Source organism: Sus scrofa, chromosome 15 (genome assembly GCF_054392235.1).
Source record: "Sus scrofa isolate SSC_HxYL_T2T_F1_AM1 chromosome 15, Sscrofa_HxYL_maternal_Yorkshire_Landrace_v2.0, whole genome shotgun sequence".
In the NCBI taxonomy this organism is placed as follows: Eukaryota; Metazoa; Chordata; class Mammalia; order Artiodactyla; family Suidae; genus Sus; species Sus scrofa.
Window position 1 is genome coordinate 19,606,603 of NC_139397.1, and position 72,089 is coordinate 19,678,691.

Genomic DNA, 72,089 nt, shown 5'->3' on the forward strand with positions numbered 1-72,089 from the left:
ACACAGAAAAGCTGTTTCAAATATATTAACTCAAGTTTAAGTAAAACATTGTGAATGATTATTTTATTTTGAATGAATTGGGTATATTTGGATATGAAAATTAATATTCACTTGTGAATTACTTGAAAAAAAGGAAACAAATATTCCTATGACTGACAAGACACCCACCTTCTGATTCACTCTTACAAAACATTTTTAAAGAGACTTGGGTGAGTTATTACAAAGGAGGGCTATTTTCACTTTCAGGATTCATAACATAGAAAATTATTTAGGAAACATATCAGGTTAAATATTTTTGATAGAAATATGGGATGACATAATTAGAAAGTCTTTTTTAAAAAACTAACACAGTATTAAAAAATTATGATTGATCCTGTCTAAATATGTAAGTAGTAGATAGAGCTAAGATACAGATATATTGATATAGTTGTGTGATATATATATCCCAGAGTTCCCATTATGGTTCAGCAGGTTAAGAATCCAACTAGTATTCATGAGGATGCAGGTTCAATCACTGGCCTTGCTCAGTAGTTAATGATTTGGCTTTGCAGTGAGCTGCAATGTAGGTCACAGATATAGCTCAGATCCTGTGTTGCTGTGGCTGCGGCATAGACCGGCAGCTGCAGCTCTGATTTGACCCCTAGCCTGGGAACTTCCATATGCCGCAGGTGTGAGTCTAAAAAGAAAACAAAGAAAAAAGATAAATAGATAGAGAAATAGATAGATAGATGATAGATAGTTGTAGCCCATCTATATCTTCCATCTGTATATTTTCCATCGTATTTTCATCTATATCTTACATTTCAATCTATAGCAGTGGTTAAGAAATTTCTAGATAAGATTGTTAGAACATTGTAAATCAACTACATTTCAATAAAACTTTAAAAATAAAAAAATGAACTTCTGTATAAGGATGTCTAATACCTCTGGGTCTTGGTTTTCTATATGTAAAATATGGAAGATGTGCTATATGGTTTTCAAAGTCCTTTTCCACTTTAAATGTCATTGAATTCTGATCTTCTCTAAGGCAGTTTCTGTTGCTACAGCCTTTCAATGAATATCTAGTTCTTCCAATGAATTTTATTTGATGAGATAAATGAAATTTATTGCTTAAAGTAGTTTTGGATATTGCCAATCAATGCTAATTTTATTGAGTTGTTTTGACCACTGCCCAGCACCTGTTTTTTGGCATAAACACATTATTGGAATCATACCAACACTAAATATCTAGCTTCTGTCAGATTTTTTTAACCTTAATAGAATTCATGTGCAGTGATTTCCACATTTGTACTGAAATATTTTCCTCAGTACTTCTTTTATTTAGATACTTTTTCTGTGTGTATGGTGTGACATGCCACCTAATGTTTCTTCCTTTCTCATAATAGTATTGATGCAACAGTAACCACCTTGGCTTTGAATAAATTTGAAATCACTTCCGCCTCTAGCTTTGCTTTGCCTACATAAGAGAATCTTTTTTTTTTTTTTTCTTTCTCTATTTCTATTGTAGGCTCTATGCTCCTCTTCAAAAAGACAGATGTCTTCATTTTTTTGGAGAGCCTCCTTCTGTTACTGGCGTCTGTGCTAATTTACTGCTATAAAAATTGAGAAAGATTATAGAAAGAATATGGTAGGGTAAACAAAGTTTATAAATTTGATTTAGAGAAAGAGTCTTAGTTAAATATCATCAGAATTATTATTCTACAAAGTCAGGTTTTAATGACCTGAGTTAGGAGTAACAAAAATTTACCTTACCAACTGAAAGACCAACATAATATATCAAATTATAGTAATATTGGATTTTGTTTAGTTTTCTGCCCTGACTCACATTAACAATTTTTCTTTTTTCTTTTTCTCCCTTCTTATATCTCTCCCTCACTCCCACCCTTACTTCTTTCTTTTCTTTCTTTTAATTTTCTGTGCAACTGACATGGATTCAAAGAATTAACATCTTAATGGACTGGAGAAAAATTCATTGTATTACCTTGAATGTAGAAATTTAATTACATTTTGCATTATGATTATATATGAGAAAATCTGTACTTGTCTGTGTTTTATTTTAAACTGAATAAGCTTATAGTTTTAGTCTTAGGAATAGCTTAAAAATATCAAATTCCTATGTCAGTTATCCCTCTTATAGCTGAAATTTGTTCTGATAGAAAAATGTGGCTTTCTAAACTGATAATTACAAAGCCATGCAGTTGGAGATTTGTTTGAATCTTATGACCAAAGTTACATCTTGGTTAGTTTTGATTTCAATCTCATATTTTGCTTTGGCTAAGTAAGCTAGAAAATGTGAATCACATTTTTTTGGAGTAGGAAATCTCTTAAGGACACCAAAAGGATGAATATGTGGCTTTGTTTCAAGGATAGCATCATAGGCTTAGATTTATATTATTACAGTATTACTCCTAGTGATCTGAAAGAAGATCCAAGTGTTGGGACCTAAAAATAATCTTAACTCTTATGGGTTACTGTTGTAGATATCCTTATAAGTTTGCTTTGCTTTTCATCTTAAAAGTCTCAAAACAGTTTACTGAGGTGTAACAGAGAATAAAAATGACCAAAATTATGAAAATAAAACAGTTAACAAAAAGTCTTTCAAAGGATCAGCTTGAGGTTGAAGGGTACCATAGGGCTCTGAAGTGGACTAAAAATAGAGGAAAGAGGCAGAAGATCGTGCTTATATAATCAGGTAAAGATACAAGTTAAAATACAGAGCACCATTGTCACATATTGACAGTGAACACTAATATTGTTTTATGCTAAAATCTTTCTGATTTTTCTGAAGACAAACATCAACATCAAAATATGTTGAGAATATATTAAGGTGCTATTATTTTTATTCTATATTCATTAGATATATACATATATATATGTTACATATAAACATTTTTTCTATAAAAATTTCATGAATAGTTAAAAGGAACTTCTGTGTGCCTAAAATAATTTTTTTATAAACCATACACATTATAAGTTATACAAATAAATATAATATGTAAATTTGTAAAATATTTAAAATAATTTGTTATTACACTGAGGAAAAGACATTGCATTTAAAAGTTTAATCAAAGCAGTATAAAACATAAAATATATTCTCATGTATAAAATCCTTAGAAACAAATTTTTCTTATGAACATTGATATTCTTATCTTTAATTTGGAAATCTTTAAATTACCTAAAACTTGGAAAGCTCCGCTTACAATAATTTTCAAAAGAACTTCCCCAAAGTATAGAATTCTTTGAAAATGTTTTTAATTTTCAGAAAATAGTTAATATTTCTTCTTTTTTAATACCATTAAAATGATGCATATGGTTACATTGAGTCCGTAACATAATAAATGCTGTACCTACAGCAAGAATTATCTTTTCAATAGTTCACAAAACTTTTGTCTTTGCCAAAGTCTGACTTTTCTACTATCTGCTTGCTTTTTTCTTAATTCATCTATCATACACACAAGTTATTGTGGATACTTAAATTTAGATATCTTATTAAAAGTTTTTAGCACTTATTTATGAATTTGTTAAATCTATTAGGATGATCAACATAATCTCTCTTCTTAAGACTCATTTCCATCTGATATTTAAAATTTATCAGTATTAAAATATCATTTATCTTATTTGCCTAAAAGAAATGTGGCAGGGAAAACATCCATGGCAAACATAAAACAGTCTGTGAGAGATGAATTATTTTATTAATTCTATGCTGTACCTTACATGCTTGGTCCATTTGATGTTTTTGAATAAGTTGATTTCACATTTCGAATACAGTTAGGTAAATAATTATTTCATTTTTTAAAATCAAATCAGACAAATTGGTTATTTTTAATAAAGAATTGATCAATTTGATTAAATTACCAAACCATTATACACACTGAATAATAATTTATTTTGCTATTAAGTACTTACTTGATCCATAAAAATAGTTGTGATATAGAAAAATTAGAACATTGTCCTCTCTAGCTCAATTGTCCTACTAATTTCACAGCTGTTTAGTGGGAAACATGTTGAGAAAAATATTAAAATATTTTAAAGCCACATGGGATTATTAAAAACTGGAGTGAATCCTCTAAATCTTTGAGACAACTGTTCATCAGATCCTTTTTCTTAAAAAAAAAAAAAAAAACACCTCCATACTTTACTAGAAACTTATAATTCACAGCTGTTAGTTCAAGCAGTGTTCCTAGAGAATGGTCAGAGGAATATACTGGAAGATTGAAAGAGGAAGAAATTAGCCAAATTCATCATTTGCTTTTAATTTTGCATTTTCATTCAATTAATTCCTCTTACTTGTCTAGCAAGACTGAACTCATCTTAAGAGTCTTAATTCCTTTTGGCTCACTGTAAATTATGATGCCTGAGAATCTTGGACAATGAATAATATGGCCTGTTTTGAGGCGCTACTGTCTAACTACTATTTATGGATGAGAGAAACAGAAGTATTTCACATACTTGAAGAAAAGGTAGTGAGTGTTTAAAAAAATCAGTGACTTGCCTTTTATTTCTTCTAAATGACAGGCTTAACAATTGTCACAGAGCTCACCAATTCATTCTGGAAATTTCATTCTGTCATCATAAAACCTTGACTATAGCAACATCTGTCTAGAGCTGGACAGAGCCCCATTGACCCTGTGCTAACATTAGGTCCCTGGTGGTCAGAAAGCAAGAAAGAAAGGTAAAAGTAAAGAAACAAGCAAACGGGTTAAATGACAGAAAAATACTCTCAGAAGAAAACTTTCTTTTTTGCTTGCAGCTGTCGGAGATAATTCTCTGGATATATCTCTTGTTTCACTAAACAAAAATCAAAACAGAAGTTATATGTGATTATACAAATAAAATTATTGATCACTTTTAACAGAAGTTATATGTGATTATACAAATAAAATTATTAATCAATTTAACAGTTTATACTTTTTTTCTTTTGCTTTATCTCCCCCATACCTTCACAATCACATTGTCTCAAAAATGTTTTTGTTTTATTGGTATTATATGTTAGATTTGACAATATTGTAACATAAGGCCAATATTAATAGATGATTAAGGATAACAACAAAGAAAGAATAGACCTTCATATTCTCTTCATTAAAGTCAATGCCAAGAGATTTTATTCCTTTCCCTCATTGTCAAGTGAGGTTGATGTAGATATGTCACTAAGTCCTGTCATTTTACAGAATGTGCCATTTCACCCAGCCCAGAAATATGAATTCTTACCACCAGATATTCTTCTCAGCAACAATTGAAAAAAGTGAAATGTACAGATGTACTAGATCTGTCTGATTTATTTTCCATGAAATGTTGCTACTCTATCAAATGAATTATATTTTATATGTATGTGTGTGTGTCTATATATATATATATATATATATATATATATATATATATGATATATTTTTCCCTTGGACATTGGAAGTCTAATATCACTGAAAAACTATTTAGGTGAAACAAGTTGTAATGAAATAAAATGTAGAGAAAGTCTTTAGAAATCATCCCTTCTCATTTATCTCTGAATGGCTGAAAATACCTTTGCCAGGGGGTGGATGATTGAATAATAAGACAAATTGTAAAGCCCAATACACTTCCCTTGACATGCAAGCAAATCAATCACTCCAGAGCACACTGAAAAAAATGACTGATCATTAAGATTTTTCAGGCTGGGTTTGAATGCCTTAGACTATAAAAACAATTTTTAAATGCATTTTTTGCCAATTTATGGGAAATGTACTTCACAAATAAAAATTAATTTATGTAATATATTTACAACCTCTGAGACATAGTATTTCTCAGCTTCACAAATATCGGAATGAGCAGAAATCTGTCTTAAGCATTCACTATTCCAAGATTTTTTTTTTTATTTTGCCCATTTACATTCAAGGAAGTTCAAGAAACTTACATATACATCACAAGTTTTCAGTTCCACTCCTTCTGCCTCAAGTGCACAAAGACAAAGCAGTAATCTATCTAGTTTATTTCTTCGAAAATGGTGTTCTTAAAGTACATCTTGCAGATAGATTATCTATCCCTCACAGCAAAGCTTCACAATGGGAGTCTAATAATTGCTCCTTTTCTAATTTCACTAAATGAGTTATAATTATTTTATGTCTGTTTTATGGTTACTGAATAGTATTAACCTAAACTCTAATTATAATATAGCTTTCAAAGAAATGTATGGACACCAAATTGATGAACAGCCAGCTTATGTAGGAACATCCCATAAAACAGATACACAGCTAATAGTTTTAGGAATAGCATGTTAAAATTCAGGAGAACAATTCATTTGAATGAAGCAGGATATAAATCCATTGAGTTTATATCTTCCAAGTCTGGATAGATAGAAACATGCAATTGTGATTAATGCAAATAAAAATTTACAGTTAAGCACACAATTTCTATTTCCCAACATGTTTGAACCAATGATAGATGCTTTAGTCCCATATAGTACTCATAATGTGAGTATATATTGCCGATTGAATCACTGAATTTATAACAATCTTTGCTAGATAAAGACTATGTGACTAAAGCAGATTGTACTATTGAAGGAAGCAGTTTGCCTAGGATGTTTTAACAATCACTTTCTACTTTAAAATTTGCTATGTTGCTATTTTAATGTTTTTTAAAAGGAAAATGGATTGATCTGTGGACTTTTCTAAAGGGAGAGTTGGAGAAAATGTGTTCTTAAAATTTAAAAAAAATCATTTAGATCTAAGTCTAAAAAATAACTTGTTTTAGAGGGATATACCTTAATGTCAGATAACCATGTTTTCAAATGTTTCCATAAGTTATAAATTAGAGAATATTCACACATATATTGAGTGCAATTAACATATATTATCTGAAACTTTTTGATTTTATTAAAATGTAATCCAAAGCAATCTTTCCTTAGTCAGTGAAATCATCACTGCTTGCCATAAATATAGTGACTCAACTGAGCATTTTTAATTCAACAAGTCTTTTATTTCTTGAAAGTATGAATGGGCAAGGTTTACAGCTTTACAGCCTATTTTAGATACAAGAATAGTATGTAGATATTTTTAAAATTCAAAATTTCCAAAATATCCAGTCAAGTCATTAAAGGAGCTGAATGTATACTGCTCATTTTTATGGTGGCAAAAGGAAGAGATTTATATCCATTTAGCCTAAAAGAAGAAAATAGAAATCTACCTGTGCAAGTAACACTTTTAATAAAATAGTTACAAGGCACATACTAGGTATATTCATGTTGATTATTCATATTAAAATGACTGCATTAGTCATCTAGAAAGTACACAGGATATTATTTATACATTCCTAATCTTAATTGCCGCTACCTGTGGAACACTGGCTATCATTCCTAACAACAATCATAACATTAACAATAGCAGTTATTATTTAATAGGTGTTCACAATGAGTCAAATAACGGCATTATAATGATTCTTTTATGAGGAATGTGGTAAAACTAAGTATTATCAGTATCACTATTACATGCATGAAAAATCTCAGGCTCAGAAGGTTAAACTGTTTCACTGTAATATTTTAATTGTTGGTGCTGAATCTGAATCCTCTAATATTGTCTCCATTGTCGGCAGCCAAAATATTTTCAATCAGACAACTGCACATTCAGATCAGCCCTTTAATGTCTTTCTAATTCTTCTAATACTTAACTCTGGGGTTAATTGTTTCCTAAAAGACTGTACTGAACTTTAATTCAACTCACCAAATATTTATCAAAGACCTGTAATATGCCAAATACTGGTACTTAGGAGTCCCAAGATAATAAGGCATAGTCCCTTATCCTCAAGGGGCCTACCTGCTATTTTTAAAGGGTGATATAAACTTTTAATTTTCATATAATATGAAAGCACTATGAAAGTTTCTATAATGGGGACATGCAGCACAATCTGTGGAGTCCAGAAAATACTTTCCGTAAGATGGCTAGCCTAAATTCTTAATGGTCAAAGGAAAGTTGATCAGAATAAGAAATGTAAGAGCATTGTTACAGTCAGAGGAAACCTTAGGATGAGGGCTCAGAATCTCTATCCAATCAAGAGTGAATAGACGTATACAATGGTTGTATCTTTTTGATGGCTTGTGTTTTTCTTCAGTTTTTGGGAAGCAGAAAATGGGAGTAGCAGATACAGTCTGAGAATGGTAGGCAACCATCTGATTTACTCTGTGCAATTTTGAAAATGGGTCCTCATTTCCTAGATTATGCTCATTTCTAAATTCTTATATCAATTAATTTGTTATTTCAGTGATTCTAATGCCTGGAATAATTGCTATATCATGAATACAGATATGGAGGCTGGCAACTTCATGAGTCTACCTAAGAGTCTACCTGGAAATGTCTGGTATTATTGCTTATGTACAAATTGAATTTTGACTAATTTTCTCATTTTACCTTGCTCCATTTCCTTAAAGCTGGATGAACTGATTTAAAGTCTGTGGCCCGTGGGCCTCTTTTTGTTAATTTTAATAAGAAAAAATGCTGTTAAATAGCACTATAAGTGTTTTAGATTGGTTTTAAGACATGATTTCTTTTTTGGTGTAACCTTTTGACCTTTTTCTAGTTCATAATAGTTCTCAAAGTGAGCTTATTTGAATGGCTACTAATTTGCTTAGCTAACAAATTCTTGTGTCTCCTTTTATATCTCCTGGCACTAAACAACTTATTTATATACTAGAAAAATAATTTGATAAAGAGTTCCATAACATCAGCTCTTCACACTGCTTGCTTTTTTTCCTGTTATAAAGTGAGCTAGGTTATTTTCCCTTCACTAGATGGGCTATAAAATAACATCTGGGTCTCTTGAGTTTATCATTTTTGCTTCCTTTACACCAGTTGGGCATCCTTATAAATTTAAAATCGGCTTCCATCTGCTAAAAGCTTTTTAGCATATTTATTTTTCATTCTTTACCCTGAATTTCAATCCATTATGGAGAGTTTTCTGTTGTTATTGTTATTTTAACAAACCTGGATATACAGTATGAGAAACCGTACTGTAGTTAAGCATTTGCTCAGCTGTAGTGCAAAAGAAGAGCACTTTTGTCAAATGTGCCATGACCTCTCTTAGAAAGAGAAGATCTGTTCATCTACTTGGGTCACCATTTCGGGTATAGTAATGCCCTGAGGCAAATTTATTCTTTGGTTGCATGTTCTAAAAGGTAACAGGGCAAAAATATTATATGACCATTTGTTGTTAAGCACATCAGTTGTATTGAGGGTCGTAAGATAGAGAGATCATATAAATCTGATATGCTGATATGGGAATGCCCTTATCTCATTCTAACACATTCTCCTATAACCTTTTCATCTCCATCCTCTAAGTATGATCTTTATGTTTTGGCATTATCATGGGGAGAATCAATACCTTATTACCATATAGCCTTCTAAAAATGGAAAGCATTAAACCAGAAACATTGTCTCAAATTCATATTTAACAGTAAAATTATATAGAGCAATTCTACCAGGAGCCAGCCATTTTCACAATGGTTATTATATTTCATTCCTGCCCTGGACTACTATACACTTTGTGAGAAAACTGACTGACTTCTCTTCCTGGAATAAACATCCTTCTTCAGCTAAGGGATTGAAATGTTCCCCCCTCCATATGTGATAAAGTTTGCTTTTCTACTCTGTAATCATTTATTAAAATGCAACTTTGCTTTAAATCTAGAAGTACTGAATCCCACAGAGCACTCACCCAGCTCCCCAAAGACATTGCAGTTATCTTGAGAATTGTAGGTAGAGATAGATGTCATTTTTATCTAGTGCTAAGGGAGCTGAAATCACCTCAAATTTATTTAGGGGCTTGGGTTTTCAGTTTATGCAAAAAATAAACCTTAAGTGGAAGTTAATTAGTAAACAGAGTTTCAAGAGTCTGGAATTTACTACCTCACTTAGTCCAATTAGTCAATCATTATTAACAATTATGAATATTTATCATTATGAGAAAATAAATAGATCTTCCCCTTTTTCTTCATATAATAAGCCACATAAGGCAGTTTAAAGGGTATAATTGTTAACATTGAATTCATGCAATTCACTCTTGAGGGAATCATAGGGCTATTTCTATAACCACACATAGTCTGTATTAAGATGAATAGCAACTATTTTGGCATTTTGCATCGATCCAACATGTTTTCTTAAGGGTTTAGTTTTTTATTTATTTGCTTTCAACCTTCAAATATTCTGTTTTCTTCCTACAATTGAGTATGGGATCATTTAGTCTCATAGATGTTAAGTGTAGTGTTTAGGATGGTGAAAATATTAAGCCAGCAGGACTCTGAATTCAACCCACCTCTGCCATTGAGTTTATGTATGACTGTGGAGAAATTAAATTATAGCTTTCCCACAAAAAAGATACATACTCTTCCATACCATATAAGACTGTTGTGAACATTAAACGGGGTATTATATGTACAGTCTGGATAACTGACCATACTTGACATATAGTGGTATTCAAAAATATAAACTAAGACTGGTATATAATATACAGCACAAATGAACCTTTCCACAGAAAAGAAAATCATGGACTTAGAGAATAGATTTGTGGGTTGCCCAGGTGAGGAAGAGGGATTGAGAGTCTGGGGTTAACAGATGCAAACTATTGCTTTTGGAATGGATTAACAATGAGATCCTACTGTGTAACACTGAGAACTAAGTCTAGATACTTACAATGAAGCATGACAATGGGAGAAAAAATTATGTATGCGTGTAAGTGTAACTGGGTCACCAAGTGTGTTGGAGGAAATAACAATAAAATATATAAATAAATTAATTTAAAAAAAAAGAATTGTCATCATCATTTTCTCAGGGAATTCTCAAGTATGATTTTATTAAAACAAACATACAAAACAAAAAATAAACAAAAAACCCTTAAACTATCGTGTAAAAGCCAAAACAGAATTCATGTTTTAATTTGTTTTCATGAGGTGTATCTGTCTGCTATGGCCCACTACTCTTTTATTTTATATTATTTCTTTTCTATTTCTTTTTTTTTTCTTTAATGATTTTTATTTTTTTTCCATTATACCAGGTTTACAGTGTTTTGTCAGTTTTCTACTGTACAGCATTGTGACCCAGTTACACATACATGTATGCATTATTTTTTCTCATATTATCATGCTCCATCATAAGTGACCAGACATAGTTCCCAGTGCTGCACAGCAGTATCTCATTGCTAATCCATTGCAAATGCAGTAGTCTGCATCTATCAACCCCAAACTCTCAATCCATCCCACTCCCCCCCGCCTCGGGCAACCATAGTCTATACTCCAAATCCATGATTTTCCGTTCTGTGAAAGGGTTAATTTTTGCCATATATTAGATTCCAGATATAAGTGAATCATATGGTATTTGTCTTTCTCTTTCTGACTTACTTCATTCAGTATGAGTCTCTAGTTCCATCCACGTTGCTGCAAACCTTAGAAAACTATACATAGAACTACCATATGACCCAGCAATCTCACTCTTGGGCATATACATAGACAAAACTTTCCTTGAAAAAGACACATGCACCTGCATGTTCATTGTAGCACTACTCACAATAGCCAAGACATGGAAACAACCCAAATGTCCATCGACAGATGATTGGATTAGGAAGATGTGGTATATATACACAATGCCATAAAAAAGCCATACTCAGCCATAAAAAAGAACAAAATAATACCATTTGCAGCAACATGAATGGAACTATATTATTTTTTTTAATTCTTATGTAATTGAGGAAGTGATGTCATTATTGTCAAACCAACAGTAACTAGAACGATACAATTTTACTTGAGTTCTGAATTATTCTTCCTGGTGGTTATTTTTTTTTTAATTTAATGCTCCCATTTCTAGATGACTTAATTCTTACAACTTTTACCAGATATGATTAATAGTCGTCTGTTTTTTCTGTCTATTCTTACTAATGTTAGAATGATAAGTTAGTATTCATAATTCTAGGACTATACTCTTTTATGAGATAAAAATTATCTCAGAATTTATTCTATTTTCCTGGACCTTAGGTTTAAACTCATTGTAGGAGGGATCTTCATTCATTTTGTTCACTGACTTCAAGTACCTAGTTTACTGTCAAGTCATAGTAGCCACTGAAAAAAATATGTACTAAATGAGAAATAAATGGAATTATATAAATTTTGAGATAGAGAGTATCTAAAGCCCTCTAATTTTAAAATTCTAAAGATTTTTGTGCCATTTGTACTTCCATTGATTCTATATTTCTAGCTTAATCAATAACTCATATGATGAACTCATTTTTGGCCTGTCCAGCATCATTACTCATTTCTACTGTTAGACTGATCTTTTGGCCATTGATTTACATTCCAAACTCAGGTTCCTTATAATCTATTTCTCTGTTAATGATGGTGTTCCTGGGGTTTTTTCCTTTGTGTTAATGTGTTTAACACTTTGCAATTTATCTTAACCTAGGGTCTATTGTTTAATTCAAGATATCCTTAATCAGTCTAGTTCTTTCACTTTCTGAGTTCCAGGGATATTCAGTCTTTGGTGAAGTGTAATTAGCTACATCTTCCAGTTTTCTTGTCTTCTTAGAAAAGCATCTTTTTAAAAAAAAAAAATTTCATTATAGTTGATTTACAATGTTCTATTCATTTCAAGTGTACAGCAAAGTGAATTAATTTATATAGTTTTATATATTTATATCTATATATCCATTCTTTCTCCCATATAGGTTGTTACAGAACCTTGAGTAGACCTCCCTATGCTATATAGTAGGTCCTTGTTAGTTGTTTATTTTATATACAGTAGTGTATATGTATTGATCTCATCCTCCCAATTTATCCCTCCCCACCATGGTTTCCTCTTTGATAACCACAAGTTTGATTTTTAAATCTATGAGTTTGTTTCTGTTTTACAAATGCATTCATTTGTATCATTTTTATTAAATTCCACTTGTAAGGGATATCATATGATGTTTGTTTTCTCTGGATTAATTTACTTAATATGATAATCTCTAGGTCCATCCATGTTGCTGCAAAGGACATTACTTTGTTCTTTTTTATGGCTGAGTAATATTCCATTGTATATAAGTACCACAACTTCTTTAGCCATTCTTCTGTTGATATACATTTAGGTTGTTTCCATGTCTTGACTATTGTAAATAGTGCTGCAATGAACATGGAGGTGCACGTGTATTTTTCAATTATTGCTTTCTCTGGATACATGCCAAAGTGTGGGAACATTGGATCACATGCTAGTGCTGTATTTAGTTTTTTTTTTAAGGAATCTTCATGCTGTTCTCCATAGTGGTTGCACCAATTTAGATGCCCACCAACAGTGGAGGAGGGTTCCCTTTTCTCCACATTCTTCCAACATTTATTATTTGTAGGCTTTTTGATAATGGCCATTCTGACTGGTATGAGGTGATACCTCATTATAGTTTTGATTGAAATGCATCACTTTTTAATTTACCCTTTCTTTTTCCTTTATATATTTTATAGATGTTTGAATTTAGCTCTTTCATCTTCAATTTTTCCCTAATCCCATAGTACTCAAAATACTTTGATCACATCATTCAATATAAACTGGGACACCAATTTAAATATGCAAATTGGTATATTCTTCTTGAAACCTATTGACTAAGAAGTTTTCAGGTGAAGTAAAATGTCTGGACTTTTCACACAAACCAAGTTGATATTTGAGGCAGGAAACATTGCTTCACACTGTTCACATTGTAACCATTGCCTCCAGAGCTGTAACTCCCCATGACAAATTCTTGCCTGACTTTCCACCTGCTTTTTTCTAAAAAAAAAAAAAATTATTGCACCAGACTAAGCATTGCTGTTAAGATGCAATATATACAAAAGATTTGTAACAAATAGGGAGATGACTTCCAGAATGGTAGCATGTAGAACACTGTGGATCCTCTCCCTAGTGAAGCAACCATACTTGTGAAAAATTATTTTAAATAAAAACAACGATTTAATGTCTGGACATTATCCTAAGGGCATAAAGCAAATGAAAATATTTAATCAAGAATTGACTAAATCTCAGAAATAATAAAAGAGTTCATGGTGGCCTTCAAGCCACAAGTAATTACTTCCCACTGTTCTCCCAGCACAGCATGATGGAAACTCCTTTTTGGGTAGGTGAATCTAAGAATTTAGGGCTCCCTTTCCTCTCATTTCTCATTCAAGAGCTACAGTATATCTGGGAGGGGCAGGACACAAGCATTTCTCACCCTCCCTGCTTTGGGTTCCAGAGCTTTTATTCTAGGTAAGAACAGCTGAGAGTTCTAGGAGTTTCTTTCTCTACTCAGCTCCAACTTGAAGGGTAGAAACTCTATACCAAGTGCAGCAAACTATAATACTGGGGCTCTGATTGCCTTTACCACAGCTTGCTTGCAGTACAGAGATTCAATTCTTGTGAAAGCATATCAGGATAAGAGGCTGCCCTAACTCCTCTAAACTCAGACTAATGCTTAGCTGATGGAGTAACAGCATTATTCAAGCCAAGTGGGATGCTCTCCATGAACACAGATCCAGAGCAGTGGTATAGAGATTTTGTGTTTGGAAGATACAGATTATAAGAACAGAGAGCTTGGAGTGTGAGAAAGTTCAGACCTAAATGTGTGGTGTTAAAATAATAGAGAATATGGAGGTAGGTAATTAATAAAAGGCTGTTAGCTTATATTAGAGCAACAAACTACCATAAATGAGTGAGAATTTTATCAGAAATACCTAGAGAAAAATATAGCCATTAAAGCCATCCACAAATATTATCTCTTCAAAAGGCCTCAAATTTAATTGGATCCAACTGTGGAGCAATTATATCTCAAGGCAGTGTAAAAAACAATAGAACAATTAGCCAGCAACTAGTGGAGGCTAATACCTGGATGTGATGCCAAAAGGAGAACCAGAACTTTAAAAAGAGGCAGGGAAAAGGTGAAAGATAGTACTGCTAAAACCACTGTCATCTTTAGACGATTATACAGATTCCTATAGTTTTATCCTCTGAGGAGAAATATTAGAGGCTATACCCTGAGGTGGGAAATAAAGGATCAGTATCTACAGTTGATATATGTTATATAAATTGTGCAAGTTAGAAACAAAACCCAAAACATGCAAAGAAACAAGAAAGTGTGACACAGAGAAAAAATACTGATAAACAGAAAATGCTCTTGAAAATGAAAATGCATAAATGTGAGGTTTAGCTGACAAAGATTTCAAAGAAACTATTATAAATATGTTGAAAAAATATATTAAATGAAGAACATGCTTAAATAATTAAAGAATAATATGAGCACAATAGCATATCAAATAGAGACTATTAAGAAAGGGACATTTTTTTTTAAATTCTGATATTTAAAAGTACCAAATGGAAATGAAAAATTTACCTGAGAGTCTCAACAGTAGATTGGATCTGACACAAGAAAGAATCAGTAAATTTTAAGATACATTTGTAGAGATGAACAGAAAAAAAAAGGAAAGAAAATGAAGGGCTACTATTAAGTATAGCAACATAACACACAATGGAAGTACCAGAAGGAAAGGAAATAATAAAAAGAGAAAACAGTATTTGAAGAAAATATGGCTGGCAATATCCCAAATTTGATGAAAAATATTAATCTACTTATCTGAAAACTTCAGAAAAAACTTCAAGGAAAATAAAAAATGATCCTTACCCAGGACCATAATCATAAAAAATGTTGAAAGATAAAGTCATAGAACATCTTGAAAGCAAAGAGAAAAATAACTTATCAGGTAGGTAAAGCCCATTAAAATTAAGAGGTAAATTCTAAGCAGAAACAATAGAACCAGAAGGAGGCTGAAGATTGACATATTTAAAATACATACACAAAAATTGTGTCAATCAAGAATCTTGTATCTAGTAAAACTTATCTTCCAAAAATGAAGATGAAATATAAACATTCCCAGATACACAAAAACTGAGAGAACTTGTTTCTAGTAGACACACTTTGATAGAAAGACTAAAGGAAATTCTTCAGGCTGAAAGCAAGTAACCCTGGACACTTATTTGAATGCAAGCATATATGCAAATATAGACATACACACAGAAGAGCCAGCAGAGACAATTATGTAACTTAAAAAAGAGAATATAATATATATCCTCCTTTATTGTTAACTGATTTAAAAGCAATTGTATAAAGCAATGTGTATATAATTATATGTTGACATTATAAATATAGAAATTTAATATATCTGATAATAAAATGCAGAGGTGTGAATGGCAGTAAGGTTGTATTGAAATAAGAACACTCTATTAGAGAGTGAACTGATTCAATGGGAATAAAAGAAAAGAAATATATGGTAAATAATATGGTGGAATCTATATATACATTCTATTCTCTCAGTTTCTTTAAAAGCCATAAAATTATACAAATAGCCCTTATATCAATATAATATTTGGATTTTTAATACATATAGATGTGTAAAAATAGCATCAAAATTGTGAAAAGAGACTAAAGCTTTGTAAGAATACCGTTTCCATATCTCACTATGATTGTAGTCATATAAATATTAAGTATATTTTGATGAGATAAACATGGTAAGCCCCAGAACAACCACTAAAAAATAATTTTTAATATATTTTGGAAAAGTTTATAAAAGAAAATAGTACATGAGAAAATGTCAACTTAGTTTCTCCCCCTGAAAAAGCAGTAATGAAGGAACAGAGAAGCAGTAACAACACCAATTAAAAAGATGCACATTGAAAACAAAAAGTTAATTTTTCAGACAAATTTAAATATCTATAATAACATTAAATGTGAATGTATTAACAAGTCAATCAAAAGGAAAACATCGTAAACTACAATTAACAAAAAAACAAAATCCAAATCTCAACTTCAAAGATACAAATAAATTGAAAGTAAACAAATGGAAAAAATAAATTTTGCAAATAGTAGCCATAATAAAGTTGGAGTAGCTATAATCCAATATCAGATAAATAGATTTTAAAAAGTATTCTAGAGGATGGATTTCCTGTCGTGGCTCAGTGGTTAATGAATCCAACTACGAACCCTGAGGTTATGGGTTCAATCCCTGGCCTTGCTCAGTGTGTTAAGGATCCAGCGTTGCCGTGAGCTGTGGTGTAGGTCACAGGCTCAGCTAGGATTCTGCGTTGCTGTGGCTCTGGTGTAGGCAGACAGCTACAGCTCTGATTCGATCCCTATCCTGGGAACCTCCATATGCTGCATGAGTGGCCCTCAAAAGGCAAAAAGTCAAAATAAATAAATAAATAAATAAATAAATAAATAAATTCTAGAGGAGTTTCCACTGTCGCTCAGTGGGTTAAGGACCTGACATATTCTCTGTGAGGATGCAGGATTGATCCCTGGCCTCAGTCATTGGGTTAAGAATCCAGTGTTGCCACAAACTGCGGCATAGGTCACAGATGTGACTCATATCTGGTGTTGCCATGGCTGTGGTCTAGCCTCATCTGCAGCTCTGATTTGACCCCTAGCCTGGGATCTTCCAGATGCCACAGGTGGCCATAAAAAGTGAAAAAAATATTCTAGAGATAATTAGGGACTTTCATAATGAAAATTGTCAATCCATCAGTGATATATAATATATACACCTGACCACAGAGCCTCAAAATACTTGAAACAAAAATTGACAGAATTGAAATGAGAAAAATAAAATTCAACAATAATAGTTGAATAATATACCTTAATAACAAAATTGGATAGAACAACTAGGCAAAAGATTAATAAGAAAATGCAAGACATGAACATGTTACAAACCAATAAGACTTAAGGACATCTGAAGAACCTTCTACCCAACAACATCAGAATACACCCTCTTCTCAAGGGTGCATCTTCTTCAGGAGAGATGGTATGCTAGCCTACAAAACAAGCCTCATTGTATTTAAAACTATTGAAGTTATATAGCATATATCCTCTGATAATAAAGAAAAAGAATTCAATAACAGAAAAAAATGGGAAATTCACATATATGAAAAACTTAAAAATGTGCTCCTAAAGAAGTCACAAAGAAAATTGGAAACCACCCTGAGATGAGCATAAAAGAAGACACAATGTCAAAAAACTTGGGATTCAGCTAAAGCATGGCTTAAAGAGAAATTTATAGCTGTAAATATCCATATTAAAAAATAATGAAAATATAATGAAAGAACTGAAATCATTAATGTTTCATCCTAATACAATGGATAAACAAAGTAAAATTAAATCTATATAAAGCAAAATAAGGAAAATAATGAATACTAGATCAGATAACTAGTAAAATATAAGATAATTTTTTAAAAATCCCAAAGGTGAGTCTTTAAGAAGATTTAAAAAACTGACAAATCTTAAGCTAAGCAGGCAAGAGAGAAAAGAGAGAGATTTAAATTACTAAAATCAGGTTTTCCCATCATGGCTCAACAAAATGAATTTGACTAGCATCCATGAGGTCGCAGGTTCTTAACTCAATGGGTTAAGGATCCAGCATTGTTGTGAGCTACAGTTCAGATTCAACCCCTAGCCTGGGAACCTCCATATGATGTGGTTGCAGCCCTAAAAAGACACAATAAAATAAAATAAATTACTTAAATCAGAAATGGAAGATGAGACATCACTACTCATAATTTAATGAAAAGGACAAATTTATACATATATAAAAGGCCCAAACTACTGAAATAGAATCAAGGATGGCATCTATGCTCACCACTATACCACCAACACACTACTTGGGGTTAATGGATGTAAACTATTGCTTTTGGAGTGGATTAGCAATGATATCCTGCTGTTAAGCACTAAGAACTATGTCTCGTCACTTATGACAGATCATGATAATGGGAGAAAAAAGAATGTATACGTGTATGTGTAACTGGGTCACTATGCTGTAGAAGAGGAAAAAAATTATATTGGAGACATAACAATAAAAATGTCAAAAAAAGAATAAAGGAGAAATAGAATAAATCTATTAGAAGTAAAGACTGAATTAGTAATTTTAGAAAACTTCAAGGAAAAGCTCAGTTTAATGGCTTTACTGGTGAATTCTACCAAGTATTAGAAGAACAATTAGTATAACTTTTTTTTTACAAACTCTTCCAAAAAATAGAAGACGAAACACATTTCAATTCATTCTATGAAGTTATCATTGCTCTAATATCAAAACCAAAGACATGACAAAAAGATCTATAGAATGTTATCTCTTATGACTCTAGACACAAAAAATTTCCCAACAAAGTACTAGCAAACCAGCTATACCAACAAAAAGGACCATAAATCATTATTAAATGAGATATATCCAAGAATGTAAGATTGAATCAACATGAAAATTAGTATAATTCAAATTGTCAAAAGGAAAGGGACAAAAATCTCATGATTATATGAATAGATACAGGGAAAGCGTTTGACCAAAACTAACACCCTTTGATGATTAATAAACTAAGAAAATGAAGAAACTTTCTCAAATTGTTAAAGGCATCTGCAAAAAATCTGTAGTTTAATAAAATTAATAATAAAAGAATGAATACTTTGTCCCCCAAATAATAAACAATGATGTCTACTCTCACCACTTCTATTCAAATGGTTCTAGCAAAGCCAATTAGTCAATAAAATGAAATAAAAGGTATTCAGATTGAAAAAGAAGTAAAGCTATCTTTTTGCATATTACATAATTTGTAGATAGAAAATTTTAAGGAATCCACTTTAAAAAACTAGAAGTAATAAACATGTTCGGATTAATCACAGAGATTAGGAGCAATATACAGAATTTAATTGTATACACCAGGAATATACAATCTGAAAATAAAATTAAGAGAACAATTTTATTTATAATAACATCAAAAAGAAAAAAATAGCAATAATTTTCACCTTATATCTTGCCACAAAATACAAAACTTATATTCTTAAAACTATAATTAAAGAAGGAAGTTAAGGAATACCTGAGTAAATTGAAACCTATTCCATGTTTAGGGATTGGAAGAGTCAATATTAAATTGGCATATATATACCCCAAATTCAACATAATCCCTATCAAAATCCTAGCTGACTTCTTTTTCCAAAATTAATAATCACAAAAATTCACATGGAAATTCAATGTACTCAGAATAATAATAACAGTCTTGAAAAATAAGAACAATGTTGGAGATACACTCTTCCCAATTTCAAAATTTGCTACAACCTACATTTATCCAAATAATCTGGTAGTAGCATAAGAATCAACATATAGATTAATGACACAGAATTGAAAGTCCATAAGTAAATGGTTACATTTACTGTCAGTTTTCCACAAAGATGCCAAGACAATTTATTATGTACATATGGGGAGGCACGTGGAGAGAGAATAATACTCTCAACAAATGATTCTGGGATGACTGGCTACAAACATGCAAAGAATAAAATTGGACTTCTTGCTTGTCATACAATAATTAATCCAAAAGTGGATCACAGATCCAAAAAGTAAGAGCTAAGAGAATACCATCCTAATAAGAATATACAGATGTAAATTTTCATGACCATGGATTGGACAATGGTTTCTTCAGATATGACACTAAAAGGCAAGCAAAAAAAAAAAAAAAAAAAAAAGAAAGAAAAAAATTAATAAATTCTTCAAAAAAAAAAAAAAAACAAACACCCTTTTTTCCATTATATGACACTATCAGAAAGTGAAAAGACAACCTACAGAATGAAAGAAAATATTGGCAAATCATCTATCTAATTAGTGTCTAATATAGAAAATATGTAAATTCACTGGTAAAAAGACAAGCTAATTTTAAAATGGGCGACATATTCAAATATAAATTTCTCTAAAGAAGATATACAAATGGCCAATAAGTACATAAAAAGATGTTCAATATCATTGCTTATTAGGGAAATGAAAATCAAAACTACAGTAAGGTACCACTTCACACCCACTGGCAAGGCTATTACTTATATCATCCTATTATGGATGAAAGCAAAGAAGCAAACATGTATTGACAAGAAGAAACTGGAAACCTTATATACTGTTCATAGGAATGTAAACTGGTATAAATGTTATGGACAACGACCTGATAATTTCTTAAAATGTTAAACATAGATTTGCCTTATGAACTAGCACTTCTACTCTTGGGTATCTATACACACGCAAAATGAAATCATATGTTCATACAAAATTTTACACTTGGTTTGTTCATAGCAGCAGTATTCTTAATAGCTGAAAGTGAATTCAGTTATGAATAGAAAATATATGATGTAGTAATCCAATCAAATATTACTTGGAGATTAAAAGGAATGGAGGGCTGATAAAAAGCTATCATATGTATTAATCATGAAAATATACTAAATGAAAGAAGTCAGTCACAAAACTACATACCGTCTGATTCTACATACAATGAAATGTCTAGAGTTGTCCAATCTATAGAGACAGAATGTATTTTAGTGTTTGCCTAGGAATATAGGAAGGGGAATTTGGGAGAAATGAGGATAACTGCCAATGGTTACAGGGTTTCTTCTTGAGATATGAAAATGTTGTAAAGTTAGATTGTCCTGGTAGTAGGACAACACTTTCTATGAATATGCTAAAAACTATTAAATTGTAAAATTTAAGTGAATGAATTATATAATAGGTGGATTTCTTCTCCATAAATTCATGAAAAATATTTAGATTAATGGAATGACTGTACAGCTCTGTAAATTTACAAAAAATCGTTGAATCATATACTTAGACTGGATGAATATTATGGTATGTCAATTACAGTATGTAAAAAACCCTCAAAATAGTTTCTTTGAAAGCCATATGAACTATTAATGCAACTTAGTTTAGTTTATAGGGTTTATTTATTGTAGTAAGAAATGGTAACTGAAGAATCTAAAAGGCAGAAATTTTGGCTGTAATCGAACATAAATTACCTATCTTGGAACTGGAAACAAAATCCCGGATAGTCTTGGGCCTAATCGTTATCATTATTACCAACATTTACAGATGCTTTTCAATATTTGGAATTTTTTTCATCCTGATCTAACGCTATTAGCTTCATTTTGTTGTGACCCTACCATTAATTATGAAGATTATCCTTAAAGATACTTTTTACTATATCTTATCGATACCAAATGCCTTTGTTGTAGAGGTATAAGGTTGACTTCATTTTACCTTCACTTTAGCTTGTGTCAAAAATTTGTGTTTGCTATAGGTATATTTTGTCCTAAGTAGTTGAGTAATAATAATGATAGTGATAATGGAAAAAATAGCTAATATTTATTGAATACTTCCTAAGTTGCAGGTATTCCTATGTACTATAGAGGTGTTACTCTTCTTATAACACACAACAAAAAGGTAATATTATCTTTATATGAATAAAATTAGGATACTCTTCACTTGCAGCATCTGACAAATTTGGAGGTTATAAATCCCAAAACTTAATTGTATATGCTATCCATTTCCATCCCATCCCAGCATGCATCCTCCCAAGTAAAGAAACTCCAAATTATTAGAGTAGTTTGGTTGCTATTTGAACTTTGATATTTCTTTGTCACCAGAATCATACACAAAATATCATTGATTTATGTGTGTGTGTGTGTACATACCTGTGTATTTAAAGGTGAGGTCAGTATGTTATATTACATTATTTTCTCTCCATAAATGAAGGGTAAGACCAAGTATGAAGGTTCACCTACTTTTATGCCTAAAACTATTTGAGTTCAAATCTTGCCTATCATTTTCTCTTTATTTTTCACCAACTTTTCTTATGCCAATATTTATGTTTTTAATTTGAATTTTTTTCTCAGTGAAAAACCTGAGGATTCCTATGTATCTGTTCGGAAGTCATCCTCTGCTCAGCAGTTCCACCTTTTGAATCCCCTGACTATATATTTTTTCCAATGTGACTGCTTGCAGTGTTTCACTAATAGCCTTGAACCCCACTCTGTCCGTATTCTGGCTGCAAGCCATCAAAAACATAGCTGGGGGTGGGGGGAGGGTGAGCTGCCATGTTAAATCGCCTCCTTCCCTCCCTCTGGGAAAGGACCTTAACCTCAAGCACTTTCAGTCAATCACAGTCCAAGGGAGAACCTTGAAAATGTTCTGCAACACTGATTGGTTCCATAAAATATGCTTGCTGGATGCAGAAGTTGAGTTTCTTTTAGCTTATTTCATAATAAAGGGCAATGCATGTGCTGTATTCATAGTAATTCAAATCTGACACAAATAATACAGCAAATAATTACAGTGACCTTTAACTCACCTCAAATTTAAACAAAGGTTAAGCTGCCCTTTACTAAAGTAAATATTTTCTGTAGTCAAATAAATGCAGACACCTTTAGAGAGGAGAATACATTGCCAAACTAAACGAATCTGAAAATTGTTACAACAGAATAATTTCAAAACATAAAGAATGCAGGACTCTTCAGCATAAACAACATCCAGACATGCCGGCATCTGCCTTTATTGATTTACCTTACAATATTTCCAGTGGGTTTCCCCATATGTTTGCTGGAACTGTTGCTTGAAATTTCTGTCCAGAAGGGCAGATATCAAAGAGAAATATTAAAAATAAGAGAATTTAGCTCTTCCCTCCATACCCTGATTTGTAAACAATTTATGTTTTATTCCATAAAGCTGAACAAAGCCTTAAATGTTCAAGTGGTTACCATGCAGACTGAAGTCTTAAAAATAAACCCAGAAGACAATGCTAGCTGAGCAAAGGAAGCAGCTGATAAGTTTGTGAGGTTCTTATACCAAGCTTTAGCTGTTGGTCAGATAAGGACCAGGTATGTTTTTGCACATTTTAATTTGTTTAGTCTATGTCTATTTCAAATAGCACTTAAAAAAAAAATAGAAAGAAAAACAGGGGGTGGACTACATTATGCATATCTAGTCTTTAATTTTAAAAGTTTATTTAAAAAATAATTACTCTCTTTCTGGGGTCCAAATGCTAATGATATGTTGACTGTGAAAAGCAAGTCATAAGCTTGTTACTGCAATTGGTATTGCCTCCAAATTCTCCCTTCATTAAAATAAGGCCACCTGATTTAATTAGAAGTAGTCAGCATGCTTATAATATTTTTGGTCACAATTTAAATTACATGTTTCAAATAGGTATTAAATTTACATTTAACAGGACAATAATTGTATGTTAAAAGGAAAACTAAGTTTATTTCTTTTTGTTTCTCTCACTACAGCTTTGCCAAAGCTGTTATTAAGTAAAGACCGAAGATGTTCTTAGAGACATAAATTAATGGGTTTATTTTTAACCAATTTTTAAAAAATAAATCCGAAGCCCAGGTCAATAAAATCCTCCTCCATGTCTCTCCTAGCTCTGACTCAGCATTTTTCTCTTCCTTACCCCCTTTTTAAAGTTACTGAAGCAACAGCATTGGTATATCTACTTGCTCACTAGCTGAGTACAAATCAAGACTCCAAGGCTGATCTGTTAATAGCCATGGAGAATAGTTTTTGTTATCTTAAAGACTGTGCTCCTCCTGGGTTCTGTCATTGACCTTGATGAGAATAAATGATTCTGTAAGGGGAATGAGAATGAAAGAACTATGGAAGGGTTCTGGACACACACTATTGCTTGAATTCTTTCACATTCTACACTGCTTTATTATTCAACACTTGAGAAGGAATCATCTTCCTCTCTACTTTTAAGGATTTTTTATTCTCTTGCAATTCCGAACTTCTTTTCTTCCTCTCTTGATCTCTTCTGTTGAGATAAGAGAAATCAACCACTGCCCACCTGATATTTTTGCCAACCTTCCTCCTCTTTGGCAGTATTCTTCTTTGAAAACTTTTTTTTTTTTAGGAGAAAGTTATATAGTGATTAACGGACAGTTAGAAATAATATATAAGGAGCACAAATCCAAATAAACAAATGTAAAAATTGATAATTTAAATATGCACTGTTTATTATTCACTAGAGCATAGTGCTTCTGTTTAAGTTTTGGGTTTGAGGAAAGATACTCCTGTAAAGTTTAGACCTCTGACCCTAAAAAAAATTGATATATACCAGCTCCTTGGAGGTCTGCCTATTTATATCCAAAAACATCTGTGAGATCTTGTGCCTCTTATTGAAAACAAAGCACAGAACTAAATTTTAGAGTGTTTTCCACCTCAATTCCTCAAAAATGAAGGTCATAAGACTGAATTTGTGCTCTTAGGATTATCTTTTAATTTTCTTTTCAACATTTAGTGCCCTCCTGAAACTACATTTTTTTTTGTCAAGTCTTGTCTTGTTTGCTGTTCTCTTCTGCCTTTTTTACTCCTCCATGGATTTGACTATGTATATACAGAGAATCTAATGTATATAGATAACCACAGAAATATCTCAAAACTCTTTTTCGAAATATAATTTCCCTGTCTCAGGATGTGGACTAACATGGAATTGAGTGCTATCCTTAAAATATCTTTTCTTCCTAAGAACACTTTCTGTCTCAAGCAGAGTCTGCAGAGGTAAGAGTGGGGAGACTAGGTATATTAAAGCAATAGATAGAATGCTTGGAATCATTGCTATTTGGAAAATCATAGTTGTTTCATTAAATTATAAGATTCTCAAAGAAACTGACACAGTGTTTCCCAAGAAGGAGTAAGATCCATCACACTGGGTAAGTGAAAAGATATGCAAAGAAATAATGGGATTTCCATGAAGTTAGGGGCATTTAAGTGAATTAAAGAGAGTTTATTTAGCCATAAAGAAAGTATTGCATAATCAGTAAGGGAAAAAATTGCTCCCAAACTAAAGATGTTAAGAAGAGAATAAAGGGAGTCAGGAAGTCTGATCAAAAGAGCCAGGAAACCTGACTCAAAAGTCAGTAATGAATTGATAGTTATAAGTGTCCTGAGTTTCCAGGGTATTGGATAATTCCAGAGAGTGTGGCTGCCACATATGCCACACAATGAAGCCATGTGGGATGGAATATAAAAACTAAAATAGAAAATACCAATTTTCTTAGTATTCTATGTATAATACAAGGATGATAGCTGGTTGGGATGAATAGAATTCCTAAATGTGTGGCATTAGGGGTGAGTCATGTGGACATAGAGTAATAAAAAGAAGGGATCAAAATGTATTGTTTTAATGTAGTGATATCTGAAAATGAGATACTACCAGTGATGTGAACACCACAGAAAGAAACTGGAGGAAAATGTTCTCTAGGCTAAACTATTTTTGCATTTCTCAAGAAGGCCACCTGCCCTTCCTAGAGATAGGTGCAATCTTCTAATCATCCTTTTTTTATTTTGCTTTTTAGGGCCACACCCTAGGTATATGGACGTTCCCAGGTTAGGGGTCTAATTGGAGATACAGCTGCTGGCCTATGCCACATCCATAGCAATGCAGGATCCAAGCTGTGTCTGCAACCTATGCCACACCTCAGAGCAACACCGGATCCTTAACCAGGGAGGCCAGGGATCAAATCCACAACCTCATGGTTCCTAGTCGGATTTGTTTTCACTGTGCCATGATGGGAACTCCCTAAACATAATTTAAAATGATATCGAAGGGACTTCTATATGTATTCTTGGAAGCCTTTTCTCATACCTTAAAGAGAGAAATAAGCATGTTACCTCTGTACTTTGTAGACATATTTTAACCTGACTTAACCCAGCATCCTACAATTATTTGAAAACCTCTTTGTTCCTTTACTTAGAAGGGAAGCTCATTAAAGGCAAGGTTTTTTTGGATTTTTTGCTTTCTTTTTTTTTCCTTTTTAAAATTCATCTTTGTAAATTACCAAATATATAGCACCATATTTGACATATTATGAGTGGTTAATATATATTAAATGGAATTTAATTTTGAGATCTGTCCTGGTATTAACTAAAATAAACATGAAGTTTACTGATATTAAGGATGGTTTAATGTATCAGTCGTGGTAGGAGGTTTCCTTTGTTTGGAGATAGATTGATCAATTGATCTATCTATAGACAGGAAGGAAGAAATTATATTTTTTGAAAAAGGTCCCTGAAACCTATGTGTGAATATTTTGCTTCTGGTGTAGTTTATGACTTCACTGCCAAGAGTTACTAGAGGTGAGACGACCAGACTCTGAGTAAGGAAAAATTTCTTCCATTTCTGAAAAATATAAAGGCCTTTGCAGAACTTTTTCTTGGACCTCTACCCTTTATAAAGCTCCTTTTCCCTCCATTGTCTATCATGATTTCCCTCACACATGGCAGAAATAAATTTTGTAAGAAAATTTTTTCTCTCTTTACTTGGGCTGCTGTGAAGCTCAATGAAGCACTGTTATATCATCTTAAATAATTTTATTTCACTTTATGTCCTTCATTTCTTTATATTACCTCTCCTTAGGATTCTCATGATTTTAGTCCTTTCTCCCTTCACCTCAATTACTTTATCATATTATTGTATGATTTTTTTAATAACTATCTCATATACATCTGGGAACAAGGCAGGATATAAAGTAATTAATAAGTAAAATAAATCCAGGCACGACAGCCCCACATACTACCTGCCTGCCAATACCACATAATACAAACCACATTGCACTGTTTAGAATGAATGAAAGCAAAGGTCTCGAGTTGGTGGCTAACAGACAAAATCCTGCCCGCTGACATGTTTTGTTTGGCCGACACGGTGTGTTTAAAATATGAACTACTCACCAACCTATAAGAATCAGGAAATTTTACACGAAATTCCAGCTTCTCTTAAAGGGGCCTCTAGTCCATGACACAGGGCAGAAGTGGTAGTCTCTCCTCCAGTCTATCATAGCCCCTGATCTGCTCTAGCTTATATTTCTGCTGTATTTCTCTTGGCCCTGTTGCATTCATTTATATGACCTGCTGGACACCATAAAGGTTTTCCTGGGGCCCCCTGCATTAATGAGATGAGCAATTTACTTAAATAAGTCATCATTATTCACTAGCTTTTTTTCCTATTAATAAAATAATGGCAGACATTTTCATTAATGTTTTTGCTTCTTTCTGACATGAAATAACTCACTGATGTTTTTTAGCTTAAATAGCAGAAAAATAACCTACTTATTTATGATGTTTACTATGTTTCTGTCCATATATAGTCATAGGGGACTCATAATTAGGACATCCCAACTCTTCAAGTTATAGCTCTGAATCAGGAAATAAGGCTTTGCCTTACAGCAGCTCTCAGAAAGCACTGTCTTTTAGTTATGCTTTGTGCTATTTTGACCTGATTAAGGGTCCTAGTGACTCTTACTTAACATGTTATTTTAACAGGCTTGGTTATCTTTTCTTCAGACCAGAGAAGAGTAGAAATATTGTTTAACATAAACACACTGATAAAAGGAAAAGTGACAAAACAAATTTGGCAGGAGGGAGTCTCCTTCAAGCATCAAAAAGACAAAAAACAAAAACCAAACAAATTTAAAAAGCTAAAATTTAGAATTTCTTTTAGAATTACTACTTGGTAAAGTTAAATTTGTAAATGCTCAATTATGTTTATATATTCTAGATAAGAAGATTGTGTAACTACCATATCACCCAGCTTCAGTAATGGGTAGAACTGGCTCATACTGGCTCATAACAGCAAACAATGTGTTTCTTTTCCCAAAGCTGTACTCACTAATATAATATTTTTCATTTGTTTCCAAAATTCTGGTTAACCATTTACCAGCACATCACTGCCTCATTTCCAACCAACACCTGCCTGGCTTTCTCTCCATGGTTTGGTACATTAGCATGCGGTATTGTCTATCCTTCCACACTGAACTTAGCTTGAGTCCTCCATTGGAAAACTTGTAATTAGCCATTTAAACACTTTTTTTGTGTGTGTGTAATCTCCCCTGTATGTTTTCCACCATTTTAGACAGAAATATGAATTTAAACATAAATAATCAATAATTTATATCAACACTTTTTCTATTGTGTTTTACTTTTTATATTTGTCTCTGTCTATATCACAGTTTATTTCATGAAAGCAGGGACAAATATGTTTCTTCTCCTGATGCTATATCCTTAAGTGAAAGTTTCCATCCAATGCCATAGGGGTTATCCACTACAGATGGAATGTGGGGGGCTCCCGTGCCTAAATCAAGTTGATCTCTTGACAAATGAGTAAAATAGACAATCAACCTATCATTCTTGGCATTGAACTATCAGTAATGGCAAGAAATTAAAGGGCAAATGTATAAGACAGTGACTTGGGAGACTAAGTTCTCTAACCCAGCAAAAGCAGAAGGCACTTATATTAAAGACTGAGAGTGCATTTTTCTATGACTCTACAGGGATAACCTGGCATGTCTGGCCATGTATACAAAAATATCTGATATTTGGTAGTTATTTTAGGGAAAATGAGATTGGATGAGTTGTTTCTTAGCAACACTGAATGCTTATTCATGTTCCCTTATCCTTGCATAGCAGTTTCTAAACTATAACAACCTAAACTTTCTGCGCACTCCACACAAATTGTGTGTGACAGGTCACCATTATTTAATAAAGACTAATAGTCCCCGTGTCCCATAATCCATATCATTTAAATACTCTTGGGTCAGTAACTGTAGACTAAATTTGTACCCAAATCATTTTCATCCTCAGAAGTTAAATGAGGTTCTGGCAAAAACAAAGCTCTTATATTATTTTGTGCTTTTATTATTAAATACTTATGCTCAAGGAATTTCATTTCTTGTTATAAGCGCAGGATGTGAGGAAAATTCCAAAGGAAAAACTGCATCAGTTTGTGGACATTTCTTTGTCATTGCCAAGTTGTTTTTTCTTTGAAAGTTCTTTGATTCTTCCCCCAAAGAAAGAAAGCCCATTCAGTAGCATCAAAGTGTGGATGTTGTCCATAGCAATCTGGATGGGAATCAGTAGCAGGGGGCTTGCCTCAGTGTCTATGGTTCAAGGGAGGATGTCACTCTTCAGAGACAGTGTGAGCAATAGGGAAGCAGGGGAAGTTTCTGAATGACCTCACAGCAAGAGATGAGCGGTCAGTACTGTAATAATGGTTTACATTGGCAGGACTCCACTTCTCGGGTGGTCCAAAGTGACATTGTCAAGAAGCTCTTTCATTAGTACTGTGAATACTACAGGGACACATTGGTTGAAAGGTGAAAAGTTGGAAACACTGCTGTTTTTCATGGCTAGGGATAAGGAAAGCCTATTGAGGAGTTATAAGAAGCTGTTTTTGAAAGAAAATACAAAACGCCAGCACAATTTTTCATGAACTCTCAAATTCAGTGTGGTACTGACTAACAAACTTGATTAACAAACTACTCTTTCTCTCTTGTTGGAAATGTGGCTTCCTTTTGGTAGTGTGGTTATTTTTGCTAGGAAGTCTCAATTTACTGAGGTTGAGAGGTTAATGGTTTAGGCTACAGGTAGCAGCAGTTATCCAAACTGAAGAGCAAATAGTATAAAATAACTGACATGCATTTTATCAAGTTTATTGATTAAGGTTTTGTGTTCTTTCTATTTGCAGAATTGAAGATTTGTTCCATTATAATGTAACAACCAGTGAAAACCTAGCATGTTACACACTATGCACACACATATCTTCCTTTGAATCCTTTAAATAATAATGTGAACAACATTAGTGATCTAACTCAATATCTGCTTTGTTGCAAAGGTGCTGTTTTATTGTTTTATATATATATCTAAGGGAAAATATAGAAATGATAAGTTGAACAGACATGATCGAGAGCAATTTAAATTAAGAAAATGCTTTATATTTAATGGGTAATTTACATTCAATGTGATGTCAGGTCTAGCAAGTCTTGAAAAAGAAACATCTAAAATTGTCTGAGTGCTTCATATATGCATAAACTCAGCTTTCCATATTAGATTGACATTTTGGTACTACAAAACTTAATGGTATGAAGTTTTTTAAAGTGATACATAACAGCATAAGAAAAAATCCTTCATTTATGTTACTTTTATATTTTAGATATTAGTTAATGTGTGCTTTATTACTTGAAGGTTTTTTTGTGCATATTACCTGGTTAGATTTTAATTCTTCAATCATTTGACATGTTTATTTGGATGTTTTCATCCTAATTAAAATTTATTTTTTAATTATAAAATAATATATAGTTATGTTAGATAATTTGACAAATGCAAAAAATAGACAAAGAAATTCATTATAACATTTTGTTTAAATTTCCAAGTTTATGTCTGTTTTAATTTTTCTGTTCAAAAATATGTATTTTATGGACACAAAGTAGAAATTTATTGCAAACATTTCAACTATTATAAAACATGTTGAAAAATACAAATATTTCTAAACATTTAAATTTCAGATCTATTAAATATTAATAGTTGTATAGTCTTACAGTTTTGCTCAAGAATTAGAAGTATATAATAATAATTCAAGACATTTTTAAGTATTTCTAAAGAAGTAGATCTATTTTATACATGTCCTTTTGAAACTCTTTTTTTCTCTTAAAAATAAAATATATAGATTTCTAGGGAGTATATTTTATGTGTATTTTTAAAATATTGAATCATGATTACTTATAAGCTTGTATGCATTCTTTTGCTTATAAGTATAGCTAGAATAATTTCTCATCATTATGCAACATTTTCATAATAGATTCTTTTAACCATAATAGACCACTGCACTACTTCGAAATAAACATCTTCATAATTTTGATATTAGGTTGAATATCTGTGCTTTTTCATTTTGTCATCATTGTCTCCTTCTTTTCAATTTTATCAATAGGAAATTTTGGACCAAAGAACATAGAAATTTTCAGACTCTTTTTTACATTAAGTAATTACTCAATACAAATTTTTTACTAACTTGTACACAAGTACTTGTTTCCCCGAAATTTTCTTACTTAGATGGTCTCATTGACAAGTTTACCTTTTATTTATTTATTATTTTTATTTATTTTTGCTTTTCAGGGCCACACCCTTAGCACATGAAACTTCCCAGGCTAAGGGTCGAATTGGACCTCTAGCCACTGACCTATGCCACAGCCAAGGCAACACCATATCTGAGCCACGTCTGTGACCTACACAACAGCTCACAGTGACTCTGGATCCTTAATCCACTGAGCGAGACCAGGAATTGAACCCACATCTTCATAGATTCTCGTTGGATTCATTTCCACTGAGCCACAATGGGAACTCCATTTTTACCTTTAATAATTTGCACTAAATTGTAGGGAAAAAAATGATCTTCTCTCTAAGAGTTCCACCCCAATTCTCACCAAAATCTACTGATATTTTCAACAAATTATTGAGTGATTTAATACGTAGCAAAAGCATGGCAGCTAGAAAACTAATGCTGAAAAATTATCCCCAGATTAGTCCTCCAGTTTTTGAGAACATAATGATGATTGATAATTAATTATAACAATTATATGGAGAAATTTAGAGTGTTTGCTTAAATAATTGCTATACAGTAAATAAGCATGAATGCCAGCATTAGAACAAACAATATGTTAAAATATAACTTTAAGTGGCCTGACTCTTGGGAGGTAAGGCTCTGAAAGGAAAACCTATGAAGGATGTTGTAAAGTGAATTACCATAATGGTCTAGAAATTGGCTTAGATATTTTCTCTGATTTACTCATGAGGTCCTCCATAGGCTTTTTTTTGTTTGTTTGTTTGTTTCCAGGTGGATATAGGATGAAGGAAAGGGCACTTTTATCCTTATTGTCATGTCAAATTATCTGAATTTTGTTACTGGCCAGGTGTTTTTGCCTTGATTTTAAAAATATAGGAATCTCAGCCTCTATCTTCAATGTGAATCTAGTGCTAAAATCATGAATAAGTTTATTGAGGACTTCTGAGAAAGGAAAGTGAGTCCTCATTTTTACTGAGTATTATTCCTCTGCACTTCTTTTGGGTGTATATTTATAGTAGACTTGCATATTTGTTCACATTTATAGATACTAGATAAGACTGTACTAGATTGCAAACTCCTGAAAGACAGAGTACATGGTTGATTAATCATTACATGCGGACACATACATAGTTAACACTCACAATATGCTTCTTTAAAACAATGAGTAGGTGAGTGAATGTGTGGGTGGACTAAGAGAGTGAATGAATGGTGTTAGCTAAGGCCATAACTAAGAATGTGGTGTTGTATTGAGGTTTATCTATTAATCTAGAACTTTCTGAAAATTCCTGACTAGATCATTTGATCAGTATGTTAAAAACTAAGAAAGTTGCTTGAAGCATAGTGTAATTATATCCCTTTCCTCTGCCATGACTGAATCCCAGAGACTGCTGTGAGGAAGTCCTTGGATCAATATTAGTCAATGTTATAAAGAAGAAATCAAGGTTTACTTTGGTGTGTCTTGGACTTTCTCTCTTGCTCTCCTTCTTGTATTGTGAATCTAGGTACTCAGTCTTCTCTTGCTGCCTTCCTCTCATTGAAATTTTCTCTGGGGAATGAATCTGGAAACTTGACTTTCATATGGGTAAAATGACTGACAAGGCTAAGCTTTTGTCCATCTCATAGCTATTTTTATCACTAACAGTTGATTTATTTTCTTTTCTTATTTGCAAGAGGATGGAGTTCTCATGTCAAAATCCAGGTGTCCATAACTTGGAGGTAGAGGTGTCTTGGGGTTCAAAGACTTAACTGATGTAAATTTTTGACCTTCTCTCTGCCCACTCATGGAGCTGGTCTCCGACGGAACAGGGAAATTATCTCTTCCCCATGCTATTTGGGTCAGGTATTCTACCTCCTTTGACTTCCCAAATATCTTCACTGTTATAGGGCTCTTTTCCCCTAGCAGAGCATAAAAGTCTTTGCTTTTGATTTAACTTTCATGAGATTTCATAGAGGGTTGGTGCTCCTCTTTTTATTATTAATATTCATCTAAATTAAATGTGAATCTTGGGCATGAGTTTAAGGCAGGCTTAAAGTAAAGTTATTTATAAGGATTCTACATTGGTCAATTGTGTGAAACTTGCTACTACACTGAAAGAAATTTTCTTGAGATATGGGAACCTTTTAGAATCATAGAACTTTAGAAGTGGGAGTGACTTTAGAAATCATGTTGTCAGGGTTTATTTTTTTTGTTTAATTTTGAAGTAGATCTACAATATGAATAAATGAGACATTAGGCACAATAGACTGTAACAAGTACTGAAAGTGAGCAAAAGAAATGGTAAATGACTCTTTTGGTCATGCTTTATTAAATGTGTTATGATGGGGAAGTTACAATGTCCATGAAAAACTAGTGAAAATCTCTGTCTCTTCTTTATAAATGTTCGATAAATTGATTGATGGCTTATAAATGTGGGATGAAATGATGAACATAAGAATAATAGTAAGAAACACATAGTAGATGATTATTATTATTAGTTGAGAATTTGTTTTACTTTGTGAAACCCAAGGTATGTTTTCTAGTTTTTGTGATCATGGGTGAAATATACCTGGGATCCCCCAATAGAATCACAGTGTTAGAGTCATGCATTTTGGGTTGGTATTATCAATGTGTTTCCATTGCTATGCTATAGTTTTTCTTTTTTGTTCCCTAAAGTTCTGTAAGTACATCGACAATAGAGTAATATTTGATCTGTTATGTTAATGAATTTATCCTATTAAAAATACATGAATTTATTTATTTATTTATTTTGTCTTTTTGCCTTTTCTAGGGCTGCTCCTGCAGCATATGGAGATTCCCAGGCTAGGGATCTAATGTGAGCTATAGCTGCTGACCTACACCAGAGCCACAGCAACGAGATCCGAGCCGATTTTGTGACCTACACCACAGCTTATGGCAACGCCGGATCCTTAACCCATTGAGCAAGGCCAGGGATCAAACCCTCAACCTCATGGTTCCTAGTTGGATTCATTAACCACTGAGCCATGACGGGAACTCCAAAAATACATGAATTTAAAAGGTAAGAGTTATACATCTTTCAGAAAAAGCTGTTGCCTAGACAAAGATAATCCAGCTGGCCCCTGCTGAATTTGGACTTCCTGTCTTACTCATTGTGTGTTAAAGGACAGTTTAAGGCATCAGCATTTTCTAGGTAAGTGGTGAGTTGTCCCTTACAGTGCTCTTTCCTCCATTAAGACACTATAACAAACAAATATTTCTCCTTCAGAAACTGAATATGCTATTACTACATATAAAATACAATATATAGTATGTTGTACATATATCTAACAAACTCTACAAAGGATTCCAGCATTTCAGAAGGAACAGCTTGATGTTCATTAAAGCAAATTGTCACACAATTAAGACTTTCTGAACACTAAAAGGCAACGTAAATTTACCAAAAATTACAGGAAAAAAAGAATCAGCATTTGATTGAGTTTTCTCTGCTTTGTATGATAACATTCCATGGATCTCTGGGCCCCAACCAAGGTAAACTGAAATAAGGATTAAGTGACTATTGCAAAGACTAATTTACAGAAATCACATGAGGAGTTCCTGAGCACAGCCCAGATAACAAAAATATTATCCACGTTGTTTACAGTGGAGTTAGTCAGTTTATTAGTTGGAGTGCTTCATTATGTATAAAAGATTCCAATGATAGTCTCCTAGTCAAAATAAACAGGCATAAAGTGTTCCACATATACAATTTGTGGTGAATGGTTACTTTGCTATTTATTTAATAATTGACCATAAATGGAGTCAAAGTGCAAAGGGAAAAACTAAAAAAGCAGTCCACTAAGGGCTTTTTGAAAGATTGATAAATAATGTGGAATCTCAATTAGGCTGTAGAAGGAATGCAGATATTAAAAATTTGGTCAAGAATCTAATTAGCTGGAGGTAATTAAACAGTCTCACACGGGGTCATTAATCTTTTCCACAGACCTTTGATGTTTTGCACACTGTCTCCTAGTCATTAATAAAATTCATAACACTCCACTTTGTGCTGTTTTATCATCATGTTTTTTCTCCGTAAGAGCATAGAGCAAGTGTCATTGTATCACAAGGGCCTTACTTTAGTTAATTTCTTTTCCTCCCCCCATGCTTGTTAGGATTAACCATTTAATGATCCAAACAAAAAGCAAAGGCACATTTAAAATTGTCCTTAACTTTGGTAAGTAATACAATTTCATAATTTTGTCATCATTACTTTAAAAAAGATGAGATCTCTATTGTTCCCATTCAAATGTTTCTTAGAAATAGTAAATTGCAGTGGAAGTACATTAGTTATCTGATGATTTAATAGTCACATATTAAAGTTGTAGCTTCTCAAAAAGCAGAATAATTGTTTAATTAAGGAAAACAGACTAAAAGGAAATTGTAGACTATAAACTATACATTGAGTGAGAAAAGAACAAATTGTCATTTCAACAGTGTTTGATTCTGATATGTTTCAAAGTAACACAATTTTCAGAATTGGCTGGGTTATAAAAGGCAAGACAATACAAAGATTGCATTTATAAGATATGATTCCTGTGATTGGAATAAAATATTCATTTTCATAAATGTGATGATTGTGTATTATTTTATTTCAGTCTTTTAACTAAAGACATTACTGGGGAAAAAAAAGAAACCTGTTGTTTTACAGAATTGATTGCATTTGTAGTAGAGCCTGTTACTCCAAAAGCCATTCTACCTGTCCCCTGGTACACTGTATGGAATTAGTAGCAAATGCTAAAAGAGATGAAGTGGTTCTGAATATTTGACTGCAGGGATAATGCTCTCACAGAGATGGCAGAGAGAATATATAGGAAATGAGTAATTCAGCTCAGAACACCTGAAGACTTCACAAGCATTCATTTAAGAAATCCGTAGAAAGGAAGTCTACAAAATATTAAACACAAGAAATGCTATATTATATTAATTGATTGTTTCTGAGGGGAAGATTTTCAAACTAAACAAAAAACAAAACTACAGTGATATGACTATTTAATAGAATAAATCTTCCTAGGAAAAAAATTGCTTGCTTTTTGAAGTTTAGGAATTGTTACATATTAACTCTTAACTTCTAATATTGTATTTTATGTGGGTGAAATCATGACATATTTTCTTTTTCAAAAAATTGTTTATCTTCAAAAAATTAGCATTGCTTTTTAAAATGAGTCATTTTTACTTGAAATAACACATAGTATTTGCATGAAATTAAATTCTATTTTTAAAAATATCATAACAAAGATTTTAATACTTATAATCATCTTTTTTTTTTTGCTTAGCAAGAGAAGATAAATATATTTAGGAAAGAAAAATTTGTCACTGGCCTTATAAAGACAAAGGTCATATGAAAAAAAGTCTACTCACTAACTGTAAGATTGAGATATTATCCATCAGCTATAATATGAAGAGAGAAAACATTCAGCTTCATGTACAAAAGGAGCTGCTCAGAAAATCCACGTGAAATCCCCAATCAAAAATAGAAACACCCACTCACAATGATTAAAATTTAATAGTGATTTGACTAATCAGGATGTTTATTCTGAGCAATTACATAGTAAGGCTAATTGTTAAATTTGTACAGCTTTGTTATACTCAATCCTCCAGTGACATACATTTAAAACAGGTTGAAGTTAATGACTAAGAGAATGTAAATAAAATAGTTAAGTGTTTTAAAATATTAAAGGGCTTAATACCAGGCTTAGAGTAACAAAAAATGTTTAGATCACATGGTGAACATCGGACTTGCTGTGATATAATCTGCACTTTTTTGTTTGTGGAGCAATTAATTGTCTTAAGTGAGATTCTGAATTGGATTATCTATTTTTAAAGATATAAAGTAACTTCAATACAAAAATTATAAATGGAATTTATTTGACATTGTATTTGTACACAATTTTAAATGTAGGAGTTTATATTTTAAATAGTTACCCTTGTGCCTATATGTTTGTATGTTTTAGGCATATCATTTTTTATTGGACATATTTCATCCAGGAGATACTACCCATCTTGGAGAAAAAATTAATGTAATTTATCACTATGTGGCATATAAAAGCACACATCTTAAAAAGCAGTTTTAAAACATAGTGATTTAGCTGTAAATCAAAAACAATGTATTTAATAAAAGCATCAGAGCTGCATTTTGTGAGAAAATAGTTAAATTCCATAAATATTAAAGCATTTATAAGTTTATTGTTTTAATATATAGGTGGTTTGTATGCTATATTTATATTAGCTATCTGGATATTAAGATCTACTTTGAATAGCCTGCTCAAAATCTAGTTAGATATAACATAACAAAGATATTCTTTGTTGAATTTATATTTATCTTTTTGTAGTCTTAAAATTTTAATCTATTTTTTTAAAGAGGACCAAAGTACAAAAAGGAGTTCAACTGTATGAGCGAGGTTCAGTACCACCTCCCAATTTCCTGGTTAACTGTAAGGTCATTCCCCAAACATCAGGGCATAGGGGAAATATACAATTCTGGAATCATTATATCATTTCCTGTCCTGTTTCCTGTCAACTGTTCCTGCCAGAAATGGCTAATAATGACCTATTTCACCAAGCAATAGAAGAAGCTGAGGTCAGAATTTTGCTATAAAGTTAGATTTCTTTCCTAAATGTAGTTATAAAATCTGGACTAAAGAGGGCAGGAGATACTCTATAAAAAATCTACAGAGTCCCAAGAAAAAAATCTCTATGAAAAAATCATGCATACATTTGAGTATATGATAAAGTGATCTATTTTCAATAAAATATGTATAAATGCTTTAGTTACTTTTTGATTCTTTGACTAACTGGAGTTTTCAGCAATATTGGTAGGTGTGGGCTTTCCTTACACTGAATGTTCAGCTTACTTCACTGCATTCATATTGGATATAGAAGTTTTTAAAACATGATTTTAGATTTTAGTTTCCTTCTGGGTATATCAGGAGCAAGAAAATTAATACTAGTCTATAACTAGGAAACATGTCTTTCATTTAGTGTAAAATATGAGTTCTATTTTAATCTTTATTCCATCCTCAAACTTATCTTTTAAAACCCATGACAACATATATCACAAATGAATCTTTCTCCAAATTAATGTGAATTTCCATGGATATATTCGTGAAATAGAATTCTAACCTATTCAGTGAAAATCTCCATGTACTCCTTTTCCCTATTTAAGTTTTATAAATTTATCTGGCAAAATTTAGAATCTGAAATTGGTGTACATTATGAGAAGTCAATAAATGGTAATGCTCACCTCTTGTAGGTAGGTATTCAAGAGAAATTGCTGGTGAGTTCCCTGGTGGCCTAGGGGCACTGCAGTGGCTCAGTTTACTGCTGTGCCTCTGGTTCGATCCCTGGCCCAGGAACTTCTCCATGCCATAGGCATGGCCAAAATAAAGGAGAGAAATTGCTGGATAAGAGACAAGGGATGATAACTTCTTTATTTTCAAGTGGCTCATATTTTTATTTTAGTATGTAGATATCTAATTAATCTCACATTTCCAAAAATATTTGTAGATATTTAAGCAATTAGACTGAAGACATATTTATCTGAATAAATCATACTCTATTTTTCATATGGCCAATGTGCAATTTATTATTCTTTCCAGAATATCAAATTTTCATTTAAAAAATATATCCTTAGAAAAACATTTAGCAATTATTGGAATACTTCAGTTATTCTAACAATAAACATTTTTCTAACCTAGTTCATTTAACATAATATTTAAATTCTAATTATTATGTTACATGAAATAATTATTATAATTCTTATACTGGATATGAATGTCATTTTATTGACCAGGAAAACATAAAACTTGAACAGGAAAAAAAACAAACAAAAAAACAAAGTGCTTAACCTTTTAACAGGATGAAATATAAGATAGTCACATATAAAGAATTTGCAGAGTTTAAATATCTGGAAAATTCAAATTGCTTTCGTCTGGGACAAGTTTTTTTTTTTTTTAATTCCCTACCTCTCAGTACCTCAGAAGTAAACATTTGTCCTTTACACTTGGATGCTTCCAAGCAGTGGACTTTTATCAGGAAGAGACTAAGGTAAATAGAGTTGCATTTCAGAGGAACACATGACCCTGTCTTCTCCCAAATCACAAGGACATGAGTTCTAGGTCACGCTTCTCTATACTGTTAATAACCCTTTTTTGTATATATTGGACACATGAATCTCACATTCCTCCCTAATATCTGTCATGTGTTCAATTTTTCTGTCTTACAAGGCAAGATTTCTGGTTATTTGGAGAATTGGAAAAAAGGAGACAATCTCTGTTACAGTGAAAATTAGCTTGGGGATAACCAAGATAGTAATAAACTCAGGGGCATAGGTAAACATCAGTCTGCATTCATAATAAATTTCAAATTTCTAACAGTGAAGAATATTTAATGGAAGTTTTTTCCTTGTATCTGTGGTCTGCATATTGCATTTCTGTAAAACACCCAAAATGAGATATTCTGAAGATTCTACATAAATAGTTAAAACATTCTCATAATATCTATTGATCATAAAGTCTTAGAAATCTGTGACTCAGATTTATGGGTAATTTTGTGCTTGCTGGTGTTCAGGTTTCTTCTGAGTGACTTGGTGTCCTGGAACTGAAACTCTCCTGGATTTGAATTTTAAAAGTTTAGTATCAGGAGTTCCCATTGTGGCTTAGTGGAAACAAATCTGACTAGCACCCATGAGAACGTAGGTTCAATCCCTGGCCTTGCTCAGTGGGTTAAGGATCCTGTGTTGCCATGAGCTGTGGTGTAGGTTGCAGATGCAGCTCAGATGTGACATTGCTGTGGCTATGTTGTAGGCCAGCAGCTAGAGCTCCAATTCAACCCCTAGCCTGGGAACCTCGGTGTGCCACAGGTGTGGCCCTAAAACAAATAAACAAACAAATAAATAAATAAAAGATTAGTATCACATTTCACTGTTTTCCCTCATACCTAGTTAGAGGTCTTTGCCATAGTTACACTTATTGCTTTAAAACCACATAAGTTACTTCATTATGTGCTTTGTCTTCTTGGAATTTAAAGAATTTTTTCCCTTGCCAAAAACACATTGTTCCATGTTTTTGATATTTAATTCACTTCAGGTCAGTCTTTATGGAAGGCTCACTCAGAAGATTTGAAGGGAGTAAACCAACCTATCAGAGTAAACCAACAGGGGACCTAATTTTCCTTAAAACGCATGAATATAATCCAAGAAACTACGGTTTATAAGACGAGGGCATAAGAGAGACAAAGATGGTATGGAAATTGCTTCTTTTAAAAAAATCAGAAATTCAGAAGCTGCTTCCAGGACAGCATCTTTGATGGTTCTGGGTATATATAGTGAGTAGGAACAGTATTTGAAATTTTCCATTGGATTTCCCCTCATGGCTCAGCAGAAATGAATCTGACTAGCAGCCATGAGTTTGCAGGTTTGATTCCTGGCCTCATTCACTGGGTTAAATATTTGGCATTGCTGTGGCTGTGGTGTAGGCTAGCCATTATAGCTTCAATTCTACCCCTGGCCTGGGAACCTCCATATGCCATAGGTATGGCCCTAAAAAGACAAAAAAAGAAGAAGAAGAAAAAGAAATTGTCCATGGAAGTTAGGCAAATAATTCTACTTAAATTATTCAACACAATGAATCTAATGTTGAATAAAAAATAGTGACCTGAATTCTTTAAAAAATGATATACTATGTAAGAGGGAAACAAAAATCAGGTTGTTTTATTTTACTTCATGAGAATTTAAGTTATATTTACCTTATAGATACAATAAAAATGCGTAATTCCTGCCAAATTGATTCTTAAACAGGTGCAACTATAAAGAAACAATAATGATTTTAAAGATATACAAATTTGACAAGGTTAGACACAGTTAACTTCAGTATAGTTTTTTAAGTATACTTAACACAATCATAGGTTACCAACAATGCTTATAACTTCATTAGTAAATTTCTTCAGCTCTCATTTATTATTTTTTCTTTTGTTCTTTCTGGGTCATGCAGTTGTTTTGTATCCAGTTACTCAGCATTATAAGGTAGAAAACTCACAGGTTTTAATCTCATGTAGTATCAGCCTCTTTATCTAAAAAAAGAAATGAAAATAATGCTCATTATCACAGTTCATTTAGACTAAAATTTCTGGCATTAACTTTTATCTCAATTCCTTAAAAACACAGTAGAATATTTGAACGATAACAAGATAATTGCGGAGTTCCTGTCATGGCACAGTGAAGACAAATCCGACTGGGAACCATGAGGCTGTGGCTTCAATCCCTGGCATCACTCAGTGGGTTAAGGATCTGGCGTTGCTGTGAGCTGTGGTGTAGTTCAGAGATTTGTCTCGGATCCTGTGTTGATGTGGCTGTGATGTAGGACAGTGGCTACAGCTCTGATTTGACTCCTAGCCTGGGGACCTCTGTATGCCACAGGGCAGCTCTAAAAAGCAAAAACAAAACAAAACAAGATAATTGGGAAAAATGTACAACACTTTTAAAGAAGGTAACAGATCTAGGTATATGAAATATGAATTATTCAAAATCAGCCCCAATGTGTACATCAGGAATGATTACAATATTATAAATCAACTATACTTCAATAAAACATTCAAAACTGAAAAAAAAATTCATTTCCCAATTAAAAAAAAAATCAGTGACAACAGTTTAGAGCCCTCCTCATATATAGCTGATTTTCTTTGACTGGATTTGTACATACATTGGGGCAAGTTAACTCTAACAGAAGGCTGAATTCAATACTCCTGGCATTGTCCTTTTCTCTTTCTTCAGGCAGTCAAAATCCACCATTAATATAAATCAAAGAGGAGGAGCCAATATCAACCCAGGAGAACAGTAACTGAAACTATTTCTGGTTAAAGAACAGGGAGTTGAGCTGATAGCTAATTTTAGAGTTTAAAATATGGCTTATTAATTTACATTTTCCAAAACTCATATATGTTTTTCTATGTAAAGAATACTTAGATGGAAATTATAGTGTTTTATTTTCATCCTATCCTTTTGGAAACCAAAGAAATGGTCATTGCATCCCCTTAATTGAATGAACTGATATAATTAATTTTAAAATGTTATTAAGGGGAGGTGACTGTTCATGCTAACATGAGAGGGCTTGTGAATAAAAATAATAGCCTTTGATATTCATCTAAGCAACTTCCATCTGTAGTGTTTGCCGTAGAGAACAATGGCAAGTGCCCTCATTTTCCTTTCTTTTTGAAGATTTTTAGTCTTGTTCCAAGTGTGTACAACATAATTCAGAACATCTTTTCACTTGAGACTTTTCCATTTTACCTTCTCTTCACTCTTCTTTTGACTGCCTTTCAATTTTCCTCTGAACTTTGTTCCTTCTGTGAACCTTTAACCCATTATTTGAACTCCAATTCCCTAAGAAGACTCATTAACTTTATAATTGGGGTTGAAATACAAGAAAATGTTGGTTCCCGGTAATTTTTCTAATTTCTTTTCTCCCTACCTCAAGCTCATTCTCTTCAAAGCATATGCTTGAAATATGTAAAACAACAAAACTAGCTCTTACTCACTTCAGTCTTTTAAATTTATTCTATAACTTTCTGGGAAGCGATGGAATATACATATTGGAGACATCTTACAGAATCAGAGGAAGCACAAATTCAGACTGATGAAACATTTATTGGTTTTGGTAGATTTTTTTTGTATGGTGATCTGGGTTTGCTTCATTTTTGACAATTTTTTTTTTTAACTTAATGAGGTATCTACAGAGAACAGTTAAATTTAGCAATCTACTGTAATGACTTAAACAGAATAGAAACGTTTAATTTTTAACCATAATTTCTAAAGAAAAATAAGCTTTATTAACATCATTCTGTATGCATGGATTTGTGTTCATCAAATTGGTTTCCTGCTTCTTTTTAATTGAGTGACAGATTTAATATGTGAAAACATTCTATAAATTTAAGGTTATTTCATGCAATAAAATATTTTCAGTTAAAGACGTATTTCAATTAATAAATATTTAGAGTTTCAATTATATTTTTTCCACTAAAGTATAGTTGATTTATAATATTATATTGGTTTCAGGTATACCACTGATAATCAGATTAGATACTAGTATATATGGGCTGAAAATTGTTCAGTCCTCAGAGGATTGGACAACCTGGGATCTTCCCTTATAGACTAGTGCTGATCATTTGGGAAGTAACTAATCCTTAATATAGAACTACCTAGTTGAGAATTAATTGTTTTTCTTATAACAAGCCATGTGATCACACAGTTTTTAAAACATAGAAAATGTCTGTCATTGCACAGAGTTTTGAAGTTCCTTATTCTCTTATGTGCAAGACAGTATTATACTTGTAGGTAGTGGAAGGGCCAATACAACATACATACACAAACATATATACACACATATGTAAAACAAAATAAAATGTGTAAGATCATGTCTGGCTTATGATGATCTAGAACAAATGCTTTGAGATAGAGTGCATATTTTAAGGGAACACAAATTCAGCACTAAAAGCAAAAATTTGACAGGAAATAGATCCAAATTTTTTGCAGAACCAAAGATCTTTAGGACATCTGAGGAATATTTAAAGGACCCTTTGTCAACCTCAGTCACATTTTGTCTCATGCTCCAGAGATGGGATAGATTACTGTGTATTCATCTGATTTTAAAGAGCTATTAGCCAGCTTGAAGTTTGTTAAAGGGTTTACTTTGAATCATTGGGATTAACCTGTTCTGTAGCAGGTGCAGATGAATCCTGTAACATTGTGAGACTTTAATATGAAAGGTGAACTCAGATAAAGGAGCTTGAAATTTCATCCTCTTTGATGAAGGGTCTCAAAGTATGAGAATCAAGGTAGTTTTTAATCCATTTCACATATATTTCTTTTTCTTCTTATGCACACATATATGGCATGGCTTGAGAGTGTTTCTTAAACCACAGTTACTTTGGGATATATTCTCTTATATTCAAGAAATATATGCAGAAAATCAGGCTTGAATTCCTGGCTCCAAGCCAATGACTGACTAATAGTTCTCTTCCGCTCCTTTCTGTGCTACTTCTCTAACTGGACAGATAAGGTGGCTTTTAATGGCTGCTTTGGGGCTTAACGAAAAATTATATACAATTATATATTACATTTGTGTGTGTGTGTGTGTATGGAAAAGAAAGCTATTAAGGACAGGAGATTGTTGAAAGCTTTACTGACTCTCAAGTTTTGAAAAGAGACCAAGAAACCTTACAATTTTGATATCTCAATGCCACACACCAAAAACAGAAAGCAGAAAAAATTACTCACATGTTGGGGCTCTGATTTGAAATTATTTTTATTTTTTCCATCTAAGGGTACCCAAATAGGGTCAAAAAGCCAGCACCTCAGTTATTTTGTTAAAAGGGTAACTAATGTCTCAACTTTCAGCACACATTCCTACCATAAGTAAAAACTAAGTAAGTTGAGCTTCAAGTCACTAATGCTTTCTTCCTGTTACAACCATAGCCTTATGGTGAACTTTAGAAATGGGTTCAAATTTTTCATAATAATTTCCCCCTGACATAAGTGGTAGATAATTAAACTAAATTCTTCTCCTCAAGAGTTAGTTTTGTTTTTTTTTTTTTTCTACAGTGGACTAAGTCAGATTGGTTTGAAATCTGATCCAAGTTTCAATCAAATGTTATCTATTCTTTAAAAAATGATATCCAAGTCAGTCATTACAAGTATTGTTTGCATTTAGGAGAAACTATGAGCTCATGTTATGACCAGTACTATCATCTTGTGAAATCACAAGTGTGTCCTGATTTTTTTTTAATCTTAAAAAAAGGAAGACAAATCTCTCAATATGCTTCATGAAACTCTTTCAGCACCACGAGTAAAAAGCTTGGATGGAATACATATATTAGTCAGAGTAGATACCTATGGACAACTGCTAAACATCAAAGTGAGGCAAACAAATTATGTAAGTTTTGTAAACATACTAATTTTGATCTGTTTATAATTTCAGTCTTTTAAGTAGGAAAAAGAAGAAATTATCTTGTGTGATAGGCTTTAAGTATTGTTGGGATTAAATATAACAGAATAAGATGGAAATTATCCCAAATTTTTATTAAATATTAATTTGTAAAAGTTTGGAGGATGTATATTTATAGTATTTCTAAAATATATCTATTACTGATTTCATACAGTAAAATTTTTTCTAATGCTCAAAAACACATAACTTTACATAAGTATATTAGAATAGACCATACTTCATTTCACATTTCCAGACACATGATTGTCTGATCTGTGGCTTTTATGTATTATATACCTGTCATATTGTCATTTAAGTAGTCACAAAAAGAAAAATATTGATATTAAAATTAAATCCAAGAAAATCAGCAAAACCCAAAATGTATGTTATTTTGCAATTTTTCTGGTTTGTGTGTTATTAATTTTTAAAGTTTTTGTTCATAGCTCTGTTTCCTTTGGACTGATAAACATGTTATAATGTGCTTACCTCACCACTGAAGAATGGAAAGTCTCTAATCTCACTCAATTTAGTGCTTTTCCATTCTGGTACTAATTTGAAAGAAAACAAACACCCAGTGATGATAGTAACTTAATTTTGTATAGCTCCATACCTTTTCTGAGCAAATTTTTTAAGTTATCACATTTTATCTTTATTTTTTTATTCTTTAGGTAAGTGGGGAATGTCATTATTGTTAGTTAGAAAAAGGAAACTGGTAGGTAAAAGGAATGTGGCCTTCCTAAAACCACATAACTAGTTATTCTTATTTTTAAGAACAGTTATTCTTATTTCTACTTTGTAAAGAATTAAATACAGTAAGTGCCTTGTTTATTTAATACCTTGTTCAACTTGTCAAGGTGAACATATTATCTTCATTTTACATTTAAGGAAAAAAAGTTTAGAGTTAACTTGCACAAGTTTACACAATTAGCAAGTGGCAGTATGAGATTCCAAGCTGGTTAAGGCTAATTTTAAAGACTATTCTTATTTAGTTGTATATAGCCTTAGTTTGGTTCTAATTTTTATATTTCTTTTTTTTTTTTTTTTTTTTTTTTTTTTTGTCTTTTGCCTTTTTTCTTTTTAGGGCCACACCAATGGCATATGGAGGTTCCCAGTCTAGGGATCTAATCGGGAACTGTAGCTGCCAGCCTACACCACAGCCACAGCAACATGGGACAGGGAATCCTTAACCCACTGAGCAAGGACAGGGATTAAAGCCAAGTCCTCATGGATACTTATTGGGTTCGTTAACCACTGAGCTATGATGGGAACTCCTAGTTTGTATATTTCAAATAGTGCTTTCAACTAGTCGCAACTTCCCTGTTTGTTTGTTTTTTATCTCTCTCTCTTTAGGGCCACACCTATAGCATATGGAAGTTCCCAGGCTAGGGATTGAATCAGAGCTGCATCTGCTGGCCTACACCACAGCCCCAGCAACTCAGGATCCGAGCGTGTCTGCAACCTACACCACAGCTCACAGAAACACCAGATCCTTAATCTACTGAGCAAGACCAGGGATTGAACCCACATCCTCATGGATATTAATCAGGTTCATTACCACTGAGCTACAACAGGAACTCCCTAATTTCCCTGTTTTTGTGTGGAGATAATGACCCAATTAACAGAATTTAATTTAATAAAATAGTATTTGTAGAAAAATAATTCCTCTTGCAGATGGTTAGAATTTTTTAATTTATGTTCAACTAATTGTCACATTACAAAAATTTGAGTGGTTTTCATAAAGAAGTATTGTGTCTTTACATAATGTATGGTATCATGGTAGAAAGGAAAAATAAAGCTAATCAGAATAAAAATTCAAGCTAAGTTCGGGACTCATTAAACATAAATTATGTGTGCATAATATTCATACAAAATAAACATAAAATACAATAATATAATAACATTATTTTGTACAACTAACCAGCTTAGAAAATAATGTGTTATACATATTACTGATATTTCTTTTTTTTCCATTTTTTGTGCTTTATAAGGCTGCCTCCAGCTATGGAATTTCCCAGGCTAGGAGTCCAAAGGAAGCTGCAGCTGCTGGCCTATACCAGAGCCACAGCAATGTGGGATCTGTGCTGCATCTGTGACCTCCAACACAGCTCATGGCAACATCAAATCCTTAACCCACTGAGTGAGAACAGGGATCAAACTTGCATCCTCAGGATACTAGTCAGGTTCGTAACCTGCTGAGCTACAACGGGAATGCCCCATATTATTGATATTTCTGTGTTCCTTGCTCAAATTTATTCTCCATCATCTTTTTGCAAAGTATACTATAATCCTGCATTTAGTATTAATATATCTCAGTTATGGCTATATAAGTCAAAATATATGTATTTGTCAACAAACAACATGTAATGTTATGTGTATATTTCAAAATATAAAACCACCCTTTGGTGGCATAAGAAAACATGGCCTGTCTAAGACTGAGGTTGAACCAGAATAGCAGATAAAAGCCCCTCAACATCAGCTGAATAATCTGTCCAGTACAGTAACAAGTAGAAGCACAGTGTATCACCAGAGGACGTTCAAGAGAGTTGGGAGATCATATCCCTGGCAGGCAGATAAGCATGAGGATGAAGCAAGGAAAATGCATAGATACTTCTGACTTTGGAGCCCCCGATCTAAGTTCAACCAGTAGAATCTCACTAATAAAGAAGTTTGAAAACTTTTGTATTCTGAAAGTTGTCATAACAAGCATAGCAAGATAAGAGTATAGGAAGATAGGTAGGTTGGTAGGTAGGTAGGTAAACAAACCAGCTAAAACATCATACTAACAGCCTGAAAGAAGAAGAGCTATGCCCATTGCAAGTATAAATACTATTGTCTTCATTCTCTATGTTTTGATATTAGTGCCAACAGTTAATAAAAACTACAAGACAAAAAAGGGAAGAAACACTAGAAATATTTTACCCACTGTGAAGAGAGGAATTTATAAACAAAATCAGACAGATGTTATCCAGATTATTTTTTTTTTGTCTTTTTGCCATTTTCTTGGGCCACTCGTGTGGCATATGGAGGTTCGCAGGCTAGGGGTCTAATCAGAGCCGTAGCCACCGGCCTACACCAGAGCCACAGCAACGTGGGTATCCAAGCCGCATCTGCAACCTACACCACAGCTCAGGGCAATGCTGGATCCTTAACCCACTGAGCAAGGCCAGGGATCAAACCCACAACCTCATGGTTCCTAGTCAGATTCGTTAACCACTGTGCCATGACAGGAACTCCTATCCAGATATTTTTGGATTGAACTTTAAATAGACTTGAATAGACATTTCTCCAAAGGAGGTATACAGATGGCCAAAACCCATGAAAAGATGCTCAACATCACTGATTATTAGAGAAATACAAATCAAAACTACCACAAGATACCACCTCACATGAGTTGGAATGGCCATCATTGATAAGTCCACAAATAACGAATGCTGTAGGGGGTGTGGAGAAAAAGGAACCCTCCTACACTGTTGGTGGAAATGTAAGCTGATACAAACATTATTCAGAACAGTATGGAGGTACCTTAGAAATCTATATATAGAACTACCACATGACCTACCAATCCCACTCTTGGGCCTATATCCAGACAAAGCTTTCCTTAAAAAAGACACATGCACCCACATGTTCATTGCAGCACTATTCACAATAGCTAAGACTTGTAAACAACCCAGATGTCCATCAACAAATGATTGGACTAGGAAGATGTGATATATCTATACAATGGAATACTACTCAGCTATAAAAAAGAAAAAAAATGCCATTTGCAGCAACATGGATGGAATTAGACTCTCATACTTAGTGAAGTAAGTTAGGAAGAGAAAGACAAATACCATATGATATCACTTATAAATGGAATCTAATATATAGCACAAATGAAACTTTCCAGAGAATAGAAAATCATGGACATGGAGAACAGGCTTGTGATTGCTAAGGGGGAGGGAGAGGGAATGGGATGGATGGGAATTTGGGCTTAATAGATGAAAACTATTGCCTTTGGAATTGATTAGCAATGAGATTCTGCTGTGTAGCACAGGGAACTATGTCTAGTCACTTATTTATCAAATTTAATAATAGTGAAAAAATAGGACATTCAAAAACTGTAATGAGGTGAAAAACAAAAAAGAGCTTATACAGCTATAATATAATATCAAATAGTCTAACACACATGCAATTAGAGCCCTAGGAGGAAAGGAGAGAAAGACCATGGAAGAAGAAAGATTTGAGAAATAATAGCTGAGAAATGTCCAGTAATAATGAAAGACATTCAAACACAGAACAAAGAAGCTCAGGGAAACCCAAGCAGGATAAATAAGAAAACACACATACAAACTCTTAGACACATAATATTTTAATTTTCAAATTGCTAAAAATAAGAAATATAAAGGGAACATCTTGCAAGCAGAAGAAAAATGAATGAAAAAATACAGCTGACTACTTCTTAGAAACAGTACAAATCCTATGACAATAAATTCACATTTCAAGTACCAACATGGAAAAAAATAATGTCAATTAAAAATTCTATACCTAGAAAAAATGTCTTAAAAATTTAAGGGAAAAATATAAACTATTATGTATTTGTTATTTTGCTTATATATCCTTATGTTATTTATGGGAACTTACATCTTTGAGATTTCTCTGTATATCTGTTTTGTCTATCATATAACATTTTTATATGAATTAACTGAGCTTTAAAATCCATCTTTTGCTAATGGACATTGAGGCTTTTTTCCATTTTTTCTCTATCTAAATATTACTGGATTATCATTCTTAATAAATGTCTTCTGGTAATTAATGCTTGAAATTTTCTTTATGATGTAAGACTAAGTGGAATTTCTAGTTAAAGTGTATGCATTATACATTTTTTGACTTTAATAGATAGGAGCGAATTACTTTACAAAGTGTTTAAACAGTTTCCATTCCCACTAACAGTGTGTGATAATGTCGGTTTTAGTTGTTGTAAATTTCTTTCACCAAGTATATCATCAGGATTTTTAACCTTTGGCTACTTATTGAAATAAAAATCTATTCTGTCATTTTTACCTACAGTTTTCTGGTTATTAGTGAGGTTGCAATTATTCTTTATGTTTATTTGAAATGTAATTTCTTCTACTATTGATTAATTATTTTTAATATTTTTTATTTCTTTCTAACATAACTTTGTTTTATTAATTGGACAGAAGTTGTCTTCCGTACTTTAACCCTCTGGATTATAAATACTCTTGTTCAGTTTATCATTTCACATTTTTGTGAAGTCTTTTGATGCACAGGATATCACAGTATCATATAACTCAGTGGATCAATTTTTCACTTTTGTTGTTTTCAGTTTTGGGGTCTTATTAAAAAATTGACCTTTATCTTGTAGTCCTAAAGATTTTTTTCTTGATGCTTCAAATTCTACTTTTCAATCTGAGATCTTATATCTCTTATTTACTTTTGTATTCTATGTAAGGTAGTGAGTAAATCTTCATTTTCCTTAATGACAAGCTTTCCCAGTATCATTAAATCATTTATTCCCCACTAAGTTTTCAGCTTGATTAAGGTGTTAATATATTTATTTATTTATTTATTTATTTATTTTGCTTTTTAGGGCCACACCTGCTGCATATGTAGGTTCCCAGGCTAGGGGTCAAATTAGAGCTGTAGCACCCGGCCAACACCACAGCCACAGCAACTCAGGATCCAAGCTGCATCTGCGACCTATACCATGCAGTGCCAGATCCTTAACCCACTGAGCAAAGCCAGGGATCAAACCCACAACCTCATGGTTCTTAGTAGCGTTCATTAACCACTGAGCTACGACGGGAACGCCTAAGGTGTTAATAAAATGTAACAAAAATCTCATGTTTAATTTATATAAACTGATAAATTTACACATACATACACGCATAAAATCATCGCTAGAATCAAGAAAAATAACTTGTTACTTCAAAATTCTTCACGCCACTTTGTAATCTCCCTTTCGAGACCATCCTTGTCCATTTTGTCCCTAGGTAACCACTTTATATACTTTTTTCTATGTCTCAATTTCTGTCTTATCCTCCAGGAGGCCAAATTACATGTATATTACTCTGCTTGAAGTTGTCACACAGCTCATTATAATCTGTTCACTTTTGCTTAGTCCCTTTTAACTGTGTTTCATTTTGGACCCTTTCTATTGCTTTACCTTCAGGGTCATTAATATTTTCTCTTACAAATCTAAACTACTGTTAATCTCATTCTATGTTGTTGTTTTTTTATCTCAGTATCTTTCATTTCTAGACATTTGATTTGGGTGTATTTTATATATCTTTTATGTCTAAATTTAACAAATAAAACTTTAACTTCTTGAATATTTAGAATATATAATACATATTTTTGTTTTAATATCCTTGCCTAATAATCAGTTTCTATTGAATAACTTTTCTCTTTATAAGAGGTCTTTTTTTATTTTTTTCATACCTGGACATTTTTTATTTGATAGCAAATATCGAGAATTTTACCTTTTGTGTGCTGGGTATTCTCATATTCCCACAAATATTTTTAAGCATTTGTTTTTGGTGTGCAGTCTAGTTACTTGAAAACACCTTGCTTCTTCCAAGTTCTTTCATTTAAGTTTACTGTTAGGATCAGGATCAGTGAAGCCTGTAGTATAGGGCTAAATTTGACTCAATATTAAGCTAGTATACTTAAATAGACTCCCTGGTTTTGTGTGTGGGGGGGTGTGAATTACCAGGTTTTCTATTCCAGTTGACGAAAAACACAAACTAGTCCTAGTCTCTAGTCAACTCCAGAGTGTTTTTTTTTTTTTTTTCCTTCCCCATGTAATCTTTTAAAATGGATATTTCTGAGGCCTCAGGAAATTTCTATTCAGAAATTCTAATCTATACTCAGCTGAAGATTTGAGAATGACCTACAGACCTATAGAAATTTATCTTTGTATATCTTTCTTCTTCTTGCTTCTCTCTACTATGAACTCAGGTTGATTTGGTCCCTTAGGACTCACAACCTTATTTTTTTAAGTCATGAAGACTTTTAGGATCTACTAGCATCTCATTTTTTTCTTTTTTGCTGCCTCAGTGACTTACATATTTTCTCCAGGTAATAACTTTGGGCAGTCAAAGGGCTCATTTTTCTTGTTTCCTCTCTCACAGGGATTACACTCCTGCACTGCCTAATGTTTAAAAGTAGTTTTCTCAGAGTTCCCATTGTGGTTCAGTGGGTTAGGAACCCAACTACTATCCATGAGGATGCAGGTTTGATTCATGGCCTTGCTCATGGATTTAAGGATTCAGAATTGCTGTGACTGTGGTATAGGCTGGAAGCTACATTTTCAATTAGACCTTTAGCCTGGGAACTTCCATAGGCCACAGACGCAGCTCTTAAAAATAAATAAATAAATAAACGCATTTAAAAAAGTCATTTTCTTGAATATTTTTCACTGTTATAGTTATTTTAGGCACAGAGGATAAATTTGGTCCCTGGTATTATTATTTCTTAACTAGAAGTGGAAGATCATTTTTTTATTACTAAATGAATTTATTACATTTATAGTTGTACAATGATCATCACGATACAATTTTATAGGATCTCCATCCCACAACCTCAGTGCATTCATTTTTTAAGTTTACGTATCTGAGATTTTCTCTTCTGACTCATCAATCCATTTATCTCTACACAAATTCTACACTCTCTTCATGCTACAGATTTATGAATATATTAGTAACTTATATAGCACATTTCTTCACTTCTATATTTCTTCAAGCTTTGTTTCATTGATTCAAAATCCTATTATTTTTACATAAAATTTAAAATTATTTTGTAAAAAATTCCCATTTTAATTTTAATGGGAATTACATTGAAATTAGAGATTAATTTGAGGAAATTAAAAATATGAAGCATTCTCTTTCATGAACATGCTTTTCTTCTCTACTTGTTTAAGTTTGCTTATCTTTAATATTTTTCTAAAATTTATGCTTATTTATATTTTAATTATTTTTAAAATTATGCATGCATTTAAAATATAATTTCTAATTGTTTTGTGTTTTAAATTTTACCATCAATAAAATAAAAAACAATCCAAAGTGGGAAAAATACTATTCGAATTATATACCAGATAAGTAAAAAGGTGGAGAAATCTAAATAGATTGTTTCCAAAGAAGATAGACAAATGCACAATAAATATAAGAAAAAAAATGCTCAAAATCAGTAGCCTTTGGGGAAGCACTAATCAAAGCACAGTGAGATACCACTTTATACCCACTAGGTTGGCTCTTCTGAAAAAGAAACAAAACAAATATTTATGAGAATGTAGGGAAATTGTTATTTTCATATATTGTTGATGGAAATGTAAATTGTGATAGATGCTGTGGAAAACAGTTTGTTAGTTCTTCAAAATATTAAATATGAAGTTAACATACAACTCAGCAATTCTATTACTTTATATATACCCAATAGAATAAAATAATGCCTCCATGCAAAAACTTGTATGTGAATGTTTAGAGCAACATTACTCATAATTGTGCAAAAAAGAGACAACCCAGATGATAATCTGATAAACATATTAATAAAATGTGGAATATTCATACAATGGAATATTACTCAGCAATGGAAATATCTGAAGTACCGATGATATGCTACAACCTAGATGAACCTTGAAAACATTATGTCACGTGAAAGAAACCATTCAAAAAACACTACATATTATATGATTGTTTAATATACAAAATGTCCAGAATAGACAAACCTATAATGAATGAAGATAAATTAGTGATTTTTAGAGGTTTTAGGAGGTGGGAGTGAGGAATGATACTTAAGAGGTACAGGTTTATTTTAAGCAGAATGAAAATATTCTAAAATATAGTTGTAGTGATGTTGGATAACTCTGAATATACTAAAAACTGCTTACTTGTACACTTTAAAAGTGTGAATTGTTATTCACTATTTTAGTAAAACTTTAGAATTCATAGACTTTCTCATGGTACTCCTTTTTCTTAAAAGCTCTTTTATATTTTTGATAGATTTTTCTCTCTTAGTTCCATTCTAACAAATATCCTTTGATTTCCTCTCAGTTCATTAATTTTATCTTTAACTATGTCCAATTTGCTATTTGTCACATTTATGAGTTTTATTTATTTATTTACTGCTTTTTTAGGGCTGCACTCACAGCATATGGAGTTTCCCAGGGTAGGGGTCGAATTGGAGCTACAGCTGTCAACCTATCCAACACTCACAGCAGCACAGGATCCAAGCCATGTCTGTGACCTACACCACAGCTCATGGCAATGCCAGATCTTTAACCCACCAAGCGAGGCCAGGGACTCGACCCACAACTTCATGCTTTCTAGTTGGATTCATTTTCATTGTGCCACCGTGAGAACCCCACATTTATGAGTTTTAAATTTAAAAATTTCTCTTTCAGTTATTTCTGGTTCTGTTTTAAATATATGTAATCTTTTATGAAAATGCTTTTTCGCATCATACCTTCATCTCCCTTTACAACTTCTAAGCATGGAGTTCACATTGTGGCTCATGGTAATGAACCCAACTATTATCCATGAGGATGCAGGTTTGATCCCTGGCCTTGCTCAGTGGGTTAAGGACCTGGTGTTGCTGTTAGATGTGGTGTAGGTCACAGATGCTGTTCAGATCCTGCATTGCTGTGACTGTGGTACAGGCTGGCAGCTGTGCTACAATTTGACCCTTAACTGGGAACTTCCATATGCTGCAGGTATACCATACAAAGCAAAATAAATAAATAAATAAATAAATATAAACATAGTTATCTATCCATTTTATTGTCTTGAAATCATGGGAGTTTTATTCCTATTTAGTTGTTTAGTATTTGCTTATATTTACTAAATATGAATTGTTTTCTACTGTAACTTTTAAAATAATTTTAATTATGAGTTCACCTTAAGAGGGCTTTATTTGTAAGAACACAATGTGGCCTAGTTTGAAAATGTGTTTCTTGGAAGAGATTTGCCTTTACTTCTATCAGGAGCCTGTTATGGATTGAACTGTGTGCTCTGAAAGAGACCAAATATATGTTGAAGTCCTAACCTGTAGTACCAACGGATGTGGCCTTAGTTGGAAATAGGGTTATCAGAGATTTAATTAGTCAGGATATACTGAAGTATGATGGGCCATATTCCAATATGACTGGTATCCTTATAAAAGAATGAGAGAGAATACCATATGATAACAATAATAGAGATTGGAGTTATTGCCAGCCACGAAATGCCAACAATTGCCAGCAAGCCACTAGAAGCTAGAAAGAGGCAAGGAAGGATTATAAATTTCAGAGGCAGTACTGCTCTGTCAACCCTTTATTTTCTTTGACTTTGACTTCTAAATTCTAGAATATTTAGACAATAAATTTCAGTTGTTTTAAGCATCTCAGTTTATGATATTTTCTCATGATAACTCTTTAAAATAAATATGGAGTCCAAGGGGTTAGATTCCAGGTTAGAACTTATTTTTCATCCTGGAACCTAAGGTAATATGAACATATATTCTTACCTTTTTATCCTCTCCTTATGCTAGTGAATGGATATTTTCTAGTCTAGCCTTTCGCTGATAATGTGGGGAATTTTAGGGTGTCAGGTTATCTCCTTAGCTGTGTAGAATTTTCCTCCTGGGTGGATTTAAAGGCACATCCTAATTATTCATGTCCTTAAAACCCAATTACATTGTTATTGAGAACAAAAAAATATTCTAATCCTACCTGCCCCAACCTATTCCTCTGCACACAAAACTCTTGAAGAGAAGAATCACATTATCCTTTTATGCTCAACTCTTTGAATTTTATTTCCTTTTTGCCTTAGACTTTTTTATTTTCTACTGAAATATTTTTTTCATTATTTCCACTTCTGTTTTCCAATGACTACTATTCATTTTTCTAGGCTATAATATTATCTTCAAATATATATATACTCACACACATACATACTCACAGACATATTTGCTTATATCATTTTGAAGGATATTTCTGATCTCTTTACCTGCTAATGTACATACATGTCTCATAAGTGCACAATTAGAAAAAAAAACCTTGGAGGTATTGCTATAGAGTGAAAGTTTTGTGTCCCTTTTAAATATATACATCAAATTTTCTTTTTTCTTTTTCTTTTTATTTTATTTTATTTTATTTTGTTTTGGTCTTTCTGTCTTTTCTAGGGCTGCACCCATGGCATAAGGAGTTTCCCAGGCTAGGGGCCTAATTGAATCTGTAATCACCAGCCTACACCAGAGCCACAGCAACACCAGATCCTTAACCCACTGAGCAAGGACAAGGGTCAAACCTTCAACTTCATGGTTCCTAGTCAGATTTGTTAACCACTGAGCCATGATGGGAACTCCTACATCAAATTTTAATGTGCAGTATGATTGGCTTTGTAGGTGGGGCCTTTAGGAGGTGATTACATCATGAGAATTGAGTTCTTGTGAATTGGCTTAGTACCCTTGCAAGGGAGAATCTAGTGATCTCCTTACTACTTCTATCATATGAGGACACAGTGAGAAGATGGTTGTCTGCAAGTGTCTGGATCTTAGAGTTCCTAAATTCCAGAACTGTGAGAATTGTTGTTTATAAGCCAGCCAGTCTATGATATTCTGTTATAGCAACCTTAACTTATGAAGCAGATATTATACAAGTTGTAAGGAATATAACGTTTATGAGATTCTCTGGCAAAAACTGCACATATTCTTGTATCAACTTTTTTTTGTACTCATTTGATACCATTACATTTATTTGAAAATAAAGAAGACGTAGAGTACATGCCATCTTTTTAAGGATATTAATGAAAAATGTATTAATCCAAAGAAATATTAGGCTTTTGATCGTCTTTTCAACCTGATAGCACATAAACAGATGCACACAAACACACATACTGTCACATATAACCCGTCCCCAAAGTTTGTGCGAGCATAACACACAGAGTCCCATTAGTCTCTTGCTTTTTCTTTTTTTTTTAATGATTTTTTTTCCATTATTGTTGGTTTACAGGGTTCTGTCAATTTTCTACTGTACAGCAAAGTGACCCAGTCACGCATACATATATACATTCTTTTTCTCACATTATCCTCCATCATGCTACATCTAAGTGACTAGATATAGTTCCCAGTGCTATGCAGCAGGATCTCATTGCTTATCCACTCCAAATGCAATAGTTTGCATCTATTAACCCCAGACACTCAGTCCCTCCCCCTCCCACAAGTCTGTTCTCCATGTCCATGAGTTTCTTTTCTGTGGAAAGGTTTATTTGTTCTGTATATAAGTGATATCATATGGTATTTGCCTTCTCTGACTTACTTTACTTATCATGAGCGTCTCTAGTTCCATCCATGTTGCTGCAAATGGCATTTTTGTTATTTTTTATGGCTGAGTAGTATTCTACTGTGTATATATACCACATCTTCTGAATCCATTTATCTGTTGATGGACATTTAGGTTGTTTCCATGTCTTGGCTTTTGTGAATAATGCTGCAATGAACATACAGGTGCATGTGTCTTTTTCTTTTTTTCCTAATTAATTTTTGAAAATTACTTAATGAATTTTATTACATATATAGGTGCACAACAATCATCACAACCAAATTTTACAGCATTTCCATCCCAAACCCTCAATGCATCCTCCCACCCCAATCTATCTCATTTGGAAACCAAAAGTTTTTCAAAGTCTGTGAGTCAGTATTTGTTCTGCAAAGAAGTTCACTATGTCCTTTTTTAGATTCCACATGTCAGTGAAAGCATTTGATGTTGGTGTCTCATTGTATGGCTGATTTCACTTAGCATGGTAACTTCTAGGTCCACCCATGTTGCTAAAAATGCTGGTATTACATTCCTTTTAATGGCTGAGTAATATTCCATTGTGCATATGTACCATATCTTCTTGATCCATTCCTATGTTGATGGACATTTAGGTAGTTTCCATGTCTTGGCTATTGCAAATAGGGCTGCAGTGAACATTGGAGTACATGTGTCTTTGCGAGTCATGGTTTTCTCTGGATAGATGATCCGGGATTGCTGGAACAAATGGTAGTTCTATGTTTAGTTTTCTGAGGAATCTCCATACTGCTTTCTGCAGAGGTTGCACCAATTTACAATCCCACCAACAGTGTACTAGGGTTCCTTTTCCTCCACCCCCTCTCCAGCACTTACTGTTTGTAGATTTTTGGATGATGGACAGTCCGGCTGGTGTAAGGTGTTACCTCGTCGTGGTTTTGATTTTCATTTCTATAATAATGAGTGATGTTGAACATCTTTTCATGTGTTTTTTGGCCATCTGTATGTCTTCTTTGGAGAACTGTCTGTTTAGATCTTCTGCCCATTTTTTGATGGGGAGTCTCTTGCTTTTTCTGTCATGCATACTTAGTTGGAAGTTTCATAAAACTCTTCCCCTATAATACATTGAAATAATTAGAAGTATAAGAGCACATTACCAGGGGTATACGTACTTTTGCTAAAAATGGCACTTACGCAATGAAGGCAGGTCATGAATTTCCTAATGTAGGACTGGAAGTTGAACTTTTACATCCAATTTCCTAAAAACTAGATTTACTTTGTTTCACATTATTCCTTTTTCCTTGTTTTAACATCTACACATGTCTAGCCTATATCAACTGAACTGTGTATCTAGAGGTAGGATAAAATATTAAAGCAAGAGCATTATGTCCAACTTTAAAGAAGTGTGATAATAACTGTAATTAGGAAAAGACTTCCCAGAGACATCTTGTTAACTAAAAATAGGAATTGATGCTCTAACTACCTCTCTTTGTATAACAATTTTCCCTACATGAATAGCAATGAGGAATCTGAGAAGGCTATGGCTATAACCTTAGAAAAGTCTTTCCTTTGGTATGAAAAAACTAAGACACAGAGGTAATAACTTTATAAGGTCCTCTAAATAATTAACAGCCAAGCTGTGATTCCAACCTAGGTAAATTCGAACTCCCTAAAACATGACACCACTTCCTCAATTATTTTTATATTTTAGTCATCACTTACCAATTGGTTCCAGTTCTATTCTATGTAACTAGGCCAAGTAAGTCTTATCCATAGATAATTTAATATTTCTTCAAGTATTTTTTTCCATTTTTAAAAGTTTTATTGAAGTATAGTTGATTTACAGTGTTGTAACAATTTATGCTATACAACAAAGTGGCTCGGTTATACACATACACATATACATTCTTTTTCAGATTATTTTCCCATATAGGTTTTCACAGAATATTGGATAAAGTCCCCTGTGCTATAAAGAAGTTCCCCATTGCTCATTCATTTCATATACAATAGCATTCCACTATTTTAAAATGACTATCATGTTAAGTTATTTATGTCTTTATTTACACAAGCTAAATGTTTTAAGATCCTTCAGCCATTTCATGTATATCTTTTTTTAGGCCTTTTACTTTAAATGCACTCTACTGAGCATTATTTCTCAGTATCTCAAAAAGGCTGAGTAGATTCCCATGTGTCTTGATAAAATAGAAAATATGCTTCAGTATTTAGGATAATGACATGCCCTGAGATTTACTCAATACAGTTTTAGTTTATGTTTTGTGTCCTAGCGTAACCCACTTTCACTCTTAAAAGGGGCTAGTTTGGAAAATATATGATATGGTTATTCTATCCATAATCTCACTTGCTTAGTTTTATGTGGGTCATTAAGTCCTTTCTATTCCTATAAACAGGGATATCTTCTAACTCATATATACCTTTTTCAGCCCCCTCCTATCTCATTTTTCCTAAATTTCTGTTTTCATTCTCTTCCTTCTCACTTTTCAAATCCTCAGTCACATAGACCATTTCCTGGTATATAATTCTACATAAAACTCTATTTTGTAGTCTCCCCAGAGAATTTTTTTGCTACTCTCAAGTCAACAAGTTGATAAAGCATTATTTGAGAGCATTTAGATATGTTCTAAGCTAAGATGTTTGAATACTTTCATCATCCAGAACTAATGTTTTCAGTTTTTCAGTTCTTGAGCCCTTTCAAAGGCTCAGATTTTAGATTCTAAATAAGTACTATTATTTTTAAGAAGCTGGCGTTTGAACAATTGTCTGTTAATGCAAAATGATTTGACTTTGTTTCGGATTGTCATCCCATATCCTAGTTTTGTTATACATTCTTTACCAGTGAGTCATCCCGTCTCTAAATGTCCATGCTAGATTAAATGGTTAGAAGCTGCCCTTTAATACTGTACATCTCATGTAAGGCTACAATTCTAACACATCTTCATTTGAGAAACAAAAGAGTATAGGTACTTGGACTAGGCAAGATTGCTCAGGAACTAATGAATAAATAATGATATTTCATGAATAATTTAAGGTAACATTGGTTGCCTCAAACAATCTTTATGTGCAAAACAATAAAATATTTTAATGTGACCATGTAACATGCAGTACAAAGAGGAACAGGGTTAATTGTATCCTTGGAAGCATGTACCACACTCTCACATTCTATCTCTGCATGAAGATTCAATGCACAGGTGAGGCATTAGAATAACAGGAATTTTACACCTTGCTTAGAAGAAATTATAAAATTTAATTCCTACCATAGAGTAAGGACTCTGAGGTTAAGTTTATCATCATCAAAGCAAACATTTCCATACGTAGAAGAATCAATAGCAAGATAGTACAAGTAAATGTAAGGTGACAAGTTGTCACAGCTCTGCCACTTACTGAGATTTGGGCCAATCACCTGACCTGCTTGCTCAGTGACAAGTTACACAACTAAAAATTCCTAATCACATTGACCTTGACCATTAACCACTCCTTAGGATTTCTGCCACCTAGAAGTTTATTATAGATTGCTCCAGTGCTGGAATTCTGTATTGTGATCTCTTCAAAATATCAATTTCAAGAAAAGATTGTATAGTGTTCAGGAATTTTAAACAAGAGGACTAACTAGCCAAATACAACAAAAATAACAATAAGAATCAATTTGGAAAAATTCTAGGATTCCACCAGGAATTAAGCATTTTTCCTGTCTTCATTCACATCTCTCATCCGGTCATCTACATACTTGAATCATTTTGAATTATTTTAGCTATAACATGTATGAACTCTTTGACTTGCCTCTCTAAGTGTCCTTATTTTAAAAATGAGTTTTAGGAGTTCCTGTCGTGGCTCAGTGGTTAACAAATCCGACTAGGAACCATGAGTTTGTGGGTTCGATCCCTGGCCTGACTCAGTGGGTTAAGGATCTGCAGTTCCTGAGAGCTGTGGCATAGGTTGCAGACCCGGCTTGGATCCCGCATTGCTGTGGCCCTGGTGTAGGCCGGTGGCTACAGCTCCGATTTGACTCCTAGCCTGGGAACCTCCATATGCCACAGGAGCGGCCCAAGAAATGGCAAAAAAAAAAAAAAAAGAAAAAAAGAGAATTTTAAAAAATGTAATCATTAGATACTTACTTAAAAATTAAATGAGGTAATACATGCCAAACTCTTACCATTAATGTTAACTATTATTGTTTTCTGATAAACACACATCCCTCACTCATGAATTATCATAGACAAAGTATAACCCATAAAATTATAATTATTCTCCAATTCTGTAATAATCCTAGAATGTAGTTAAAGTAACAAAGTACACTTTTTCAATTACTTTAGAAAAGTTTATTATTTTAGTACTTGTGAAGTTGCTATGAAATTGGAATTTCTAAACTTTGCTGATGAATCTTGTGTAACATTTTTTGAAATAATTCTGTGATCTATATAATTAATCACATAAAATATTACACATTTAAACATAATAATTTTACTTCTCTAAATATATCCAATGAAAAAACCAGTACAAATAAGTGAAGGATAATAAAGTGGCATTCACATTTGTACATATGTATTATATCTATAAATGCAGACATAAAATAATAACACAATACATGCAATAACTGTTGCAGTTGAATAAATGTTTGCAATAGTTAATTCAAAGATTTACTTATCATTATATTTAAGATGACCCCATTGTACTTTAAAGAATTGAATTTAAAACCACTCTAAAATGGCTGGATATGTTTTCTTACATCAACAAAAATAATTTCTCCATATCTTGTAATCATAGAAAGTGTTGCATTCCTTTTTTTCTTTATCTTCTGCTTTTTTTATTTCTTCTAGATAACTAAAAAGACTTCTTCCCTGATCACTTGATAAAAATCTCTCTGATTCAGCAGAGAGAAAAGCAGAAGAGATGCATCACAGACTGCAAAGCTGGAAGTAAAGAGATTCTCAGTTTTCTGTATGGCATTTTTCTATGTTGCTATCATGAGTATCTATAAGCAAGGACACCAAGATACAGAGAGGTGCAGTCTTTCACTCCATTTCAGACCACTGAAAAGTATATTTGAATTTATGTTCTTAATTGTAGTTATAACTTATTTCACAGTACTTTACTACTTCTGGAATGAAACTTGAAGATCTTTGCTCAGATGAAATTCAGACATCAGTTTTTCTAGCAGCTAGAATCAGGGTATGACGGTAAAGGAGTGGTTCTGTGAACTTTGCTTATTTGGTCCTGTGGCATACCTCAATCTGGGGATAAATAAGACACATTTTGGAAGTTCAGTCTAGCTTGGCCTCTTCTTTTTACAGATTAAAAAAAAAAAAAACACCTGAGATTTAGAAACTTTAATAATTTTCCTAAATTCACGAAAAATTCAATTTCCATTTGAGAACCTTAAAAAGCATTTCTTGAAATGTAGTATTATTAAAGTATGGCCAATTGTAAAGTCAAAAGGACCTTGAACAAGCATCTATCATGCCATTTTCCAGCAAAGCATGGTTAAAGTACCTTACACCAAGTTCCTCTCCCTTTTTTTTGTCTTTTTTTTTTGTTTTTAGGGCCCCACCCACAGCATGTGGAGGTTCTCAGGCTAGGGGTCTAATCAGAGCTGTAGATGCTGGCCCTAAGCAACAGCAACATGGGATCCGAGCTGCATCTGCAACCTGCAACATAGCTCACAGGAACAACAGATCCTTAACCCACTGAGCAAGGCCAGGGATCGAACCGACAACCTCATGGTTCCTAGTCAGACTTGTTTCTGTTGCACCACCATGGGAACTCTGATACTCCCCCATTTTTGAAGAGTTCAGAAGAATCATCTCTTTTCGCTAAAGTCAACATTTAACAAATATCACTATTATTTTGATCTCTTCCTATAGCTGACAAAGCCTTCATGGTATTGTTTTATCATGTCTTATTATATTAATTTTTTCATTAAAATATGTGCCTATAATGATATTACAAAACAGCTGGTCACCATTTTTTCATGAGAGCCCTTGTTCTACTTGAAAACCATACCTGTTAAATCACTCCTGAAAGGTTTTCTTTTAGAACTTAAAATCCATGTAAGATATATTTGTTGACTAATCACAACATTTATAGCTTTCTGATGAATTTCTGACTTTAAAACTAACTTGTTGGTTGGAGAACATCAAACTTCATGCTTCTAAGAGCTGACTGGTGCTCAGTACAATATATGGTATCACTGTGAGTTTTGTGAGTCAGAACTAACACAATGGAACATACAATATAAACAAAAGATTTGTTTTGTTTTTATTACTCAATGAATTTATTACATTTATACTTGTACAATGATCTTCCACTTGGATATTTTCTATTAATTATGTCTCAAGTATTTGTATGAGTTTCTATTAATAAGGTCTCATATATCTGGCCAATCTTTTTTTTTTTAAAGCAAAAATTCCACAAATAATTCCACAAATGACAAGGCTCACCAGTAAAAGTATATATACAGTAAAGATACGAAATCATCCATTCACAATTATACCACCAAAATCAGAAATCATGAGAAGAGGTGGGTACAAATGCAGGACTCTGGAGAGGAACTTGCAATTAAGAGAACAACAACTTAAAACAATCTCATATACATATAGACTCATATCAAAACTTATATCAAAATACGTTTCAGCATATTTTCCATTCCACTTCTGCAGAGGGAGTCACTTAATCTGTTTCTTAAGATCCATGATATAATAATCTGTATGAATGTAATTGTGTTTAAATATATGTATTTTATTCTGTAAAAAAAAATAAAAATAAATAAATAAATAAAGCAGAGGTAACCTAATCTACAGTCTTTTTATTATTATTATTATTTTAATAGTTATTTCCCCAATACAATTTTTTTCCTACCGTACAGCATGGTGACCCAGTTACACATACATGTACACATTCTATTTTCACACATTATCATACTCCATCATAAGTGACTAGACATAGTTCCCAGGGCTACACAGCAGAATCTCATTGCTAATCCATTCCAAAAGCAATAGTTTGCATCTATTAACCCCAAGCTCCCCAAACACCCCACTCTCTCCCTCTCCCCCTTGGCAACCACAAGTCTATTCTGCAAGTCCATGAGTTTCATTTCTTGGAAAGGTTCATTTGTGCCCCATATTAGATTCCAGATATAAGTGATATCATATGTTATTTGACTTCCTCTTTTTGACTTACTTCACTCAGGATGAGAGTCTCTAGTTCCATCCATGTTGCTGCAAATGGCATTATTTCATTCTTTTTTATGGCTGAGTAGTATTCCTCTGTGTATATATACCACTTCTTCCTAATCCAATCAGCTCTCAGTGGATATTTGGGTTGTTTCCATGTTGGCTATTGTGCAGAGTGTCATTTACTGAAATTATCTGCATGTTACAAAATAATAATGTAGGATACCTAGAAGAATATTGAATCTCAAATAGGGACAAAATTTGTGATATTATTATGGATCTTTCCTGTTGGTAAAGGATTGGTGTCTTTTCCTAATTATTTAATTATGCATATTACATAAAATTTTTGTTGGTACTACTATTTCTCTTTTGAAGTTTAAGCAGAAGCATGTGCATGGGTTTTGAGCATCCAAGAGATAGGATGTGGCTATTACTGGGATATTCTATTCTCCACTCCTTCTAGGATGGCTTTCTGTACCACAGAGGCTTAGAAGTTTGAAAACTACATTTCCTGAACACTTTTGTAGCTAGAGTTTTGCTTTTTATTTTTAACAAAACCAAAATTTATCTGTTCTTATGGAAACTTTTTTCCTGAGTTCATTTAGACTTATTCTAAATCTCTTTACACATGGAGACTCCAAGGTATGAAGCATAATATGAAAATGAAGTCTCAGAAGAACAAGGATGTAGATCTAACCTAATCTTCAAGAAAGTGGACCCTAATTTCAATATTATCACTAACTCCATATGGGGTCATACAACTTTTATAAGATTCAGAATTCTTACCCTTAAATTAATGGTTTCCCCAAGATATCTTGTGTATTTTTTCACAAACTTCCACTTTTTATAAGTATCACTGAATAATTTGTTCTCCTAAGTTGCATCAAACACAGATTAGGATACTGATAGGATGCCTCTTCTATTCTTCTCCCCACATAAGTTTATATACTAATTTCATGTTTTCTTCAATTATTTGGAAGAGTATATGTGGACTTTTTCCAAAAATGTATGCACACAGATAGATTACATACATCTTTTGGTAGAGCTTAGAGAGAGTACGTAAGTAAATTATAAGTATAGTTGCACAGGTATTTCATAGATTCACATATAAATATACATACACAGAATGTACAATGTTGGCTGCATGCACATACAGTCTTCTCCCATTAACTCTTCTAAAACTCATATTCTCCTGAGCGAGAATCAGAATATGGCAGCCATTTGTGTACACAGAAATCAACAATGAGGGAAAATAAAAAATCAGAATCTCTAAGCAAACTCTGTTCCAATGTTAGCACATAAAACAAAGCTGGCAGGTGAATTGGAATTTTTGTCAATCTTACTATAAGATGAATACAAAAAATGGCTTCTTATTGCTTGAATAGTTTTGCTCATTTCACATTAAGATGTAAAAATTTTACAGTGAAAATGTATTTGTACAGTGATTGTAGAGCTATGTGTTAGTTAAGCTATACTAGAATTATTTTAGTTTTCATACATACATTTTAAGATGGAATTGTGTAGGGACATATAAAGCGAAAAGGGAGAATTTATCTGGGGAAATACTTCTACTGGCTTTTTTTTTTTTTAACAGAGGGTAGAAGAAACTAAGATTGAGAAACCAAAAATTGGAATCTTATGAAAGTTATAGCAAGGAAAAGAGCTCAAATTTCCTTTTTTTCATTTTCAAACAATCTTACAGATTTATCCAGAATCCTTTAGAAGTAGAGCTAATATGATTTTGGGAAGTGAAAAACATAATTTCTTGGAGATCCAGAAGCAAGCCTTACATAAATTGAATGTTTGTGATATTTTAGTACTGTCTGTGATAGTTGCTGAAATTGGAGGTCCTATTAATTTATCTTTTGGTTTGTGCCTTTATAGTTGATATTTTAAATGGTAATTTAAAAATTAAAGTAGTCATATGTCATAATAACACATAACACATAACAGTGATAATGTTTAATCACAGTGATAGTTAAAATTTTATGTCAATTTAGCTATGCCATATTATCCAGATATTTGATTAGCCACCAATCAGGATATCACTGTAAAGATATTTTCTAGAAAAGGTTAACAATCTGTATGCATTAGTAAAGTACATCACCCTCTCTAATGTGGATGGACCTCATCCAGTCAGTTGAAGGCCTTAGAGTGATGTCCCCTGAGTAAGAAAGTGTTCTGCTTCCAGACCTCCTTTAACTCAAACAGCAACATCAGCTATTCTATTGGTCTCCAACCTGATCACTTGTCCTGCATATTTGGGACTTGCTAGCCTCCACAAGGGCATGAACCAATTCTTTAAAAATATGCCCCCCACATTCCTAAGGATGGAATTTTTGAATTGCCAGTAGTATAGTTAATCATAATTTTCCAAAGAGCCTATATAAATTACAATTTCAAAAGGTATCAGGACACAGTTATTTAGAAACTTATGAAACATAGTTTTATACCTTGAATTGCATCTATTGTAAAATGGGTAATTATGAAGGAATGTGGACCTTCAGCATTACTTAAACCATTGAGCAATTAGTCATTCAATTTCCCACCTCTGATTTTTTGGTAGTCTTCACTGCAAGGTCCCAAAGAGAATGGCTTACAATAGATTGAAATAGAGTCAAAATGTTTCAAGGAACCAGGAAATAAAGAGTCTGTTATCTTTATACTAGAGTATATAAAAATAGATTATAGACAAGTACCCAAAGATGAAAAACGATATTAATTGAGAGTAGTAGTCTCTGCCATAGATTGTTTTATTTTTGTGTGTCCAGAAGTTTAAAATGTTAAAACTTTAAGCATTTACTGTTTTTAGTTCTTGTGTCGGTTACAAAAAATAATTCTAAATATTATTCTTTTACCTCTGAATTCTAGTTGATCTGTGTTGTATATTAACTGCATGGAAGATTCATGGAATGTGTTACTTCCCACTTTCACTGCTCCCTTACTTCATGTTTGGTTATTTATGTTGCTATTTTTAATTTTCTAATGAATATATCTATATTTTAAGTTATAATTCAAATCTCTACTTTTTTAATTTTCCATTATTTATATCGACCTCTATTCTCATCTTCATCCCCAGATATATTTCAGTATATAACTTTATACTTTTTCAAATTTTATATTAATATTTTGCTGATCTTTAATTTTTAGACATTGAAAATCTTTCTATATATATAATTAATGATATAGTTGCTCTAAACATTATTCAACAAAGAAACAAGTAGTATACGTCAAATGTTTTAAAATATATCATATTTCTATGTCATTCATATTTCATTCATCTTGAGCAACTCTTTTGACTAATTTTAATCACTGTTTCTATAATTTTTAAGACAAGAAAGTTGTTTTCCTCATTATATAACTAAGAATGTCCAGATTCTTTTTTTAATTACTTAATGAATTTTATTACATTTTAGGTGTACAACAATCATCACATCCAAATTTTATAGCATTTCCATCCCAAAACCTCGGTGAATCCCCTAACCCCCCAATCTTTCTTATTTGGAAACCATAAATTTTTCAATGTCTATGAGTCAATATCTGTTCTGCAAATAAGTTCATTGTGTCCTTTTTTAGATTCCACATGTAAGTGATAGTATTTGTTGTTGGTGTCTCATTGTCTGACTTAATTTCTAGGTAAATCCACATTGCTGCAAATGCCATTATTTCTTTCCTTTTAATGGCTGAGTAATATTCCATTGTGTATATCACATCCTTTTTATCACTCCTCTGTCAATGGACAGAATGTCCAGATTCTTAATCACACTTTTTTTTTCAGTTTCCTTTTTCTTCACGAAAAGACTCAACTAAGAGTCCCCTGGCTTCCTGTTCTTATGTAGAGTCACTGCATTTCTGACCCTTGGTTAAACCAACAGTCTAAGATTTCTTTTCCTTTTTATTTCTGGGTAAGTTCCATTTCTTCATGGAACCAATGGAAATAACTTCCACATATACCTTGTATAAATTTCTAGAGCTCATTATATGAGTTTTTTAGTAAGGAAAACCTAGGGTACCATTTATAAATTGCTGCATGTTTGAAACTCACTGTTTTCCCTTCACTCAAGATTGAAAATATTGTACAATCTTCTTAGTTGCATTTTCAGATGCTCTGTAGCTATATACTTCAATGGTGTATGCAGAATCTTCAGTTAGTTAACACTTACTTTGTCCAAATCCATCAGGCCTTCTCCCCCCCATTATATCTTATGCATGTTAGTTCTCATGATCCATCATTTTAAGAACAGTCTGCCAGTAACCAATTTCCACTTTCTGTCTTTCCATCACACTTAGTGAGAACTCAAACCTGGATGAACCCTGCTATCTCTATTCTCTGCTCCCTGTCCTGAGTATCTAAGAGTAAGTGAAGAAATTTGTATAACAGAACATATGAATGTCAGTGTAAACAACACTGATCTCAAATGGTTTTCAATTTGCATTCTGATTATCTGGACATGCTCTTGCCATTGGACCCTTCCCATCAGTAATGAAACATTCAAGTGTCTCCCAACCTAACAGATAAAGTCATTGCCTCTCTTGAACATATATTTCTTTCCAGTTGTCACATTCTCATCTTTGCTACAGTCTTCTCTTCTGTGGAGTTCAGCTTTCTCAACTCTAGTTTATTCTGTAGGAATATGCTATCTGCTTTAAGTCTTTCAAAAAACCATCAAAATCTTTGGTCTGTTTAGGCTCTTCAATTTCACTCTTCATATTATGAATTTGGTAGATGTTTGTATTCTTCTCAATGAGGTGTTTAAAGTAAATGCCTGTTTTCAGGTGATTATTTTGTATTTGAAGACTGCATAAAGCTTGCATAAAATATAATTATTAGCATAAGAAGGATAAAAGGTGATAATTTAAGCCAGATATTTATTATTTAAATGAGGAACCTGGTGTCTGGAAAAACAACATGTGAAATCATAGTATAATCAAAGTAGAGTTGACCTTTAAACAATGTAGGGGTTAGGGGTGCTGATTCCTGAACAGTTAAAAATCCATGTATAACTTTTGACTCCCCTAAAACTTAACTACTAATAGCCCAACATTGACTGGAAGCTTTACATAGTAACATAAACAGTAGATTAATACATATTTCATATGTTATATATATTATATACTGCATTCTTACAGTAAAGCTAGAGACAGGAAATGTTATTAAGAAATCATAAGTAAAAGAAAATTCATTTACATTATGGCATTGTATTTATACATTCTGTAAGTTTACATTGTCTGTTTACAAGATGAATCATCTGTCCCTCACTATCTATGTCAATATTGTCTTATACAAAATATCATAGATGTTTTGTGTATTGCAAACACTAGATAGCAAAAATGAAAAGATGATGTAAAAAAGAAATTTATATTTATTTATAGGAAAAGCGATTCATTCATTGATAACAAAGAAGCAATATGATTATTTTCTGGTAGCCTAGAGTAATCAATACTGTGGCTTCATGGTAGCCTAGCTTATACACTAAAGCATTATTTATTATAAAAATTTTATTGCATACAGTATTACAGTTTTATTCATAATAAAGTATTAGAAACATTGTTACATTTTTAAAACAACTTACCTATAATGATAGGCTAATACTCAGTTTCTCCAGTTGTGTGAGAAAGAGAGAGGCACTATTGTATAGTCATGTAATTCTTCGAAATCAGTTACAAAGCAGTAAGAAAAATGAAAACATTATTAATTTTATATTAAATATCACTCACTTTATGCCTATGTAGGAGTAGGCTATCCACTCAGTACAAATATGGCACACGATGGATACTTAGGCAATAATGATGACAGTGGCACAAAGATGTCTCATACAGCCATACAGTTATTAGATTTTTACAAAAAGACACACATAAACAACAGATAATTAAATTAACTGTAACTGTGACGATTATTTACTATTCATTAAGTGGAAGTGCACTGTCATAAAGGTGTTCATCCTGATTGCCTTCACATTGAGCAGGCTGAGGAGAAAGAAGAGGAAGGCTTGGTCTTGCCGTCTCAGGGCTGGCAGAGGTGGAGGAAGTAGAGAGGGAGGCACACAGACAGAAACACCCAGTGTAACTTTACATCATTGTAAAGTAACTTTACCAATGTCTGACATTTTTGCCTTTTCATTCCTCTAAAAATATTTCTTTATAATAACCTGTTCTTCCACATTTTGCTTTAGTTTCAGGGCCTGCATCATAAAAGTGTCCATGGCTTAAGAGAAGCTAAAAGTGGTCTTGAATAATGGGAAGTCTTCTGTCAGACTGTCTAATATCAGGCTGTTTTCTGGCACAGCTTCTTCTACAGATTTCTTTCTCATTATCTGGAACTGGTACAGAAGCATTCACATCCATCAAGCCATCTTCTGTTAATTCCTCTGGTGTGCTGTGATATCCACTGGCTCTTAAATTTCTCCAAAATCCGTATCTTAAAACCCTTCTTCCCCTACCTTGTTTGCCGTATCCACAATACCTTTCATGATTTCCTTGATTGGTTCTGTTGTAAATCTTGTGAAGTCACACACAACATCTGGACACAGTTTTATCCATCAGGAATTTATTGTTTAGGGCTTGCTGGCTTTCACAACTTTTTCTATAATGGCATCTTCAGTAGTGTAATCCTTCCAGACTTTCACAATATTCCCTCTACTGAGGTTCTCTTCTATGGCATTGATAGTCCTTCTTTCCATAGATCACCATGTGTAATGTGCTTTAAAGCTTCTTATGCCCCCTTATCTAGAGGTCAAATTTGAGTTTTGTTTGGGGATAGATAAAGTGCTTCAGCACCTTTGGTGTTGAACTCATGCAATGCTGGGTGGCTAGGGGCATTGCTCAATATCAAAAAATTTAGGAGTTCCTGTCGTGGCTCAGCAGAAATGAATCTGACTAGTATTCATGAGAATGCTGGTTATATCCCTGGCCTTGCTCAGGGTGTTAAGGATCCGGTGTTGTTGTGAGCTGCAGTATAGGTCACAGATATGGCTTGGAGCCCACATTGCTGTGGCTAAGGTGTAGGTT